Raw genomic sequence first — 71,793 nt, 5'->3', positions numbered from 1 at the left:
GCCGGTGTATTAGGCTGAATAAAGGACTTTTAAGGTAAACAATGCCTCAGAGTCACTTGAAAAGCCCATAAGTCAGAAACTTGACAACGCTCCTGTTGCAAAAGACCAAGAAGAAAGAAAACACCCATTTCCTTTTCTATCACTGGGAGGCCATTTTCTAGAAACTGGAGTACCGTTTCCTAAGGGGTGGGCTTCAACTCCCAGCATCTCCCAACCTAATCTTAAAGATGCTTCCTTATATGGGCGTCATCGCTTTGCAGATACCGAAATCTCAGCTGGGCGCCGAAGGAAAAAAGCTCACCCATTGATTCCAACAGCAAACTCAGCCATACGTTTTTTAGGGGGTGGCGGAGGCGGTGGAGGGGGCGGAGGTGGAGGAGCTTCTGGTTCTGGCTCTGGGGTGGGTGGCTGAGGCTCTGGTTCCGCCTCAGGGGTACCTGGCACCGGCTCAGGAGAGATCTTTGGAGGAGACCCGTCACTGATCTCAAGCCTGCAGGAATATAAGCATCACGAAAAAAGCAAGAGGAATTGCAGATTTATCTTGGCTAACATTTGTAGCATTGTTCAAGCAGAGCCTTATACAGTTATAGCCTCAACCAAATACTCTCTGTGTTTGTGCGTGAATTTAAGTCCCTATTAACTTCACTGAAAGGTTTCCCCCCCACACACCCTGTAAATATCTTTACAACCCACCTGCACTGGAGCAAGAATTCACATATATTTTTCTCAAGGACTTTCCTGAAATCAATAAACTTATTCTAGCGGTGTCATCCTTCTGAACACTATGTAGTTATCAGATGCATTGTTTACATTTCTGTCTGCAAATTCAAAACTGAAATGTGTAACTTAATTGTAGGATTCCCATCCTTCTTCTCCACTGTCTTTATTTTTTTATTTTTTTGTAGCTTTGCTTGATAAAAAATTTCTGAAAATTCAAAGTCAGCATGCTCATCTTCACTGGGATCAATCGAAATGATTCAACAGTGAATCTGAAATTATTTTTCCCTGGAACCAGTGTGGTTATGGCCAGTTCACATGTAGATTGGTTTCTCTCATCACTAGTATGAACCATTCTATTTGTTTGTTTGCTCTTGGCTTAATGTGAAATATAAACCCAGCCATTATGGTTTATAAGTCATGGTTTCTGATCTAGCGCAGTGAGTACATTTTACCTGTTATTAAATTCATATTAGAAACTAGTACAGTTCTCCTTCAGGGATCTGGACAACTAAAATTTGGCAAAGGTACTCCTTTAGACTCCAAGAGAGAAGGACTGGCAAATCTTATGGACATATCTACTCCAATCACCATAAGATCCTCAATTGTTTCTACAAATTCTTTCAAGGCTAATGGATGTAATATTTGTGAAATTGAAGCAAACAAGCAAAAATAGATGCCCAGATATACTGATATTCCTCCTTTATGTAAAGAATATTCAAGATAATTATTTGAGAGGACAACCAGAAAGTTATTGGATATTTTCTTACATGTATAGCTGAAATATACTCATTCGGCAAGAATACACTTAATACAATAGGTAGATGCTAAATAATTTTGATCTGGCTGGGCAGGCTTCTAAAAGGACATTTTGGAAATGCTGTTATTTTTGCTTCAATGCCCATCCCTCCCCTAATCTTAGTGAATATACATGAAAGTGATTTCTTTCCAAGTACGATACTCTATATCAAACTCAATTTCATTGAGGGCCACATCAGCATTGCGGTTGCCCTCAGGGGGCCGGGTGGGTATGGTCTGGGTGGGCATGGCCTACTGGATGGGCGTGGCCAGCTCTACATCATTCGCATCAAGGGTGCCTATGGGGGCCTGGGCAGGAGTGGGACAGATGTGAGGGTCTCTGCAGGAGGAGGGTCTCTGGGCCAGGGCCAAGGCAGCGGGGGCCGTTCCCTCACAGTTTCCAGGATGGCTTCGCGGGCCGGATCTGGCCCCCAGGCCTTGTGTTTGACATGTCTGCTCTATATTGATAGGCATACCATTATCCTTTAATGAAGCATTGGATAACATATGCCCCCCACCTCCATCTCCAGCACTGCTGGGCTGCAATTCCCATCATCTTCACCATTTATCACAGTGGTGGCAAACCTATGGCACGCATGCCGGAGGCGGCACTCAGTGGCCATGTGTGCCGTCGCCCTAGCCCCCTCCTCACCAGCAGCCCCCCCCAGAGGAGAGTGGCCCCTGAGCATGGCCCACATGAAGCAGTGCAGCCAAGGACATGGCAGCCAGGGACAAGACTCCGCCCTCACGCCCCATCACGTGCAGTTGATGCTGCAGGGTGTCAGTGGAGGGCATGGCCACCATGGCACTGCTGGACCACCTGGGTGATTGTATTTAGGTGGTGAGTGGCCCGGTGGGCGGGGGTGAAGGCAGAGTGGGACATGTGGGGCAGGGGCGGGGGCAGTTTTTGAGCACTCGGTCTCTAAAAGGTTTGCCATCATTGACTTATCACGTTAGCTGAAGCTGCTGAGAAATGTAGATCACAAGTTCCTCACCCGTTTCAGGGCATAAATCAACAGATCTTACCATTGGTTATATTGATTCCATAAACTTCGTGGAAAGGACAGCAGTTAACCTTTAAAGCCTTTCAAGATATTTTCTTACCTGAAGACTTTGACACTAACTGAAGTGCTACACTGATCCATTTTCGGTGAACTATTGCGTTGATTTCATATACTGGCTGACCTATCTACTGCTTCTCTACCTAGAGACACTGAAACAGGATTTCAAGAAAGTTAATATTTTCAGCTGAGCATTCTTTAACCATGATCAGAAAACACTTCCCTTTGTCTCCAGTCACAAATCCTTTTCTTCGTTTTCCTTTTATGCTTCAACTCATAGACTGACAAAAGTAATGTCTCAAACAACTTGGGATAGGGCAAAACACTTGGCTTCAACTAACTATCCCCAAATGTGTATCTTCAAACACTGTTGGGGTCTTCTTGAGCTGGAAGTATGAGATAAGCATCAGCACCAAGGCAAATCAGTTTCACTGAGACCAGTTAACATCCTGGACATTTCAGAATCATCTTCAATTGGATAATAGCCTCAAGTCTACTCTAAGCAGATGTTTTCTATAGCATCTCTGCAGAGATTAAAAAGTATAATTTTGGACCCTGGAATGTACATATAAAGTAGTAAGGATCACAAGTAACTTCAACCAAGGTGCACTGGGTCACTCCCAGCACAGATCTATTGAATCAGGGATCCCCAAAGTGGTCAAGATCAACCCTCAAGGGTCAATGGGACTATCCAAGAGGTCAATAAACAGCTGGGGGTCAAAATAAGATCAATAAATGTCTGGGGGGGCGTGTCAATAGGAAAAGACTGTTCCTGGAAGATTGTGATTAAAATTCCCTATTCTCCAACCAAATATCAGTGCCCTGTTTCGATGCTCATCAGATGCAGCCTTCCCATACTGATATTAACAGTTTCAGTAAGAAAGGAATGGCAGACCTTAAGCTTTAAATATTACCTATTTTTATAAAGTCACTATTATTCTTCATTGTGTTATTAAAGTACTATTATTTTTGTATGTTTCATGTTTGATGAACAATCCAAAACTTCATAAATGGATTGATGAGCTGAAGAGTTTGGAGACCCTTGTATTAAATCAAAGAAAGACAGGTAATCCAATGAGATACACATTTTGTCCCAATAAAGACATCTCCTTGGATTTTGTGTTTATTTGAAATCATTTTTTGACAGCACATCAGGCACAACTTCTTGGCAGCTACTACAAGACAGAGCAGAAGACATTTTAATTTATATCCCTATCAACTCAACTCTGCAGTCCCCCAAACATTTAAGCCATTTTACTAAAAACACTTTACAGATTCGTGACAATCTTTTTGTTTAGTAATTCTTTATGCATTTATCAAGATTTCTGTGTAACACTGTTCTGTCAGAAAGGAAACTGCAGTACATACCTTAAACGCAAAGCAAAAAAAAACCCAAAAACCTTTCTCCTGAAGTATAGCAGTAGCAACAGCTCACAGTTCAGCTATGAAAACTGTTGCTATAGAAATAAAAAATGTGAGAATATGAGCTTTCTTTTAACAAGTGTATATAAGCTGGCATATCTACCATCTATGATTATAAGCATATTCGGCAATGCCTTGGGATTTTATGACAGCCACAGAAGATTAGCCCAGGAAATTATTCCATACCGACTTAAAATTGACTATACTGTTTTTGATGCACCACCGTTTCATATATGCAATGGAAACATTCACCTATCGTAAAAAAAATATATTCTCATCTCAATGCAGGCTTTCAGGTGCTGCAGTGTTACTCTGCGGCAAGGAACAGAGTAACAGAGTGCCAAGCTTACACAAAAACATATGAGATTCCAGCCAAGGACAGCCTCTGCATGTACAAACAAGTCCATAGACAGACAGACAGACAGACAGACACACATATATATACACACATACACACACACACATATATATATGGGACGTGGTGGCTCAGTGGATTAGGATGCTGAGCTTGTCAATTAGAAGGTCGGCAGTTTGGTGGGTCGAATCCCGAGTGCCACGTAGCAGAGTGAGCGCCTGTTACTTGTCCCAGCTTCTGCCCACCTAGCAGTTCGAAAGCATGTAAAAATGCAAGTAGAAAAATAGGGACCACTACGGTGGGAAGGTAACAGCGTTCCATGTGCCTTTGGTGTCTAGTCATGCCGGCCACATGACCACGGAGACGTCCTCGGACAAGCGCTGGCTCTTCGGCTTGGAAACGGAGATGAGCACCGGCCCCTAGAGTCGGAAACGACTAGCATGCATGTGCGGGGGAACCTTTACCTTTACCTTTATATATATATATATATATATATATATATATATATATATATATATATATATATATATATGTATATGTATATGTATATGTATATGTATATATGGTATATATACATATACATACATATATACATACATAAGGTAAAGGTTCCCCTGCACATGCGTGCTAGTCGTTTCAGACTCTAGGGGCCAGTGCTCATCTCCGTTTTAAAGCCAAAGAGCCAGCGCTTGTCTGAGGACGTCTCCGTGGTCATGTGGCCGGCATGACTAGACGCCATACATAAAATCTTGGCTGCAACTGCTATGACCTTGAAGAAATCACTGACACAGAATGATCTCCCCTGAGTGGCTGGATCCCAATCCTATACCATGTCAGCTATGTAGAATGCTTTTAATTTCAGACACACAACTGTAGCCACAGAAATTTAAGTAAAAAATTCTTAATATCTGTGCACTGATCCTGCTCACAGCAAATGCAATCTAAATTTTGGCTCTCCTATCTCCTTCTGGTATCTGCCTCCAGTCCTCCATTGCTGGCTTCTGATTTCCATAGGAGAGACAAGAAGCCCCGATTGCATGCTTCCTTCTGGGGTTCTAGACAAGATAATCCATTCACCACAGCAATGAGGACTTATCCCTCCCTATCAGAGAAAGGTCAGGCATTTCAACCAAGGATCATCTCTCCCCCTCCCTCCCCAAATCCACCTAGCTGGTGCTGCAAACTCCAATGCAGGCACGCTAGCCAAACATCAGCTAAGCTTTCCTATGCCCTCAAGCATAATGTGGGTTGCCCACCATGACTTAGCACTGTGCAAAAATCAGGCAATTCTGGCTTAATCAACTAGCGACAATTAAAAAAACGTTTTAGTACAATGTTCTGTATGCTTAAATTTAGAATCATCACTCCAAATTTTTTTAAAAGGTTTTTTTTGAAAAAAATAGGCAAAATATTTAAGCACAAAAATATGCAACACTTGTTCTGTACAAAGTCTGATTTGCAATGGGTGATTGTGGTTTTATTCACAACACCATGGAACCCTCTTGTTACAATAAATATGCAGCTCTGCTACCTAGAATCCTGCTAGCAAATGGAGGCAGATTGTCCTAACCCTGGTGAGTCTTAACGCCAGTAAGAAAGTCACATCAATAAGGTAGATCTGTGCAATTAGAGCCGATTCTAGAAGCAAGCAAACCAGAGGGGGTCTTTTTTTATTTCCTCCATTTCAAAAAGATCTGATGTCAAATGAACTGGTCCAGACCCCCAAAGATGTCATGCATATAAAGTCACTAAGTGCCTTTTTTCTACTTAAGTGTGGATACATTAGGATTTCTTTAGAGCTATTTTTTTATATGTATGATTTATTTGGAGAAGAGGGTAAACAAATGGAAGACTTCTTCAGCAACCCTTTTCTCTCAAACACGAGCAGAGAATGGGGTGAGGGTGTCCAATATGCTAGGTTTAGAGGAGCTAAAAGAAAAAAAAACAATCATACAGGATATGGACAGGCATTAATTTTGCATTTGATTTCCGCAACCAACAGTAAAAGGGCTCCCTTTCCTAACTGAAGGTCAAGGGCTGAAGCTCCCCATCTAACATTGCCTTCTAAATCTAATCAGGATTATCAATTCTCCTGGCGTTTCTGACGCAGCTGCATTTTTAGAGGGAGCCATTGCAGAGACCAGGAGGAGCACAAGCGGATGACTCTGCATTCCCATCTCCCTACCCTGGGATCTCCTCTCCAGCAAGAACAGCAGATAATCCTTCCTGCTGCAACTCACAAAGGCTGAAAAAAGCTTTGCCAGCTCCTCATAATCCTCAGGACTATTGCTGGCATCCTCTCTCTCAAGGACAAGGGCCTCCCTTTTCCTGTCTGCTTTCCAAGCAACTGCCCTTCTGCAGTCAACCAGCCACCCTGCGGTCCCTCCCCAGCCCCCTGCAGCGGCTTAGCAATCCCATCTAACACTCTCTCCCATGCCAAATCTAGAAATCCCCCTTCAGACATTACCAAGGGGCTGTCAAACCACCCAAAAGCCTGCACTGCAAAAAACAACTCTCCTTTCCTCCCCCCTCCGCCCCCCTCCCCCAGTCATTGCAAGAGCGAGATATTGACTGCCTGTCAAGGAGCTACATCCCTCCTCTAATCCCTTGAAATGTCCCACAAAACCAACCCCCATCACCTTTTCTCACCCAGGTAAAGATACCTTCTGCCCCCATCCTTCCTTCAGCCCACAAACACCAGCCTGCCCTTCCAGATAACACCTTTTATACCTGGCTTTTTCACGGAACCTCCCTCCCTCCCCCCTCCTACCAACCAGCATCTGGGGGACCCCCTTCAATTTACTTCAGCTCCCCTTTTTAGGGGGCCATTGAGGGCGCCTTTTCATTGCCCTCCTTTCCTCCAGCGTCTTTGTTCAAATCACTCCAGCCCCCCCCCCCCCAACACACACACACACACCCCTTCCAATCTTCAGCTGCACAATTCAGGCTGATTTATATATAATAAAAGCCACCACCCCCTCCAATTACTTATCTGCTATTCCCACCATCCCCATCATAGCTTGAACCAAGGTCCCTATGCTCAGGGTGATGGGAGGTGTCCCCCTCCCCAACACCCCCTAGAGCAACAAGGGCATGGCGGGGGGGGGAAGGAAGCCGCTTAAGAACACCCCCACCCGCCGCCTCTTCAGGGCTGCTGGTCACCCTGGCTCGCCGGCTCACCTTCCCTCCCGCTCACCTGTCCACCTGTCCGCCTGCCCAACCGAAACAAGATCCTGGACGGGCGTCGAACACGAAGAGCAACGGCCAAGAGGTGGCTTATATAGCTGCTAGGCAACGCCTAAGGCCCCCCCCCGCCCCGCCTTTCTCATCAGCTGAAGACACGCCCCCTCTTGTCTCCAAGCCCGCTACTGCGGGGGCTCTCAAGGAGCCGTAATGCGCGTGCGTTACTCCGCCGCTCAGTCAGGCGGTGGTACCCAACGGCTGTTTTGGCCGCTCCTAGGCGCGTGCGCAGTGCGGCTATGGGTACCTGCCGCGGGTGAAGGAGAATTGGCATTGCTCGCCCTTGTGGAGTGTTTTTTTTTTTGTTTTGCCATTGTGCGTCGTTAGAATATTTCGCTTATTAAACGTGGGGAGCCTGGAATTCCCATAGTCTACCCCCAATCGTATTAGCTAGCGCAGGGGTCTTCAAACTTGGCCCTTTTTAATGACTTGTGGACGTCAACTCCCAGAATTCCTCAGCCAGCGTGCCTGGCTGAGGAATTCTGGGAGTTGAAGTCCACAAGTCATGAAAGGGCCAAGTTTGAAGACCCCTGAGCTAGGGCAGCGTTTCCCAACCTTAGGAACTTGAAGATGCGTGGACTTCAACTCCCAGAATTCCCCAGCCAGCATAGCTGGCTGGGGAATTCTGGGAGTTGAAGTCCACGCATCTTCAAGTTCCTAAGGTTGGGAAACGCTGAGCTAGGGTGATGGGAGTCGAGAAAGGCTGGAGAAAAATCGGGTGTTTTGTGGTATAGCACACCTGAATGGGAATCTGATCAGCTGAGTAAAAGGGGGGGAAAAAGGCATCCAAGAATAAGTGGAAATCTGGTGCAAGAATTTGGGGTGTTTAATTTGGAGATTAGATTCATTGTGATCTCCTTGGTGCCGGTCAACAACAGTTTAAGACAAGCAATTTTCAAATACATCAGAATAAATAACTTGAAATGTATTTTTTTCTAGCAGTTTCTAGAAATTTTCAAGTGTTTATAAATAACATAAACAACAATCTAGTGTACTGCTTGCAAGTAATGACATGATCTTCAACTCTTGAAAAAGAGAAAAAAAATCCAGATTCCTATTAGGGTGGAAGTATTTTGTGTTCTCAGAAATTCTGCATCAAAGTATTAAAAGAGTGAGAATAGAGCAGTGGGGAATAGGAATATTCTTCATTGGCTGAGTGTGATTGGACACACAAGGAATTTGTCTCCAGTGCATAAATTCTGGAGCCACACCTCGTGAGAAAGAATTCTTGAGAACCTGGAAGCTTGTACACCGTGTTCCTGTATTTGCCTATTCAAAATCATTCAGCTAATATGAACTAAAAGTCATTATTTAATAGACACCACCTACTACATACCAACACCTCATTTCCGCTCCTTTTTCTCTCAGTATTGCAGTAACGTGTACTTGTGTTAACTCACAATTTCTTCAAACTTGAATTTTACAGCTTTTGTTTTCATTTTGTAATCTGAATTCCACAGATTACACATTTATTATAGAATGGTAAGTTTGATTTTGAACAGAGACAGGAAGAAGCTGGAAGGGGGGGAAAAACAGATTCAGAGTGATGACAGAGTAAATGTTTCAGCAGATGAACATAGCAAGAACTCTTCCAGACTGGTTTTGCCCTCTGATTTAAGTTGCTTTTCTGCATCTCGGCCCAACCACATGGTGCGAGGACACCATAAGTGCAAGCCGGCTTCTGTGCTGATGTTGAGATGAGCCAGCACAATTGAGCTATTAATAATTTAAGAATCGGGAGCGACAAGGGAAAAAAGCATATTGACAAAACAGTTGCTCTCCTTTATGTCCTTGGGGGAAAAAAAACCCACCGTTCTTAGAACGCAGCTATCCAACATGGAAGATCCATCAGTGGTCAAAATGGACCCCCAAGAGTAATGGGGTTTCTAAGGGTTTGAAAATGGCTGGGAGTGAATAGGAGGTTGATTAAACGATGGAAGGTTAATAGGGGGTCAATCTCTTGGGGTCTCTGTAAGAGTTCCATGCCAATCAGTGCTAACGGTGAGGTAGCTAGTGGCAACATTAACCAGGGTTGGTTGTTTATATTAGTGATATTATATGAATAGTCTACAATTAGATTCAAGTCCTAACCAAGTACTTAACAACCTAAGGTATTATAAACATCACATGAAATCACAGCTGCCTCTTTTTTATTATTTATTATAGCACTGTTAGTTGAAGGAGTATTTCTTACCTTATTTTCATATAATCAACTTTTGGGTGATTAATGAACAATCTGAAACTTCATGAAGAGAGCTGAAGAGTCTGCAGATCCCTGATCTATGGCCAGGACACATATGCTTCTCCATGCATTCTTGTCAACAGCTCAGAGGAGTTTCTGTGAACTGAAAATTTATCTCTGAGAATACCAGAGATGTCTACATGTGACAGATGCCAAGAAATCAATCCATGCCAATTTGGATTTTCATGATGCAGCACAGCCTACCAGGGCTTAACCTCGGTATTAACATTTGTCTTGATTGGGTTTCCTCAGTGCACTAAGCCAAAACAAGATAAAACCACATCATGGATGGGTAGGTTGTGTGGTTTGTAAACCATGGCTCATGCTTTGATTTTTTTTTCAATACGTCATAGGCCAAGTATAGCTGATCATTCTGTGAAAATCAAGCCATTCAAGTGCTACTGTGCTTATGAGGTTTGTTTCATGTTGTATTTTTTTCTACGTGAACAGCCATTACTGATTTTTTTTATTGCAGCAATATACAAATATGTTTGTTAGATAAATGTGAGAAATCCAAAATTGGCAAGCAGAATTAACCATTTTTACCCCTCCACTCCTGAAAAAGAAATCCATCTCTGATGATACTCAGGCATCACAGAAAATATAAATACATGGAATATGATTTGAAAATAGAAATTGCATTTTGATGTGCATCACTGGATCCCGTTTAGAATGGAGGACTTTTCTATGAAGAATAGAATTCAGACCAAATTATTTCCAGTTTGCTAATTTCTGCTAAATAAGCTCAGGCTTGAACTGTGGCACGTCAGGAATAATAAGAGATGACTCTGAATCAATTGGTTTGCTATGCTTTGGTAATAATTTTGTGTATCCCACTAAACAGTACTTTATGTAACCATGACTCCTTGAATAATCTTGTATTCATGCATGCGGAACAAGTTTCTTTCCTCTCAATTAAACAAAAACTGGCTATTTTACATAACAAAATAGTTTACAAACCTCGCTGAGTTCAGAAATATTCAGCCACAAAATAAGAAATCCATACTTTAGTCAGTGATGTTTGAACCCAGACAAGGGCAGAATTTCCCCAATGCATTAGTTACATAACAGTTCTTACCATATTTATGCAAATTCTCTATCAACTAAGCCCATCCCGTTTCATGTCCCATGACTACGACAAAAGCAAAAAGCATTCATTCTTGACCCCAGCTCTTGAAAAGAGGACCACAATATCTTAAGAAAACAGCTAAGTTCAAACAGTATGCAAAGCCCCTGCTTTTTGCTTTGAATAAATTCAAATTATCTGGGGTCACAGCCTCCAGCGTAGTTGTTACAACAGCTGGGATTTATGTATTGTGCTAAGCCAGTTACATACAAACCATATCCTAGCTGAACTCAGCGTCCCTGTTTTAAAATTGCTTTTTGGTTGGATTCATTTAAAGATACTAATTTGAAACTGTAAAGGCCGATTGTGTGGAGAGAACAGTGATTAGAAGCCTTAAAAAAATCCTTTATCCTGATTTGAGATTTTCCACTTCAATCTCTGATTAGGAATCGAGGATGTGCTCCTCTTAAAAGTCACCTTACTTCCCTCACTCAGTGGATGAAGGAGAAGACGGCAGTAGTATCAACAGATGCATCTAGCAGGCATTCATATCCATCACTATCTCCCCTCTAGAAAACATTCTATCTCAACCTGCCACAATCATCTTTTCCTGGAGCCTTGGTGGAGCAGTGGGCTAATGCCTCCTTAAGTAACACCAGCTGCCTGCAATTAGTGCAGGTTCAAGTCCCACCAGGCTCAAGGTTGACTCAGCCTTCCGTCCTTCCGAGGTAGGTAAAATGAGGACCCAGATTGTTGGGGGCAATTAAGCTGACTTTGTAATAATACCGCTTGGGGGGGGGCGAAAGCCCTAATAAGCAGGCATATTCATAGAATGAAGGCTATTGCTAAGCACATTGGTTTGTGCTTAGATTGTAAGCCGCCCTGAGTCGTCGGAGAAGGGCGGGATATAAATGGGATTTTTTTTAAAAAAAAGTCCATTTTTGGAAACATAGCAACATCTTTCAGCTTCCCATCATCTTAAGCATCCTAGTGAAGCTAGGGAAAGGAGCAGCTGGACTAGAGTTTGAAGATGGGTTTTTTTGACTCTACAAAATTGCACAGCAGATCCGGTTGGAGGCCCCAGGGCAATGGTGAAGTGCAGCTGAAAATAGCTCAAGCTCTCCATTGAAGCGAGAGGAAGGAAGGACGGGCAACAAAGAAAGAAGGAATTGCCCGACCAAGGACACATGAAGGCACAGAGGAATCAGGTGGTGGGGATTCAAATAAAATTCTCTAGGTTACCTGGGCCAGTGGGGATTAATGAAAGCAGCAAATTCAATTTATAATTAGTTCTAGGCATCAAAATAGGTCAATTTCTCTCTTCCAAAGCCCGTATTTGTGAGTTGACATCTAGTGATTGAAAAGCCCGGGGCTTTTTTTTTTGGGGGGGGGCAAATCATTAAAGAAGCATACAAAACTATTTCTATCTATTTATGTGCTCAGCTCAACAGATTTTATTCCACAAACTGCCATTTTAAATCTTGGCAAAACAGTGGCAAGCAGCTTTGCAAAGTCATTTGATTCAGTACGGTAAGGCTTTTGTAAAGGTCGTTTTCAGGCCCCCAAAATGGATGAGTATTACAAAGTGCTAAAGGACTTCCTGAATGAAGCAGTGATGATGGCAACACCTTTGGGATCTATTAACATCCTGTAATTCTTGAGAGGGCGAACAGATTCCCATCCCCCACCCCAGCTGGCAGAGTTGGAGCAGGTTGGACAGCTCTTCCGTGGAAAAAGGCAGTTTAGGCCAGGGCAATTAAAGAGAACAGAATGGCAGTGCATAAATTGGAGCAAATAAAAATAAATAGAAAACTCGGGAGTCTAGAATAAAAGTAGGTCAAGAAATAAAAGCAAAGCTGAATGGAAGGTACAAGGCTAAAGGAGCGATTCACAGGAACTATCGAAAGAAAAAAGGTGAATATTTTCGACTCAGGAAAACAGCAGAATGGATAAAAGAGGTTTACATACCGACTTGATGCTGCAGGTTCTAGCTGTCCGTTTAGAAAGTTCAAAAAAATGTTATTTTTAATTTATTGATCCATTTATTTAAATGTATTGACCACGGGACTCTAAATTGTAAGCACAATCAATACATAAACGGAGGAAGCTGTGTTGTTAAGATTTATATCCTCATTTTTGTACAAGGCAATGTAGATAATGGTCCCTTGCTGCGGATTTCCCCTACAAACAGCAGCCTGTGAGATGGGTTGGGCCTGAGGGACTAGCCCAAAACCACATGGCCAGCTTCCATGCCAGAGGGAGTAGAACTCACAGCCCGCCCCCCATTCCTGATCCAATTCCTACATCACTACACTATCTACAGATTGTTGTGACTCAGGGCCAGCCTGTGGGTCCGACAGCCGGCTCCGACGTATCGGAGGACTCAGATGAGGGGGAGGAGGGAGACGAACCGGCTGATGATGGTTTGGAGGCTTTGCAGAGTCCTCAGCCGGGGACCTCTTCTCAGCTGCGTGAGCCCGAGAGTGCGGAGGATGATGACCCACAGCTGGCCCTGTTCAAGGACGCCCGACGCAGGAGGCAGTCGAGCAGGAACAAACAAAGAAAGGCTATGGGACTCCTCGGGAGGAGGCACAGGGAGACCACGCCCTGAGCTCTCTATAAAAGGAGTGTTTGGGGAGGGGCTGGTTGCTGAAAGCAACTTTTCCGCTTGAGAAGACAAGCTCTAGTGTTTTTGTTAACTGCGTAATTAAATCTTGGCAGAAGCCTTTTAGCCTTGGACACTCTCCAGTCTCTTCTTTCTGATAAGGGGTTTGTTAGAAGAGGGCTGGTTCAGAACACAGATTTCATACTTAAAGCCAGGGGTCCCCAACGCCCGGTCCATGGACCGGCACCGGGCCGCAGCATGCCAGCAACCGGTCCGCACAAGCAAGCAAAAAGCCCCATCCGTGGGATGCAGGCAGCACACAAAACCACACCTCCTCCGGTCCATTAAAAAACCTCTTCTCTACAGAACCGGTCCCTGGTGCCCAAAAGGTTGGGAACCTCTGCTTAAAACTATTTTTTTAAAAAAATAAATAAAATAAAATAAAATAAAAAGATTGAATCTTGCTCCTGCCGTTCACCAGGATTGCTTCATTCAAGCTTAAGCATTCAAGCTTTACCTTGATTAGTATCATGGAATATCAAGATGACTTGGAGAGACAGGAGTCCCCAGTGGCTTAATGGGCAGGGAAAGAAACGTAGGAAGGACCTGCCCTAATTGATCAGGCAGTTAAAAGTGGCAGCTGGAAGTTTGTATCTTGAGGCACTATTGCTCGCCAAGAATTAAACACAGGAGATCATTTTCTGGGTTGCTTGGTTGCTCACTGCAGCTTTGTTGTACGCGTAGCTTCACCCCTATAAAATGCTACGAGTGTTTGTACACGTATACTCGAGAACATCTGTTTATGCTACGAATAATACCCAAGGCGCCATTGAAAAAAATCCCGCTTTTTATTCAGAAAGCACATCTCTACATTGTGAAGGCACTGAAGAGTGAGGATGGTCTGTCTCGCTTTATGGCCATTCAACAAGATAGGTAAAGATAGCTGGCCTGACCTGCCTCTCTCTTGTGGCTGGCTGGTGAACAGCACACATCATTTTGCGCTAGCAACTTAGGGAATGTCCCACTGTGTTATAATTCTACACAAGAATTATTGTCTCCTGCTGGACAGTTTCTAAGGTATGACCCATCTATTTATTTTTTCTCTCTGTAAACCTGTAGCAGAGGACTGAAGTACAAGTTCCAGGACAGATGTTAAGTCATCCAGCAATGCACATGTGACTGTTTTCAAAATAAGCAGCAATTGTAGGAATCTGTTATTTATTAAAGTGAAAATAGCAGAACTAATCATTCACATTTTCTCATGTCCTCCATTACGATGGGTAACTTTCTGAACGTATATATTTAGATGTCCAATACGTGACCTCGCACACATCTGGAAGATAGGAGGGCTGGGAAGACCGGGAGGAATTTCACTCCACTCTGAAAATGCTGATACATGTGCTCTGTTCATTTTTGTTTTCATTCCTATAAAAATGTAATCTCATTTTTTTTTAAAAAAAAGTACAGAAATAAAAAAACCTTGGCTTATCACTTAAATATTTACAGCATCAGTGGTTTTAAGGGTTCTAAAAACCCTTAAACACACAACTCACATTACTTAAGTATCAAATGTGTTTAAAGCACTTCTTTAAAATCAGAACGAAAAAGGTAATACATATGAATGCATCTTTCTTTGGAACCCTCTTCAAATTTACAGGGGGGGGAGGGGATTAAAGGCAAGTAGGTATCCAAGTGGTGTTCCAATGAAATAAACCATTTCTTTCTGTTTGCAATATCAGGGTATCACATCTGAAGTGATCCTCTTTCCAGAATAGCACATTTCAGAAATACGATAGCTCTGAAATTCAAAAGGAGTACCCAAAACGTATTTTAAAATGTCTACAATACTAAGAATCTTAAGGAATCTTAAAGAATCCTAGCCTGGCTCTGATGAAGATGGGCTAAGACATCTGTGAGGTGACCTGGTGCAGTAAGCCCAGTCTTTTGCTGGCTGCTCAGATCTCCCATTTCATCTCTAGGTCCTCCTGAATCAAACTGATGTGGACATGAAGAGTGTTCCTGTAGCCATTCAAGACACAGAGTCTCTCATATTCCAGAAAGAGCGGGAAGAATTAAACAACCAAGCTTTCTCTGCTGACAGCATGATTCTGTAGAGGAAAGGGGGGAAAAAATCAAGGTTAATCATACCATAATCTTCAGAACCGTTTTAAGATTAACAACACAAGGTTAAAAATAAATAACAAACCGGCTATGTACACACAAATACACATTTTGCAGACAAGTCTCCAAGGTGCAAACATTGGCAATTTGGGACCTCACTGAGACATTAAAAAAAAAGAAGATACAGGATACATTCAATATGGGAGGAAAAAAACCCTTTGCAACAACAGCGATTGCTACGGTATGCAACTTAATTCAATCTTAAGGGTTAGGGCTAAATCCTTGGAAATCTGCTCTATTTACCCCATGCAGAAAGTACCTTCAGTTTGGTTTGTGGTTTGTCTTGTCCTCCTGACTTACTTCAACAAGGCACGACTAGGCGGATTTACACTGCATTACGTAGTGTAAATACAACCAAATATATAACGAAAGCTAATGCACAAACTGTTCATGCACACTCAACAATAATGTGAATATTTTGCTCAAAGGAACCTTATCCATGACATCTCCATTTACAAAGCATTACAATTGTGGGTCCTTCTCCTCAATTTTTGGTCTCACCCTTCTCAGTTTGCGGTCATCCTTGCTGTGAGAAGATACAGATTCGGTCTCTGTGTACGGAGGTGGAGGAGGAGGAGGAAAGCCATTGCTATCTTCAACCCGTTTTTTCCTGTGGCCAGACCTCCCATTGGAGGTGCTTCCATGATCCAGGTCTTCACGGCTACCTGCCCGTTGCTTCTTCCGCATTGCTTCCTCCAGGAGCCGGTTATCATAATGGGTTCGCTCCAGATCCCGCAGGTCATCCCTACTTCGACTTCGGCATCTGCCGTAGCGCTCAGAGTCGTAGCGGGAGTCGGGGGAATAATCACGGTGATGCCATTCATTGTCCGAGCCATGTTGACCCCGACTTCTGGGCCGGGAAGGGTAGGAGTCCCGTTCAAAATCATCCAGACCATCTACCGAGCGGGAACGCAAGTGTCGGCCATGGCTTCGTGGTGGAGAGTCCTCGTAACGGTCACGCCAAGTGGTGGGAGGCAACAAGCGGCGGTTCTCACTGCTCCGTACGCTTTCCTCCTCCACGTCCCTGATGGGAGACATGGCCTGGCCACGCAGCCTCCCCATCCCCTGCCGCAGCTCATAACGCCGATCATCTTCGTGAAGAGAGCTTAGTTCACTCATCACAGAGGCTGGAAGACAAGACAGAGAATTATTCATTCTCCTCCCAACACTATGGGGCACTCTGCTGTGACAACTCAGTGAAGGGTCAGTTGGGCACCCTCTAGTTCCTACACAGCAAAGTACCTTTCTCAAGCCTCCCATTGGGCTGCCCCGGGCGAGTAGGGTCAAAGTTGGCCAGCTCCTTCTCCATGTAGTAGAGCACCCGCATGGAGTCATCCTGCTGGTTGGCTTGGATGCGATAGCCACTGCGTACAGCTGGGGAAGAGAGATCAGGAGCAGGCTTTAGGACATAGGGCGGGTATTTTTTTTATTTTTAAGGAGCCATAAGCCTCGAAACTTAACATTAAGAAAACCAAGATCATGGTATCCGGCCCTCTCAATTCCTGGCAAATAGATGGGGAAGAAATGGAGGTAGTGACAGATTTTATTTTCCTGGGCTCCAAGATCACCGCAGACGGGGACTGCAGCCAAGAAATTAAAAAACGCTTGCTCCTGGGGAGGAAAGCCATGGCAAATCTAGACAGCACACTAAAAAGCAGAGACATCACCCTGCCAACAAAAGTGCGTGTAGTCAAGGCTATGGTCTTCCCAGTTGCAATGTATGGCTGTGAAAGTTGGACCATAAGAAAGGCTGAGCGCCAAAGAATTGAGGCCTTTGAACTATGATGCTGGAGAAGACTCCTGCGAGTCCCTTGGACTGCAAGGCCATCAAACCGGTCAGTCCTAGAGGAGATCAACCCTGACTGCTCTTTAGAAGGCCAGATCCTGAAGCTAAAACTCAAATACTTTGGCCACCTCATGAGAAGGAAGGACTCACTGGAGAAGAGCCTAATGCTGGGAAAGGTTGAGGGCAAGAGAATGAGGAGGCTGGATGGAGTCACTGAAGCAGTAGGCGTGAGCTTAAATGGACTCCAGAAGATGGTACAGGACAGGAAGGCCTGGAGGAACGTTGTCCATGGGGTCGCGATGGGTCGGACACGACTTCGCAGCTAACAACAACAACAAAGCCTTGGGGAGATTGCCAAATAGGCTGGCAATCGTGCGAGCCACCCACCACTGTCTCCTTTCCAGCTGCCGCTACTGAAATTGAAAGAGGAGGCAGGACCTGCTTTTGCCAATTGTAATCCCTCTTGTGCTTTGCACCGAAGAGTGCTGCTGCTTGAAGCAGACAGAGCAGGTGGCACGAAGCCCTCGGGCTGGGGAGGTTTTGTTACCTCTTGCTTCAGGAAGCTCACGGTTGTAAGACTACAGACGAAAAGTATGTGGGTGTTTTCTCTCCCGTTAAGAGGAAAGATGTTCCTGCTGAACTGAGAATTTATCTCAGAAGATCTAACTTGTGAAAACTTCATCTCTTCAGTGAAAGGATCAATCAGCCAAAGCTTGCAGGAATCTCTATCTCAAGAAATGGCCCCGGGGCATCTCTTCAAAAAGCAGCCATTCTGACAAGTGTTTGGAAGGAGGGGAAGGGAGGAGTTGTTTAAAATTAATTTGGTTTAATTTTATGAAGTTTAGATCTACTGAACTTCCACTTTGGGACATGCTAGGTGGAAATTCGGTAAGCAGAAATCCTAACATAGCTGTATAGCACCAATTAGAGAAAAGGGGTAGGGGGTGGGGAATGTTTCTAGGTAGGATGGGTAGATCTAAAAATTCAGCTGCAAAGCTACTGCCACTCCATAAGCCAAGCACTAACAACAGTGTTTCCTATTCTATGTGGTAGGAAGGAGAATTAGCATCACCCTCAGCTGCAAACAGCTGGATCAGCCAACTGAAGCAACATGATAATTATAATTCCTGTGATGAACAAAATGTTGAATCATCAGCATGAGCAGTTTCACCACAACCAAGCATGCCTGATTAGACAGAACCACAATATCTAAGCAAACTCGGTATTCCATTCCATGTTTCTTACCAGCGTTTGCAACACTTTCAGTATCCCTCAGGAGAGGCACTTGGGAGCTGTTTCCACCAACTGTAATGCATTCAAAAGACAACAAAAAGTTTCCATAAAAGGGATGTGAGACATGCAACCAGTAGTAGGCAGGACAAACTGCCCCGTGGCTGTACTTCTGAATCCTAGCAGTGGCCTGCAATATAACACTGTAAGCTATGCTTTCACTAAGCACATTACAATGCAAGCCTTAACAAGCCATAAAATAAAAGGCTAGTTGGTCTAACTTTCTGTTTAATGCAAAAGAACCAGGGGTTCAAGCAAATTTGAGAGAATTCTTCCCTTCCCCCAATTAATTATCAACTGATTCCAACTGTCCGTGAGATCTAGCATTAGGGAGACTCAGAAGAGGCATCCAGTTAGATTAAGGACAGTCCAAAACGCAAACTAGGAGACAACCCAAAAGTATAAACCTCAGAGTAACACAAGGTCTTTTAGACCAGGGGTCTCCAACTCCTGGGCCATGGCCTGTTCAAAGCCTGCATGCACGAAGCTCCACTCACATGAGTGGTGGGCACGCATGCGCAAAGCTCCACTCATGCGAGCAGAGGGCGCTTGGGCTCATGAGCAAAGTTCCATTTAGGCAAACGGAGCTTTGCACATGAGCACAAGCTTCCTCCACTCAAGCACCCTCCGCTCACGTGACTGGAGTTTCGCGCATGAGCACAAGCGCCTTCTGCTCACAGCCCCCCCCCACACTTTGCACTGGGCCAGGCCGCCAAGCTGGAAAGGTTGGTGACCACTGTTTTAGACAGTTAATTCCACTAGCTGGGATCTAGCTGGACCAACATAAATTCAGTCGAGTGAAGTCACTTACCTGAGCTGGCTCTATCATACTCCACTCCATAACCATTGTACATTGGAGACATTGGGCCCATAGGGATCATGGTGGCTGGGGCAGCTGGTTTCAATGGATTGCTGGAGGCATAAACACTGGGTGCGTAAACACTGGGGACTCCAGATGTTGCAGCTTTCCCTGCTACATACACTGGAAAGACAAGATTCCCAGATAAAGGTCTGGTGTTTGCTTTTTAAGACAACGTGGCAGGGATTACAACCTACCGTTACAGCCGTTAACCTTGAGAATGTGATCCCTGGATAAAATTCGATTTCTTTGCAGTCTTCTGAAATTAATAATAGTGCTTCTTTTTTCAATTTAACGATCTTGGGTTGGGAGGGGGAGGGCATGGTGGTAAGAGAGGCAAGTCATCTGTACAGGTTGTCCTCGACTTACAGCCACTCATTTATCAAAGGTTCGAAGTTGTGACAGCACTGAAAAAAACTGTCTCAAAGCTACGACTATCGCACCAGCCCTATGGTCCTAACTGTGATTTGGGCACTTGGCAACCAGGTCGCACTTACAATAGTTGCCGCAATCTGTAGTCGCATGATCACAATTTGAGACTTCCGACCAGCAAAAATCAATAGGGGAGGGCCAGTTTTGCTTAACAACCATGGTTTAAAAAAAGGTCTTAAATCGTATCATGACGTGATTAACAACTGCATCACTTAGTGACCAAAATTCCATTGCCAATCGTGATCATCAGGCAAAGACTCCCTTTACTTAAATGTTCTTGGCAATCCCTTTAAGTTTGACTGTAAATAAAAGCATCAGAAACAAAACAGCGTAACTTTAAACACACCCTGAATACGCCCAGCTTAGGAATCCAGATAACCAATTTCAACTCTATTACTGTAGTTGAGTAGGATGGCCTCAGCATGCCCACGCCTGTCTAGCAATGCCCTGCTAAGGATTTTCCCCTTACCCACTGCCCTCTCAATGTGCTGGACCGACTTCCAAATCTCCAGTAGCCAGCAAGGGATTACAGCACTCCCAACCCAACACAGCTGGAAGCCACCGGACTGTGGAACATGATGAATATTTTGCTTGAGTAAATATGCAAAACAAACAGGCCAACTTACAAGTAGAAGAGTCTGTTCGATGGGACCAGCACAAGAATTACAGAAGCTTAGAGAAGATCTTAATAATAATAATAATAAAGTTGGAAGGGACCTTGGAGGTCATCTAGACCAACCCCCTGCTCAGGCAGGAAACCCTATACCATTTCAGACAAATGGCTGTCCAGTCTCTTCTTAAAAACTTCCACTGTTGGAGCGCCCACAACTTCTGGAGGCAAGCCGTTCCACTGATTAATTGTTCTCACTGTCAGGAAGTTTCTCCTTAGTTCCAGGTTGCTTCTCTCCTTGACTAGTTTCCATCCGTTGCTTCTTGTCCTGCCTTCGGGCGCTTTGGAGAATAGCTTGACTCCCTCTTCTTTGGGGCAGCCCCTGAGATACTGGAAGGCTGCTATCATGTCCCCCCTCGTCCTTCTCTTCATTAAACTAGACATGCCCAATTCCAGCAACCGTTCCTTGTATGTTTAATCACTTCCAGGGAAAAGGTGAAACCAGGTCCGTAAAGGGAACTTACGTGCTTCAGGGCAGCAACATCTCTCTGGGCAACAAGGACATCGGACATAGCAGCAGCAGGTATGGGGGCAGCACTGGCACCAACAGATTCCAAGGAGCAGGAAGACCAGAAAGAAGGCCAGCACAACCAAGACCACAAAGACCCAATCTAGGAAGAAACCATGGGAAGCAGCCCTTAGAGATACAGCCAATGAATCCCACTGGATCGAGAGAGTCGGCTATGGTGGTTTGTTAACATCTGCCAAGAGTCTATAGAGATGGGCAAAACAATCCCAGCATCTCACTAACAGCACTCTGATTGGTATAAAAAAAATAGAGCTTTAGTTTTAATTATGTGTATTGAGTGCCCTGTTTTGGAAGGCTGCAGTGGAGGACTCCCAAAAATGTAGATAAGATTTCAAAGAATCCCCTCATTTGAGTCTGATCAGTGGAGCTAAACCCCAAATGAGGGAGTCCCTGTAGGCTTTAAGATAACAGTCCTTGTTTTATTTAATAATATTTATTTAATAATATTTATATACCGCCCTTCTCCCGAAGGACTCAGGGCGGTGAACAGGGCAGATATATAAAAAATACAAAAATACAAAAGTTAAAAGAAAATTAAACATATGCCCAACTAAAAACAGTAAATACATAGCAAAGGATGGGCAGACGTCTGGAATAAACTGAGATGGCCATGCCATTTCAGGTGCAATTTCTGCATTCCTCTTTATGCTGATTTTGCTTCACTTGGACATATCCCCTGTGATGTATATAACACTGGTTCTGAGCATTTCCCCCTCCCCTCCTCTATTATTGGTGTAGAGCAGGGGTGTCAAACTCAATTTCATTGAGGGCCGCATCAGCATTGCGGTTGCCCTCAGGGGGCTGGGGGGGGGGTATGGCCAGGGTGGGCGTGGCCTACTGGGTGGGCGTGGCTAGAGTGCATATGGCCTACTGGGTGGGCGTGGCCAGCTCTACATCGTTCGCATCAAGGGTGCCTATGGGGGCCTGGGCAGGAGTGGGACAGATCTGAGGGTCTCTGGGCCAGGGCCAAGGCAGTGGGGGCCGTTCCCTCACTGTTTCCAGGATGGCTTCGCGGGCCACATGAAACCACTTCGCGGGCCGCATCCGGCCCCCGGGCCTTGTGTTTGACATGCCTGGTGTAGAGTATTGGACTTTATCACCGTGACAATTTATACCTCGTTGACAATGTGGATAATTCCACCTGCAAAATACCTCTGGGGGATCTGAAAGAACATTTCTTAAGCAGGACCTATCAATCCCAACAAGGGAGATTCTCAACTTCAACTTACACTAAGCAGAAATTTATTTCAAAAGGGGTGGGGGGGCACAGAACAAGGGCATGGGACTGATAACACTTTAGACCAGAGGTTGCCTACCCCTGCTTTAGACTCAGAAGTGGCTTTTCCAAACGAGGTGCCCTGGCATACCCCAGCTTGTCGTAACGGTCAGTACAGGAAGGGAACAGCACATCCTAGCTTGGATGCCCAACGTCACAGAAAGTGAGGGGTACGAAGCAGACTGTGGATTTTGCATTGGTAATTCAGCCCAAAGCTCCACAACACAATATCTCTGTGCGAAAGCCCACATTTTTGCAGTAGTGCCAAGGGGTACTTTTTTTTTAACGACATTAGGAGGAGAACAGAAAAGTCTGTATCTTGTAATAGCAAGGTCACGGTGGGAAAAAAAAAACAGACAGACAGACAGACAAGCATCGCAGAACCCTTTGTGTTCCAAGCACTTCTACTTCTAACTTTGAGAAATTTGAGGAGAGGAAAAATTAAAATAACAGGAGTGAAGTCAACAGTTTCCCAACCATTTAGAAATTAAGCATGGAAGAAAAAGGCAGTACCTTCCATATGCCCTATCTGAAAGCCTGGCAAAAGATCTGAGACACCGGAGGACTTGCCTACAGAACAAACAAACAAACAAAAAAACAGGAAAAAGTTATGAAGATATCTGGCTGACACGGAGGAAAGTCTTTCTAAGCCAGAGGGTGGGTGGGGAGGGGCTTCATGAAAAGCATCGACTAAATTCTATCCGACACAGTACAGCAAAAGCTGCCAGGAGCTTTTATAAAGAGTGGAAGGGGACTAGCAAAGTATTTACAGTAGAGCAACAAGGATGCTTGAGACACACTGCTTGACCGTGATCGCAACATGGGTGCTTTAGCAGCCAGCTCACAATTATAACATCGCAGCATCCTGCAGTCGTGTGTGTGTGTGTGTGTGTGTGTGTGTGTGTGTGTATGTGTGTATATGTTTGCCACTTGCAACTTTCACTGCTGGCTTTTGTCAATGGGGAAGGTCGCAGAAGGTCGTAAGTGTGCTGATCATGGGACGCTTAATCTCGTGTGATTCACCTAAGGACAGCAACTGGAGCAGCCATCGTAAATTTGTGCAGTCATGTGACATTGCACTTTATGACTTCGGTTGCTTGGCAATGGAGCGCTGAGTCTCAATTGCCGCAACCTTTACAAACAACTGCTCTTACACAGCACGGATATCCTAACACTGAGCTTAGATTAACTTGACGCTGACGCTGGAGTCCTTCAATGGAAATTAGTTGCAAAAGAGAGGCTGAAAAAGCAAAAGCCAGACTGCTGAACCAGCACCGTCCAGGAATTAGTCAACGATCTACAAATTGCACACACATCCTTTCATGCAGGGGTTCGCCTCTATCTCCCCACGTTTCCTTGATTTCAACAGCCTAACTTGGATGGTAAAACAAACTGTGTCACTGCTGTTCCATGCCAAGCGTTAGTGCTCTTGCCAAGCTAAGACAAATCCATTTGGAATATTCTCAGTCATCGATCAACTTTCTGGCCACCTGTTGCCCAATGCAGCCCTCTCAATTATTTAGCTAGTCAATTTGGCCGGTCCATAACGATTATACCCAAGACAGTTTTCCGTTCTTTTGAAACTTGGTTTCAAACTGTCCCCAGGGAAATGCACGGAGAAAATGTACACTTCCTGCAGCAATGGGTTATCCATTACAAGCAAGGCGTATTTCTTTCAGCAGAGAAGCGATGAGCGTTTGTATATCCGTTTATACCTAGCTAAGCTTACAGCTTTCATCTTCCAGATATGAGGAAAGCTTAAAGGCGTCAAGGCAGGTGTTTAAGTGAGTGTTCTGTACCAGCCTGCTACCGGCCTTGCAGAAAGGCAACCCCTGTACAAACGGCAGAGGCTGGAGAGCGTCTGAGGCTGGAAAACGTCTGCCAAGTTTAATTCACAAACAAACAACAGAACAAGAAACAAGATACCGGAACTTTGATCCTCAAACGGAGCGGTTGCTTTCAGCAACCAGCCCTTCCCCAAACACTCCCTTTATTAGAGTTCAGGGCGTGGCCTCCCTGTGCCTCCTTCCGAGGAGTCCCACAGCCTTTCTCTGCTTGCTTCTACTGGTCTGCCTCCTGCGTCGGGCGTCCTTGAACAGGGCCAGCTGTGGGTCCTCTTCATCTGCACTGTCGGGCTCGCGCAGCTGAGAAGAGGGGCCTGGCTGAGGGCTCTGCGAAGCCTCCAAGCCATCATCAGCAAGTTCGTCTTCAACACCCTCCTCCTCCCCCTCGTCTGAGTCATCCGAGTCATCCGACCCGGCTGCCGGACCCACAGGCTGACCCTGAATCACAACAGTGAGCCTTGCCGAGGGCCTCTAAGTCAGGAAAAGGAATGTGCATACAAACACACACACACCCTTATGGAGCAGTATATTTGAGACTTCCCTTCCCAGATATTGCCATACTTTAAAAAAAACAAAAACAATTCATCCTGGCCCAACCAGGTACACCATCCATCGCTGCTCTCAGCATGGGGTCTGGCAGGAATAGAACAGGAAATGACATTCAGACTTCAGAGACTCGGGTGTCGGAAGGGAAACAGCCCCCCCTCGCTGCCTTTAACATGAAATCCAACCTCAAAACAACAATGCTGAAGTGAGCCGTGCATCAAGGCTACTACCCCAGGCGCACAAGCTTCTGCTTGCTCTGCTCCCTCTAGTGGGAAAAACTCTCACACAATTCTCCAGGGAGCATGTTGTTGTCAACAATAGGAACGCGTGGGAAGGAAAGGAAATCAGCTCACAAGCACCAGCCAGGATTTTAGAAGCTATATAGCAGGGGTCTTCAAACGTGGCCCTTTTATGGCTGCACGCTGGCTGAGGGACTCTGGGAGTTGAAGTCCACAAGTCATAAAAGAGCCAAGCTTGAAGACCCCTGCTAGATATAGGGTCACGCCAAGAAGCCCTGCATCCAACAACCCAGAGTGGCCAGCCAGATGTTTCAGAGAAGCTATGAACCTTAATAGCTCTCCCTTGCTTTATATCTTCAGTACAACATATTCAGCTCTTATGCGTGGAGATTTCCTATAGCTAACAAGGTGAGAAATTATAGATAGTCTTTTTCTACTCTTGTTAGTTTGTCTAATGCTGATTTGAGCTTTCCTCTATCGGATACGTTATATGTATGATTTGTGAGCCGAAGGTCTTATTCAGAATGCTGGCAGGGGGATTCTGGGAGTTGAAGTCCTCACAGCTTAAAGTTGACAAGGTTGAGGTTGAGCCTAGGAATGACTCTGGATGATAGACAATCGCCATGCTGATTGACATTTAAGACAGCTGCATCTAAACCTTTCTTGGGGGAAGGTGCCTGATTCTGGAGTGGAACACAAGATTCATGTTCAGAAAACTCCTCTTTTTATTCCTGTTATTTTTGGACAGCATCTCTAGGAAGGAGCATTAAAGGTTTGGAAGGCCTACATAGCTCTTCCCTGTTTTTCACGACAGATAGTCATTAAAGGGGAAAAAAAAGTAAAATGCATGCCGATTTGCTTATGACAAACTGAAGAACATCATTTTTAAAAAGCAGCCAAAAACATAGGCTCTCATAGCAAGGATCAATGTTATAAAGCAAGCCAGTTGGCATTGCTCATGGAAAGGAGAAACAGAACAATATTGGCTTTCCATCACTCCCCACTGCCCCACTTAAAAATGGTTCCTCTACTACAAGGTTGTCAAACACGATTGCGTCATGCGACGCACCGTGTCATATCACGATGTTTTTTGCCCTTGCGGAGCTGGGGTGGGCGTGGCCTGCATGTGACGCATCCGGCCTGCGGGCCGCCAGTTTGACACCCCTGCTCTACTGCACTGTTTTTCAACCTTGGCAACATTAAGATGTGGACTTCAACTCCCAGAATTCAACAGTCAGCATCTCACACATTTTTCAAGTTGCCAATATTTGAGAAACACTGCTCTACTGCAACGAGGTTATTGTTTCATGGGCAAAGTGTGTAAAAAAAAATAACCTTTGTGAAAATAAAAGAAATATTAACCTGTTTCAGAGTATCCTGCTTTGTCTAGCATACTGGCATTTATTTTGATGACCACAAAAGAATACAGAAATATCCCTGGCAAGTGATGCATGTGCTCAGACACACCTAGGTGTGAAAAAGATGGCGACAGAGAGAGAAGTAGCAGCATGTAAACAGTGTAAGGCCTGCACATAGTAAAGGAGACAGAACAGCACTGAAGTCCCAGGCATGAAACACATATACTCTTATTTTATTTTTTATTTTTTTATTTTAATTCCATTTATATCCCGCCCTTCTCCGAAGACTCAGGGCGGCTTACAAGCTTAGCAGTAGCCTTAAGTCTCAGGCTGGACCTGTACAAATACAGAAGAAGAAAAAATGGAGTAGATTGGAATGCCTTAGTTTAGATTTAGAACACAAATGATTGGGAGTGGTTCTGAATTTTCCCTCCTACTTAAAAAAAAAGGAAAGTCCAAATATGTAAATAAAAAATAGGTCAGGTGGGATAAAAACTGTAGCTAGCTTTCTCTTTGAGATGGTTATATATGTGTTTCATACTACAGCGGTCATGGGTCATGCTTTGCTTAGCCAAAAAGAGCCTTGGTGGAGCAGTGGGCTAATGCCTCCTTAAGTAACACCAGCTGCCTGCAATTAGTGCAGGTTCGAGTCCCACCAGGCTCAAGGTTGACTCAGCCTTCCATCCTTCCGAGGTAGGTAAAATGAGGACCCAGATTGTTGGGGGCAATTAAGCTGACTTTGTAATAATGCCGCTGGGGGGGGGGCGCGAAAGCCCTAATAAGCAGGCATATACATAGAATGAAGGCTATTGCTAAGCACATTGGTTTGTGCTTAAATTGTAAGCCGCCCTGAGTTTTCGGAGAAGGGCGGGATATAAATGGGATAAATATATATATATATTGCTTCATACAACATGCAAAGCCTTAATCCATGATTTACAAGCTACAATGGCTAGGTGTGCTAAATATGCTATGCCAAACAAAACCAACCACACCATGCTTTGGTGCATGTGTGAACCAAGGCTGTGTGCATTTCTTTTTATCAGCAATAGAGACACTTTTTCTTTTTCAGTAATAGGAGCTGCCTGCCATGAACCCATTCCTTCTGTGGGCAAACCAAAACCAAATTTTTACCTTTTTAATGGATGGGAGGTAACGTTGCCAGTTTTGTGAGCAACATCCTTTTTGCCACCCAAGAGGCTTCGTACCTTTGGGAGACTGATGTGATTATTATCTGCATGCAATAAGAGTGTTCTCACTTACCCAATACAATGAGTTCAGCATAGGCTTCGTTGTTGCCTTGCAAGTCTTGAGAAGATGTCACGGTGCAGTAATAAACCCCACTGTCCCTCCAAGCCGTCTGCTCTATGCTGAGGTCAGCATCTACGGGAAGAATGAACAGAAAAGGTATCAAAACAGACACCAAAATCAATTCCTCAAACAGATGCTCAAATAAAGAATGTTCTTCATATTCATTCCCTATATCTTTGCTCAAGGTTGCACCACTGCAATAAAGAAACCTGAGGATGGTTAAAAAGAAAAAATTATTTATGGACTTCACGACAATCGGCTGAATGTGCTCATGATAAAAGAGAGGAGAAAAACAATGAGAAATGCCAATCCGTTATTCTTTACCTATTTTCCTATTATCTAATCCAGACATGTCAAACACAAGGCCCGGGGGCCGGATCCGGCCCGCGAAGTGCTTTCATGTGGCCCGCGAAGCCATCCTGGAAACAGGGATGGAACGGCCCCCACTGCCTTGGCCCTGGCCCAGAGACCCTCCTTCTGCCAGAGACCCTCAGATCTGTCCCACTCCTGCCCAGGCCCCCATAGGCACCCTTGATGCGAACGATGTAGAGCTGGCCATGCCCACCCAGTAGGCCATGTGCAGTCTAGCCACGCCTACACAGTAGGCCACACCCACCCAGGCCACACCCACCCGGCCCCCTGAGGGCAACTGCAATGCTGATGCGGCCCTCAATGAAATTGAGTTTGACACCCCTGAATCCATTTCTCGTTTGAAGAAAGAAATGAACACAGCTGGCTGATGAAATGTTTGTGGTTATTGTTTATGGTTACACTCTACCTTTCCTTCAGAAGCTCCAGGTAACATCCACAATGCTCCCGCTTTCTTTTCTTTTTTTTTGCCCTCAACCACAACTTTGTGAAGTAGGCTGGCTGTGAGAAAGTGAATTGCACAAAGTCACCCAGTGAACTTCTGAAGGAGGAACAAAACCCAGGTCTCTCACTCCAAACCCAACATCACTGCGTCATTCTGGTTCTATTCCCAGCATAGTGTAAGCACACATTCAGCACACATTACTAATTCTTTAGTATGATCATAAAGCAACAGCTAAAATGTGCTATAAAGTAATTGTATCCTTGCTGTTGCAAGACATCAGCAAAGCTGGGGGGGGGAAGAAATCAGAGATATTTCCTCCCTTTGGAATTTTTTTTTAACCATTAGTTCATTCCATCCCCTGACTACGTCACTGTATCTATGTATAACTGTCCTGTGGTCATGAGTAACTTCAAAAAGTATGAGTAATGTGCTATTTCACAAAGAAAAAAACAACAGTCCTGTTATATAGAAAGGTTATTCTCTAGATATCTTTTCTCTTTCTGTAATACAAGGGTACACCAGAACGAAATTTACAGATCCCCCCCAAAAAAAATCTTATAGAACTAAAATAAGCAATGAATTAATGCAATACTATGAAAATGGGAAGAAATCCCTCAAAATAAATACATGTGTTGTTCTTATTGTTCAGTAAAGTACAACTGCCTGCTTGGACCAATCCCTGCAGTTTTCTTGGCACGGTTTTTCAGAAGTGGGTGGCCATTGCCTCCTTCCTGGGGCTGAGAGAAAGTGACTGGCCCAAAGTCAATCAGTCACTAGTGATGCACCAGTGACCAGCACTGCTTACTTACTAAGTAGCTGTTGATATGAAATATGATTCTCTTTTCTTGCTGGAGTCATAAATAAGGGTTTGTTTGAAGAAGAGAATCATCCTTGCTTACAGGAAGCTGAGCTGAGCTGACCTAATGTTATTTTATGCAAACATTTCAAGAGAGTGGCCCCAGGTAAACCTATATGTGTGGGTGTAAACACGGGCAACATGGCAGGGGTTGTTCAGAATTGCAGTCAAATTCATCAGGAAGGCTAACACAGAGTGAGAATTATTTGCAACTGTAGTGAATTTATGGAAACACTTGTGAAATGCTTCCGTAATGAGACTAAGGAATGTGGCGCACAAAACATGTCAGAATGCCGCAGTCTTAGGAACAGACAAAAAACCTTAACAGCAAAACTGCTAGAAGGGTCCTATGTGAATCTGTAATTGAATGAATGGATCTACCCAATTCGTGATCTTCCAAGTTCAGCATTTGCAGGACGGCTTGCTACACCGACAAATTTTGTTAGCAACAGGGCAATAAAACCTGCAAATTATTTTCAGTTTTCTACGTCTCCTTTCCAACATAAAATTATACGTCTGAAAAGCACCTTCGCGTGCGCAGCAGTTTTGGTTTAGGATAGCACCCTGCTATATAATTTAAATTCTCTCATGGAGGGGGGGTAGTCTAATTACAAATAAATATATAAATTCATCATCATTGGCAGTAAAGCTGAATCAACAGGCCGTGCCATTTCAAATGAGGAAATATTGCTTTAAAGATAAGTCATGGAAGCATAAACCCTGCCAATGTTGCTTCTGATGTTATGATCAGCCTGAATCAAGCCACTGCAGGAAGAAAGCCTCTTCATTGAAAGTAATGAACCATGATCTACCATCCTGGCCCAATGTAGGTTTGCAAGAAGATGGGGTTTCTTTTTACCTCCCAGTCTGGGGGCTGAGAGAAAGTGATTGACTCCAACCCATTCAACTGGCTTCCATGGCTGCGGGAGAACTAAGACCTAGGTCTCCCCATCATGTCAGCACAAGGAGGAGGAGGAGGAGGAGGAGGAGGAGGAGAAACCTCTACCTAGCATCAAGCAGAAAGTATGCATGCTAGTTTTCTAGTAGTACAATACTTTCTCTGCAAGAGTCATTCAAAATGTTATTCCCACAACTCTTTGTTTCTGAACCATGGCAAATTTAAGATGTCTGGACTTCCAGAATTCTCTAATCAGCATGCTGGCTGGGGAATTCTGGGAGTTGAAGTCTAGAAGTTGCCAAGATTGAGAAATACTGCTCTAGCATAAATGTTACAGTTCCACTACTTCTCTTTCAATACAATTTCTACCTGCTCTTCATACAATTATGGAGGATGTGTAGAAACAAGAGATAAGTCATTATTTTCAAAAACTCAGGAGGATGTTCACTATGTATTCTTGCTCTACTACTTAAACCTTATTTCCATTTTGCTTAATAGAATAAAACTTTGAGCAAGACTTTAATCACACTAGCAATTAAAATTTCGTAGCAAAGCCAAAAAAAAAAGATTAATGCTAGATGAATAACTTCTAATAAGAAAATCTCAAGTTCACCATGCCTGCCTAACAGTGTGTAGGTCAGCAGCAAAGAAACATATACTGCTTAAGATAGCTGTTTTAACCAGATTTTCTGGGTTTTAGATGTTAAAAAATTCAGTGAAGATGAAAGCTGCACTACAAGAAAAATTTTAAGTTATGGTATATACTGTACTTCAGCTGCTCACCAGATTTTGCACACCTGAATCTGTTCTTTCAAGAGTAAAAAAAGAATATAAACAGAGAGAATAAACCACAAAATTAACAAATATACAATACAACAAAAACATAAAACATCCAAATGGAACAGTCGTGAGTCCAATCTTGCTAGAACTTGAAAGAAAAGCTCCTGTTGATTACGCCATGATTTTGGGAACAGGAGTTATGCAGTAAATGAGAGAAAAACATGTAGCATTTCTAAAACTGACCATGGGTGCTTGTTTTAGAACATGTTATCACAGGCTGTGGGGTATTGCCATGGACTTTTGACCTGCTAAATTCATCAGCGTTGTTCATTCTTGTTTTGAACTTCCCTTCAAGTCCTTGCTATAGTTATGAAAAACAACACCCACATTAAAAATAATATTCAAGCCTAGCAGTGGTTTTCTGACACTCATCAGAGAAAATTACAAAAGGATTACAATGGAGTAAATTGCAAAAGAATTATGATGAAGTACCTAAGTTTAGTTCCAACTGCAGGAAACTGAAATATTTATAGCACAAGCCCACATTTGTTAACTGATGTCATCCCATAGAGTTGGAACTGCAACATTTTAAGACTACAGATTAATAGATTGAAAAACAAGAACACTTTCTGTTTATTGCCCACACTATGGCTGACCAGATAACTGGTGCAAAACATCTGGAGGTTACCAAATTATCTTCTTGTGGAATACAAGCAGAGGCAGGATTCTGCCGGCAGAACCGGTAGCTAATTTTTTGTTGCCCAGGCCCAGAATGGACTTCTGGAAGTGGCATCCACACAGAGAACCGGTTGCTCACATACTTGAATCTCACCACTGAATACAAGGTATTGTTCAGCTAAACTCATTAGATCAATGTTTCCCAATCTTGTCAACTTTAAAATGCGTGGACTTCCACACCCAGAATTCCCCTAACTGTGGAATTCTGAGAACTGAAATCTACGTTGCTAAGATTGAGAAGCCACACACTAAACAAAGATCGTTATAGCTTGAGGCTGAGTAAGCTAACACCAAAATATTTCTCTCCACTATTTGGAAATACATTTTCTGAACAAGTTTATAATGGTTATACTTTAGAGTGAAAGCAAGATTTCTCTATTGAAATTTGCTCCTTGCATTCCAATACATGTAAACTTATTCTTCTCCAAAGGAAACTAGGGCATGGGGAAGTTACGGAATCTGGCCACACCTAACTTGCTTTGTTCTTTAAAGAACAAAAAAAACCCTGATATTTTGCCAGTTTTCTATTCTGTGCTGAAGGGATTTACAGTATTTCATTTTTTAAAGGCTCCTTCATCTCATTTTATAATTTTCCTGGCTGCAAAGGTTTACAGTGGCCTTTTTCTAGAAATCAGGGTGTAAGCTTCACCGCTCAGTCTAGCCTATAGACAGGAGGTTTCTTCTGATCTACCTACCACTCAAATACTAACCAGGTTCAAATATCCTTAGTTATTCATGTCCAGTTGGTTGCTGCAATCTAGCTTGGACTTTTTTTTAAAAAAAAAGTTGAAAAGCATTATAACAATAAAATAGCAAAAGTTCACATACCCAACAGAAAATTGGACCAATCAATTGAAATGTCTATTATTTATAAACCAAGTTTTATTTGATATTTTAGCATAGGTAAAAGGTAAAGGTTCCCCCGCACATGCGTGCTAGTCGTTTCCAACTCTAGGGGCCGGTGCTCATCTCCGTTTCAAAGCCGAAGAGCCAGCGCTTGTCCGAGGACGTCTCCGTGGTCATGTGGCCGGCATGACTAGACGCCAAAGGCGCACGGAACGCTGTAACCTTCCCACTGTAGTGGTCCCTATTTTTCTACTTGCATTTTTACGTGCTTTCGAACTGCTAGGTTGGCAGAAGCTGGGATGAGTAACAGGAGCTCACTCTGTTATGCGGCACTCAGGATTCGACCCGCCAAACTGCCGACCTTCTGATCGACAAGCTCAGCGTCCTAACCACTGAGCCACCACGTCCCTTGTTTTAGCATAGTAGTAGTTATTTTAAAGATAGATAGATAGATAGATAGATAGATAGATAGATAGATAGATAGATAGATAGATAGATACACTTTTACTCTCCATTCATTCAGCTGCATTGTGAAAAGGCTCTGAATTCAAGGGAATCTCAAAGTTCAAATTGTCAGGAATGCATTTGTCTTTTTTCAGCAAAATCCTGTAACATTAGTGCTTAAAATACTGAAAAGAAGCAAATATCATCATATCCACCGGGGCGGGGAAGGGGGAAGAGTACCACAATTAGGAAAACAGACAAAATGGTTGCTAACAATCAGAGTAAGAAAACAAGGACTCAGCCTAACACTAACTGGTTATATGTCACAAGAAGCCAAAATCCTGGGTTCATGGTGCAAAAAAATAACATCTCAAAAAAAAATTATGAGGATTTGTAACATAAGGCAAATTATAGCAATGCATCTATTTCCCAAAGCATGCCTTTCTATACACACTTGTGTAGGCTAACATGACTTTAATTTCAGCTGGGATTGGCAAACACAGATAACTGCACAGCTTACAGAAATATGCTCACTCACCTACCTGCACCTGTATTAGTAATGTACTATTTTTTTTTAAAAAAACAACTTTCATAAATCTGTCACCTGGCATTCTTGTTTATTCTGTCTCATCAACAACAATTACTGTTATAGACTGTGAGCCAGTACTGTGGTGTCCTATACGTACCATTTGTGATAGTAATGCGCCGGCCCTGGTAGAAATCCCCCAGGGTCACTGTATTGCCTTGCTTGGTGGCCACAACTCGCACAGTCCTGGAATTGTCTTGACATTCCACATAAGGGTTGTATCCTGGATTGTTTGCTTGCAGTTGGTTGTTGATTACGGTGTCCTGGCTGTTGGGGTTAAAAGCATCGGCCAGGCGGCTTCGACAGTAAGATTTGTATTTCCATAAGACAATAGGAGGTTGGGTTGCTGTAGTCTGATAGTTGCACTGTAGAGTGACAGGTTGAAATAGGATGACTACGTTGAAGGGATTTGGCACACTGACCTGCATTGCAATGGCAGAATCTGTAGATTGGAACAGATAGAAGGAAACGGTGAATTAAAACAATGTCCCTAAATACTACACACTTTCTTTCTACAGCATTCCCTCCTTCTAGTGATTACATCACAAGACAGCCAGAGGTGGCTTATCTTCTCAGCACAGTCTCCTTGGACCTTAGATGAAGAGAAGGACAAGGGGTGACGTGATAACAGAGTTCCAATATCTCAGGGGCTGCCCCAAAGAAGAGGGAGTCAAGCTATTCTCCAAAGCACTTGAAGGCAGAACAAGAAGCAACGGATGGAAACTAACCAAAGAGCCTAGAGGAATACTAAGGAGGAATTTCCTGACAGTTAGAACAATTAATCAGTGGAACAACCTGCCTCCAGAACCTGTGAATGTTCCAACACAGGAAGTTTTTAAGAAGAGACTGGACAGCCATTTGTCTAAAATGGTGTAGGGTTTCCTGCCTGAACAGGGGTGGGTGGACTAGATGACCTCCAAGGTCCCAACATCATCATCATTATATCAATCATCATCATCATTTCAGGACGGTACAAACTTTCAGCCATTTAATTTTGACAATTGGACGTTTGAATGAGCATTGCCTTCTTCCCCACCTTCCAACAGGAAGTTGGATCAGCCAATAAACATGCAGCATGCACATCTCCACAAAACACATGGTTGAGAATTGAGGTGGGTGCACAACAGCCATCTGCAACCAATACTTAACTCATCAACCCCTTCACAGCATAGATATGTGTTCACCAGTTGCGAACACGTCTAAATGAAGCTTATGAGGGACAAAGAGGAAAGAAAGAAAGAAAGATTCCCTTGCATTTTATAAGACTTAAAATTTTAGAACCAAGGTGCCTCTACCATCCTCCCCGGCAATTTGAGGTACTGTTCATTACAAGCCCTGAAAATACAATTCAAGGGATCTAAACTGCAAAGATGCATCTACTGCACAATATTAAAAATCTACTTTCCAGGATGCCTATCTGGTTGATTCTTAGAAATTCTTTGTTATGAAAGGCAAATAGGTGAACAGTTTACCAACCTACCAAGATCTTTATTTCTTTCATTCAGCGAGGATGCTGCTACTATTCAGAGATGTCACTTTTTAGCCTAGACTTATGAAACAGACAACAAAAATTCTAGCTTAACAAATGTCAGCCCTGTATTAATTTAAGTCTGGTATCCTTAGGCAAAGTGTAAAAAGTACAAGATGCCAATCTCTCTTTTGTGTCTTCCAGAGTCCTACCAAGAACAGAAAGGAGTCAAGACTTTGGGTCCCTTATTTATTTATTTTCAGAGGGCTGGGGGTTTTAAACAGAGAAATCAGCAATACTTTTTAAGACATATATCTCATTATTCAAAACTCCTAAAGCTTCCTCCCTCATCCACACAAAACCTGATTCAATCCTTAAGTTAAAAGACAGTTCTCCCCCTGTATCCTGTATCCTCAGACCTCATATATAATTCAGGTTTTCAATAAAATGTATACAATATAGAGTTATCAAGTAGAACTGACTAATCCCAATGTTCACACAACATTCTACTCCAAACCCAAATTCTATTAGAGTTGAATAGTTAAACCATAAAGTAGTTTCCCTGGATTTGGTTTAGTGGGTTGTATGAACCCAATTAAAAAAAAACAATGTCACAAAAGACCACCTGCAGTAAACTCTCCAAATATATCAATATTCACTGGAAAAAAAGCTTGGAAGAGTAAATCAGCTTTTCTTTGGGAGCAAAAGACAGACGGTCACACCTTTATTGCTCTTTGGGGAACAACATTCAAAAGACCAAAAACCTCTTAGAAGAGCCCTGCTTATATTTACCAGCCAGTCACAAGGCATTTTCCGCCTTTGCAAAATAATGGCAAGTTTTATTTTTACATTGGCTTTTTTCAATTGTCTGCTAAGAAAACCTTTTTCATTTTTCTACTTTCTAAGTTTTGTTCTGACAAACAAGTTTTGTTCTGACCAAAGGAAGTCTGTCTCCATGCATATCTTGTGCTCACAGTCTCCTCTACTCCTTTTATTTGTTTTTGTGGTTTCATTCCAGCCTGAAAAGGGGTTGGCACTAGGATCAGTTTCCTCCCACAAAGGACCTGCAGTTTCGATGTATCTATGTGTGTGTGTGTGTGTGTGTGTGCGTGACAAACGCTGCTCCAGTCTGGATCAGTCATCAGCCTTCCAGGAAGACCAGTCTAAAAGGGCACACCTACAGGTTTCAAACAAACACATAGAAGGTCTTGCCCCAGAAACCAAAAGTCCCTTGATTCTTCCTGAAACATCCCCCTTTTCAGAGGATTAAGGGTTAGGAGCTGGCTAACTCTTCCCTTCCGTAGGTTGTATGTTTACCTTGCAGGAAAATGATAATATGCCAAACACGACACACCCTGCCATGTGTTGATCAACCTGCCTAGTACTAGGATGTGAAAAACCACCTAAGCAAAGGCATAGTGGAATTATTTTGGCTTCAAATCTGGCATTTCAAAGCTTTTAAGGCCCTTACTTTAGAGCTACCCAAATAAAGTTTTAGGGTAGTAACACTGAACACTGCGGAAAAGCTGTGTCTTTGGCTCTAGGTGGAGAACCTCACAGCTAAACTTTCTGTCCTTAGACAAGTTGGAAAACATTTAATTTTGCATTATTGGTAGAAGCGTGAAGGAAAAAAGCCATGTCTTCTTCAAACCACCCCATTTCCTTCCCTTGGAGGGTACATTCTTTGTTCCTTCCAGCAGGCAAGACAAAGGCAAATGACCAACAGGAAAAGCAAAGGGAGGGGGGGGGAAGCATTTTCCTCCTTTCTTGGGCTATGAGCCAGATAATAATATATAAAAAGAAATCTTCACCTGAGAAGAGCCAAGGACATTTTTCCTGTGAAGAGCAAGCCAACTAGCTAGCTTCAGTTGGGAAAGAAAAGCTTGGGGAGGGTTGGAAAGAAAACACTTTATCACCACTAGCATCCAATATGGTTGATTATAGTGATTAAGGGACTAAGGAAACCAGACTGAAGTCCAATCTCAACCACAGAAATTCATTGTCTTTGGGCTGGTCACTATCCTTCAGCCCCAGCATATTGTACTTTGCAGAGTTCTTGTTGGAGAGAAATTGGAGAAAATGTTATGCATGCTTCTGGTGGAGAGGTGGGATATCTAACAGAGAAACACAATGACAGTATGAATGTGCAAATGCTCATTCACAAAAACACCAACTGCAGATCTAAGTCTCCACCCCAGGCACATTACCGCCTTCGTACCATCATAACCTCGGGACAAACCTGAGAACAATTTTAATAAAAAGGAGTGACATCATGATAGCAGGCTTCCAATATCTCAGGGGCTGCCCCAAAGCACCCGAAGGCAGGACAAGAAGCAACGGATGGAAAATAACCAAGGAGAGAAGCAACCTAGAACTAAGGAGAAACTTCTTGACAGTTAGAACAATTAACCAGGGGAACAACCTGCCTCCAGAAGCTGTGAATGCTCCAACGCTGGAAGTTTTTAAGAAGAGACTGGCCAGCCATTTGTCTGAAATGGTATACGGATTTTCTACCTGAGCAGGGGGTTGGACTAGAAGACCTCCCAGGTCCCCTCCAACTGTGTTATTCTATATTCTAGGTCACTGTACCCTATGTTCACTTAGCCCCGTGTCCGTTAACCATCCCAAAAGTTGCGTAGTAGACCTCTTAATCGGGTTTCATTTCAAGTGAGTTTCCGCAGACTGGATTGATAGATAGATAGATAGATAGATAGATAGATAGATATTAAAGGATCCCTTGCCTACAAGCCCCCATTGGGCTGTTGAAGCCTAGAAAGTGGGTTAATTCAAAATCCCAATTCAACAGGTTGCACGCGCGCAGCCAACAGGTGCAGATCTGCTTCGTCCAGGAAAAGCGCCGTTTCCTCCTGCCTGCCGTCTCCAGAAAGCCGCCCCGGGGGAGAAGGATCTCACCGCACCACGACGGCCGGCGGGAATGGGGGGAGGGGGCGAAGGGGGAGGGGGGGCTTGGAAAAGAAGCGCGACCCTTTCGGGTTCACACACACACACTCACACACAGCCGCGGCGAAGTCCGCGCGGGAGAAGCAGCGGGGAAAGCGATTGGCCGAGGGCCCTTGGCGATCGCCCAATCAGCTCTCGAGTGTCCTCTCCCCCTGCGCACTAAAGCAGCGTTTCCCAACCTTAGGAACTTGAAGATGCGTGGACTTCAACTCCCAGAATTCCCCAGCCAGCATAGCTGGCTGGGGAATTCTGGGAGTTGAAGTCCACGCATCTTCAAGTTCCTAAGGTTGGGAAACGCTGCCCTAAAGAAGGGCTCCCCGAGGAGTCTCCCCCTCAGAGGAGGGCGGAGGGGCAAAAGGGCGGAGGGGTGTCGCCGTCGGGGGCGAGCGGGGAAAACACACACACACACACACACACACACACACACACACACACACACCGCAATTAGGACTGCCCCCAACCTCCGTTCATTCCGCCGGGACCTGGGAGACCTGGCTCTTCGAGCTCTCTGGCCCAGGCTGAGAATATTTTTAATTTTAACTGGGTTTTCATTTTCTCAGGCTTCTATTTAATCTCTTTTAATTTGTTTTAACGTTTGTATTGACTGTTTTTTTTTTAAATGCCCTGTAAACCGCCCTGAGTCCTTCGGGAAAGGGCGGTATATAAATCTTAAATAAAATAAAATAATAAATAAATTCTCTCTCACTCGCTCACCTAAAATCCAGGCGGTGCCGCAGAACCACAACAGGAGCAGCGCGGCCGGCTGACGCGCCCTCGGAGTCTCCATTTCCCAACCTTCGTACGGACTTTTGAGTCGGTCCGCTCCGCGGGGGAAAAAAAAAAAGAAGGAGGGAAGGAGACTGGGGTATAAATGGCCCCGGGCTCGTTCGATGCCAATCCCGCCTTGCCCGCGGAGTTCTTCAGCGGCACTCGGCAGCTCGCTCCCTTTTCGCCTCCGACCCTGCTGAGCGCCTCAGGTCGATGCGCGCCTCACAGATGCCGCTGCCCTCACAGCCTCGCCCCAGGAACGGAAGCTACCAACTCCTTCGCAGGGAAGCGGGGAGCCTCGCCCGAGGCTTAGTCACGGGGAAGTTTCTTTCGGCAACCGACTGGCTCGTCTCTTCACCTCGGGTTCACTTTTAAGGGCCAGCTGAATAATTAGGGGAGGGGAAGTAAGAACGAAGGTCAGCCTTCGGGTCTTCCTCTCTCCCCCCCCTCTCGGGGCGATGGTTAAGCCTCAAGGCGCTCTTGAATGGATTGAGAAGGAGCCGAACTATTTGGGAAAAGGGGGGGAGAGAGAGAGAGAGGAGAGAAACTTTGCGAAGTCCTTCTCTGCTCCCCTTCCCAAGGAAAAGTGAACTTGCCCAGGTACTGCCTGCCAGAACACAACTTTCAAATACCAGGAAAGGTGAAAGTTTACGAGTTTTTTTTCTTTTTCTTTTCTTTTTTTTTTTTAAAAAGACTGTTGGTCCGGGCAATCTGTGCTACTGATAACTTTTTAACAGCGGCTGGAATTTAAATTGTGGAAAAGCTAAAACGTTGAAGCATGTCTGCTTGTTATTTATTGATTGTATTACTTTTGTGTTTCGGAGTATCTGTTTTTGGTTTGGTTTTGGGTTTTTTTTAAAAAAGGTTTTCTACGTGCTGACATTTTTTTAAAGTAGTCTTTAAAGATTTGTTTGATGCACAGTCTCGTTTTAAAAATATGAACAATACAAAAGTGGTCTTGTTATCTCAGCTTCCGGGCTATGCATTTTATATAGCGAAAGGTTCAAAAGGAAATAAAATTGCCACTAGATTTAAAAATAATAATAATTTCACCCAAGATGCTGAATCAATACTGTGTCTGGGTGGGATCCCGTCTTCCAGAACAAGGTCAGTTTTAACAGTAGCATTGTTCTGCCCATTATGACATCAGGAGTGGTGTCACAGCTGGATTTTTTCCCCCTTCCCTGGGTTTTCTTAATAGGTCAGTATCCAGCTTGCCATGTCCGGTTGGGCACCCTTGTGGGCTTTGTTTCTGGGTCTGTTCTTAACCATCACTGAAGGTAGCCATTATGAAGGCCACTCACTGGGCGAGCCCTGCTTCCCTGGCCGCCCTTGCGTATTAGCATTTATCTCTGATAACCCCGTGATCCTACGTTGTCCACGCTCTTCACACAAAGGCCATATCACTTGGCAATACCTTGACCCATCTTGGACCGATGAGCAACCACTCACCTTCTTGCGCTCAGGTGGGACTTCTTGGCCCTTGTTTAGCCATGCCAAGCTGCAGAGACTACGTTTCAAATCCCGACTGATCGCCAGCAACCTGTATATCCCAAGTCCCAGTACAGAAGATTCTGGCTTGTACATCTGCCGTGCGGGAGACACCACCCTTGGCTATTACGATGTTGATTTTCAGGATGCCGGGCGTCTCCATGTGTCACATGCAAGTCTAGGAGAAGCCACTTTGAGCAATGCTACGGTGCAGCTAGATAATGGAACGCAGGCCATCCTGTTCACTTCCTGGAGCCCTTGGCAGTCTTGCGATCGCTGTGGTCACCCTGGGGAACGGAAACAAGTGGGGTTTTGCTATGCCCAGATGATCACGGTGGACTCTGAGGAGGAGGAAATGCCATTGCCTTGTGGGATAGCCAGGCAGAAGTATTTGATGTTGCCACAACGGGAACCAGAGCTGAGGATAGAAGCCTGCCAGATGCCCTGTGACATATACTTGACTGGCCAAGAGGAGCCATACTGGGTACCACTCTTGGTCTTTACCACCTACCACCCACAGCAAAAAGCCATCGCTCACCTTCGCTGCCCAACATCTTCCATCTACAGGTACTACCTAAGTCTTTCCTGCCCCCATCAGGCAGGGGTCTATGACAATTTGCCATGGCCAACTCATCACTGCCAACTCACCACAGGACAACTAATAACAAAAAAATATGGTGGAATAGAAGCATTAAAGCAAGGAGGGAAAAGGAGGCACAGAATGAAATGGGGTTGGCAAAAATTAAAATATTTTTTTGTATTTATTTTAAATAATTAAAAAGAATTGTTAAATTGTTGCACAGTGAATTGTCTCATGGCAAGTTGGCTGTGGCAAGTTAGCCATGGTGAGTTGGCTGTAGAAAGTTGTCCCATTCCCTCAGGCAGACCTCCAGTTCTGTTTAGCATACACACAAAATGTAGTTGATTCTCTATGGCAGGGATGTCAAACTCATGACGTCACGTGATGTCACACGACTTTTTCCCCCTTGCCGGCAATGGGGTGGGCGCGGTTTCAGTCCAGTTTTCATCCAGCCTGTGGGCCGGCAGTTTGACAGGCCTGCTCTATGGTATGGGCTTAGTGTATTGTAGTCACTGTGGTTCGCCTATAATGTGCTAAGTCTATCAATTGTTTATTCAATACAATGTATCCCCATAGCAGGTCTACACATCCTAACTAAGCAATAATGCGCTTTGTGGTTGGGCTTAGTGTACTGCAGGGGTCTTCAAACTTGGCCCTTTTATGACTTGTGGGCTTCAACTCCCAGAATTCCTCAGCCAGGCATGCTGGCTGAGGAATTCTGGGAGTTGAAGTCCGCAAGTCATGAAAGGGTCAAGTTTGAAAAACCCCTAGTGTACTGTATGAATGCAGTCTTTGTAGTCTGCAAACTTGTTGATGGCTTATTGCACTGGAACATGGGCAGGGTCAAAGCAAATCATAACTATAACATACAACCTCTCTGACTTGTTCCCAAATTTAAAACTGCTGTGGCTGTTGTTCCTTTTCTCCATAAACATTCCCTACATGATTAGCTGAAACAGGGAAGTATAAAAAATCGTGCGATATTTGTAAGCCATTCACAAGGCTGCTTTCTCCAAATCCATGTAGTATTGTTTCTATTATTATACCTAAGGAGTCCAAATTCCTGCTAGCTTTTTGCAATCACCTAGAGACATCTTAATACAGCTATTATTTCTGCCACACTTAATTATATAGTGGGGTTGTTTGTTTGTTTTTCCAGAAGCAAACTTTGTTAAATTAGTGCACTCAGGATAGCAGTTTTCCTTATCCAAATTTAATTGGCTCCACCACTTAGGCTCTCACACCAGCAGCCTTAATACCATGAACAGGAGAAACAGGAAATGTTGATTTAGTTCTCTTGCTTTTGCTTGAATCTCTGTACATTGTAAAAAAGAAAAAAAGCAAGTTAAACATTGACGAGTTACATGAACCTTTCACCTTGGGATAGCAGATGGAGTTCCAGTTCTGCTACTTGCAGCAAGACTGGTTTTTTTTTTAAAAAAAACCAATAATCAAGAGAAACTCAATGAAGGACACACAATAAAAACAGCTGCAGGAGCTCAAGGACTGAGCTAAGGCTAAGCCAAAGCTAATGTTAGCACGGCAAGCAATTCAACGGCATGTCGATCTGTCCTATTATTATCCTCCAGGTGGTAACATCTGATTATCCTTGTCTGGGCTTAATACAGGTAGTCCTCAATGTACGACTATTCAGTCCCCAACTTACGTTAAGATGGTGCTGAGAAAAGTGATTTATGACCGGTCCTCACACTTACAACCATCACAATCCCCACAATCACATGATCAAAATTTGGTTGCTTGGCAACCGGCACTTATTTACAACTGTTGCAGCATCTTGAGGGGGTGGGGTCACATGATCGCCATTTCTAACCTTTCCAACAAGCAAAGGCAGTGGAGTACACAAGTCATAAAAGGGCCAAGTTTGAAGACCCCTGGCTTAAACAATTGGGATTGGGATTTGCTGCAGCAAAACAGATTATAAAATCAAGCAGAACTTACTTAATGGCGATTTTGCTTTGCCCGAGAAATTCTGGTCCCAAGGTCCCTCCCAACTCTGTTATTCTGTCAGGTGGCTAACAGTTTTAAAAACATAATAAAAACCAAGTTTAAAACCACAGAGGTAATATAAAATAACTGAGCAGCTGAGAACACCCCAGTGAATATAATCAAGATCAAGAAACATTTTCACCCTTACTATCAGATGAAGCTTCCAAATACTCTTCAAGTGCATTGCAGTAATCCATGCAGGAAGTGACTAAGGCATGAGTAACCAGGAACAGGCAGAATCAATGCACAACTCAAAGCTGTGGCTGGCCATAGCTGTCACCTGCTGTTTGCGGACCCCCAAATTGTTGCAATTCTAGGATGAATTGATGGATCAACAAATGAAGACATAAACAAGCCGATGGGCAATTAAGCATTATTTGAAAAGAGAAATGCTACAGAATAGAACAGCATATCTGTAAAGTAGGGGGGGGGATTCATGCATTGTTCTAGGCCAGAATGAGTAACCTATGAATTGTGGGCCCCAGTACCATACGGGTTTTCCAGCCCCTGAAGTACATTGTTATTTTTAGAGATGTGGTTTTGCTCCTTTTTGTGAGAATATCAGTGTGCTAAGCATCTGCTAAAATATCTATTTTACAGTGAACACCTCCCCACCCCCTCCTGCCAGGACACCTGCAAAAATAAAAAATGAAATGAAAATATCAATCCCCTCTACTCCCATCTGTATAGTTCTGGAAGGACTTACGCAAGAAAAAAATGAAGACCCTATTTGCATAAAAAGATTGCTTGCCTCTTCTAAACCTTTTTATAATTTGTTGAATGATAAATAAGCAAGAGTTATATCAAACTAATCTATAAGCAGGTGTTTGCAAATCACATCGGCTGGGTTTATGCAGCACACCAAGCTAATATTGCAGCAAGCCCATTATCACTTAGCATATTGTGCAAATCTCACTGAATAGGCAACACAGGGAGAGATTGTTCAAGAATATGAAATATAGTAGTCCCCAACTTACAACAGTTCATTTAGTAACCATTCAAAGTTACAAGGGCACTGAAAAATGTGACATGACCGTTTTTCACAGTTACGACCTTTGCAGCATCCCCATGATCATGTGATCAAAATTTGGACCCTTGGCGACTGGCTCATATTTATGACGGTCGCAGTGTCCTGGGGTCACGTGATCTACCTTTTGTGCCCTTCTGACAAGCAAAGTCAATGGGGAAGCCCGATTCACTTAACAACCAGGTTACTAACTTAACAACTGCAGTGATTCATTTAACAGTGGCAAGAAAGATCGTAAACTAGGGCAAAATTCACTCAACAATTGTCTCATTTAGCAACAGAAATTGTGAGCGCTTTAAGTCGAGGAAAATCACCTCTGATATAAAATCAAGGTGGTACAATTGAATGAATAAATGAACCTTTATTATCAAAGTACAACGTGTATACATTGAGATTGGCTGAGCCTCCCTTCGTGCCACCCCCCAACTCACAGTGACAACAAACCCACCATTTTGTTACACCATGTGAGCTAATTGCACAATGTGCCGGCCTCGCAAGTCTATCATACATAGAGTTATTTCCCGTTCAGGAGCCTAACAGCCCATGGATAAAAGCTGTTCTTCAGCCTGTTGGTACGGCTGGCTATACTCCTATATCTCCTACCCGATGGTAGGAGAGTAAAGAGGTACCGACCAGGGTGTGAGTCGTCCCTGAGAATTTTCCTCACTCTTCCAAGGCAGCGGACCCTGGCGAGGTCATCCAGTGGTGTCAGGGGACAGCCCACGATGTTTTGTGCTGTGCAAAATGGATACAAATGGATAAGTTTACCAACTTTTGTTGTTAACAAAGAAAACTGCCCCCTTCATTTGCTGCAGTAGTTGTTGCAATCTAAATATTGCTATCTGCTGAAAAGGTAGCCAATTGGGCGGAATCAATCATTTTTAGAATATTTTAATATAAAAACTCCTCAAAAATTGCCTTGCACAGAAAGCCCCTTCTGCGATGAAGCTGGGTTCACACATTGCATTCAACCTCAGTGTGGTGAGGGGGCTAGTACTTAAGAGTAAGTATCATGACTTGGAAACCATTAGCTTTGCATGGGGTTTGAATCCTGTCAGTTGCAGTTTGGTCAACAAACTATGGCTTGGTCTGAGATGAACCCAAGCTATTCCTGTAGCAATCTGGGCATTAAATATATTTTGGGATGGATGTCTGATTCCTCATCTTGTAGGAATGACCTTGTCCTCTTGCCTTCTTCAGCCCTGTCTACTGGCAGGAAGGTCTCACAACGTTGACACACCTTCAGCTTCAGAACTTCAGCTTCTCCAGAAGTTCCCAAAGCCTGGACAAAGCCACTGGTGGTGGGATCCTACACCTCTCCTTCCAGAACGATTCACACAGCACTTTGTACCAGTGTTTCGTGAATGGACATTTAGCGGGAAAGTTTTTAGTCACCTCTCCTGGTGCGGTGAGCCCACCAGGGGAGCTGGCTCACACTTACTCCATCATTGAGGCATTGGTGGTGGGCCTCTCCATATTCCTTGTGTTCCTGATGTTTCTCAGCATAATCGAGTCCTGCAGGAAGAAACCAGAAACTACTGTGGTCTAGATGATGGTGTGTGAACTTTGGTGGACACCTTAGGAAAAGAAGGTGTGAATTGATGATTAATAAACCTATTGACTGACGACAGTATACATTCAGATACAGCCTGGGCTTTAATAAAAGGAAGGGTTAAGGTCATTGGAGCTGGATCTAGTGCTTCTCTAAGCAGCATCACACAGAGAAGGCAGTGCACAATTTCCATCACCCTAGAGTAGGGGTAGGCAACCTCGGCTCTTTTATGACTCGTGGACTTCAACTCCCTGAGCATAGCTGACTCAGGAATTCTGGGATTTGAAGTCCACGAGTCATAAAAGAGCCGAGGTTGCCTACCCCTGCCCTAGAGGCACAGCAGACTTGGTGTCCCACCTAAAGGCCTCCTAAGGTGATATTTATGGTGAACCTTCTACGGCCAATGAGCTGCGAATTGATCTATAGCAGATCAATCAGGATTGCTGGGCTGGACTGGGCCCTTTTCCAAAATATACATCAAGGTTCCTTGAAAGGCAGGGGTCTTCAAACTTGGCCCTTTTACGACTTGTGGACTTCAACTCCCAGAATTCCTCAGCCAGTGTGCCTGGCTGCCTGGCTGAGGAATTCTGGGAGTTGAAGTCCACAAGTCGTAAAAGGGCCAAGTTTGAAGACCCCTGCTTAAAAACATTACACTTTCCAAAAACAAAAACAAAAACCCAACAACCACCTGGTTCAGTGCCAAGTTGGGCAATGGCTGCTAGCTACAGTGCACCACTGTGGCACTAGGGGTCGCTGTGGCATAAGATGCGCTCCGTATTTTGGCTTGCAATGCATGATTTGGAAAAATAATACCATCCTGATTTTTTAAAAGATGCTTTTATCTGTACCAGTTTTGTACTTGTCAAGAAGATGGGATAATCAGGTGAAGCCAGTAAATGGTTTGTTTGGATTAGCTTAATGTACTGTGTGAACCCATTGTGGTTTCATTCAGTTACCGGTACTTTAAGTGTTATACTTCTGTAAGCCACCTGGAGTCACCATGACTGAGTTGGACAGCCGTTTAAATTTTCTTAATAAAAATTTAAAAGTGAAAAACCAAGAGGAAATATTTTAAGTAACATCCTCTTGCATTTCCCCCCCCTACAGTTTTCCTTTTTCCAGTAGCATCCTTAGAATAGCAATAGCACTTAACTTATATACCGCTTCATAGTGCTTTACAGTCCTCGCTAAGCGATTTACAGAGTCAGCATATTGCCCCCAACAATCTGGGGCAATACCGACCTCGGAACGATAGAAGGCTGAGTCAACCTTGAGCCAGTCAGAATCAAACTCCAGGCTGTGGGCAGAATTAGCCTGCAATACTGCATTCTAACCACTGTGCCACCACGGCTCTTGAGAATATTTGTATGTTTGATGTAACTTAGGAAAGTAGCTCAATGAGAAGTATTGCTTGTCCATCCAAAGGTATCAAATAAGCCAACATTTCAACTCCTGTCCCCAGCGAGGCCCATGTTTCTCCATTAAAATACTGGCTGCCTTCATCCTATGCTTTCACTGAATTCTTACACTGGATAAAGATGTAGCACAAATTGCTTGGTCTTGCAGGAATCCAACCTGCATGGCTTATGACAAAGTATTGTGTAGATGCCCTACAATTGCATTTCATTCTGGTTAAGAAGATTTGACTTGGGGCCATGTATCCGTTACATGGTTACTCCACGTTTACAAATAAAGGTTGGAGGTAAAGGTTTGGGCAGCTGGAGGATGTGATAATTCCCAGTAAAGTGTCCAAGGGCCGATGAAATATTCAATGCTACCCTCCCAACATATAGAAATATTTACACTCCGGACGAGGACAATCAACTCTTTCTCTGCTCCGAAGTGTAAGGCCTGAGCAGCCAGAGCGAATGTTTCTCTGCAGCCTTTGTCTTTACAATGAATCACTGAATCACCCACCGGGTGCAATTGACTGATGCCGGATCACAACTGCCTCTTTGTCTCCAACTCCCAGGAGGCACAGTGTGTGACTGACACGACTCTTCTCTTTCCCCGTGCCAGGAACGGTCAGGGTGCAAGGACACTTCATCTTATCACTGATCATCTTATCCTTTGCCCATCTTTAACCAGGCACTTGGGGCCTGCCAGATTTTTTATTTTAATGTCCCTAATTGCAAATTGGCAAGGCTGAGCGAAGGGACACAGCTTTGCTCCAGGCCTTATGAGCTTCACTCCCACAACAGCACCAGACTCTTCGTAGGGTTGAATTAAACCAACCAGAGATTTATCCAAAAACATATCCCATCTGCTCAACAGGGCTCATAGATCATGCTTAGTGAGCTCAGTCTGGGGACACAAATGACAAGCCAGCCAACATGGCCTCGGCATGTGCTGCAAGGCCCGGTTGGATGGTTGCCATCGTGCAACTAAGCCACATCTGCAGAATAGCTTTGCTTTTGGGGTCATGGCACCTGTTCACAAGAACCTTCCTCCACCTGGACCTTCCAGATGTGTCGAACTACAGCTCCCACCATCCTCACCTAACCAACCACCATCGGTTTTGGGAAAGCTACTCATAATATCACAAGGACATGAGGCCTGTTGACACCAGAAATGCATTCCTTAAAAAAAAAACATGTTGTCAGAGCTTGGGGAAAGGAAACAAGAGGCAGAGTAAAGATGATACACTTGTCCCTAAATGCTACCTGCATCTGACGCTAGTATCTTCTAGTAACCACTACATTCTAGCCAAACAATCTCTATTTTGAAACTGACTTTCATCCGCAGACAGCAAGGTTGAAGCATTTAACCAAGGTGCTGGATTTTGCCTCCTCTTCTCCATTGCCTGGGGAAATTGAAAGCTTGCCCTACTGAAGGCACTATCCACAATTTGTTAGTACGCAAGGCAGCCCTACTTGCACAGAGAGATGCTTCTTTAGCCCCATCTGTCCCTGGAAGGAGCCAGTGAGGTGATCTTGGAACAGGAATCCAGAAGCCATTATTAGGACAACGAGCGATTCTAAAGAAAGGGAAGTCCAGGGAAGTGGGAAAGCATTTAAAAAAGATTCAGACTTGACTGCCCCTGATTTCCTGAGGCATAAGAAGGAGAGAAGGGGGAACATGCAGGTTTTCAAGTTTCTGCTACTATGGTTCATCTCAATATAGTTCTAGTCTCCTTGTGGATCGGTTTCCTGACGTGGGCTACCTTACAGGGCTGGCTGCATTGCTAACATGGAGATAGCTATTTTACGATTTATTAGCCACGTGTGTATTTAGCTGTGAAATTGCTAGGTGGATGCATTTCTCCCCCAATGTTACTGACAGCAGCAGCAGAAGGGGGGGGGCCCTCCCTGATTAATGTTTTCAGTAACGAGGCGTTTCTCTGATTGATGTTTCTAGTTCTTCAAGGAACAAAGAAAGCTACATACAGCCTGACAAGAACACTGTTCAAGTGTCACGGTTCCAACAAATTCAGTGACTTGAAAACTCATCACCCCTCGTTATAATGTGAGAAACACACCTCCTGAACACGTTGACGATCATTAACAAGGTCATACTAAGGGATTGTGGGATGTTGCATGCTACATGCGACAACCTCTGAGCCTGCGTGCTGTGTCAGAGATATGGCAAATGGTGTTGGCCAATGTGTTTGAAGTGTATGTAAAGTAATTCTCCACCCTTTCTAAGGGGGCTTCTCCAATGGGTGAGGTGCCCTTTTTTTCGCTTGTGCACATAAAGAGGTTTTTAGTTTATCTTTCCAGGTCAGGTTCTGACCAACAAGGCACACCAGGCTAATGGATCTGCCAGCACTTATGGTTAATATTTTTAGCCCAGTGTTTCTCAATCTGGGCAACTTGAGATGTGCAGACTTCAGTTCCCAGAATGCCCCAGCCAGCATGGCTGGCTGGGGCATTCTGGGAACTGAAGTCTGCACATCTTCAAGTTGCCAAGGTTAAGAATCACTGTATTAGCCAATTTCAACATTTCACCACATGAAAACAAATGGGCCCCCTTGTACAATCTCTGTTCTCAGTTTAGGATAGGCTCTCGCCTCCAAATTTGTTGAATGCCTGAATGGTTGTGGCAGTGAACCAAGATTTTTTTTAAAATAAATAAATAAATAAATCTATTTTTCCTTTTAATCAACCCAAGGAGGCTTGTGATCCTTGCGGGACAGAAGATTTTTGCATCCAGTTTTGGTCACCACAATGTAAAAAAGATGTTGAGACTCTAGAAAGAGTACAGAGAAGAGCAACAAAGATGATTGGGGGACTGGAGGCTAAAACATATAGGGAACAGTTGCTGGAATTGGGTATGTGTAGTTTAATGAAAAGAAAGACTAGGGGTGACATGATAGCAGTGTTCCAATATCTCAGGGGCTGCCACAAAGAAGAGGGAGGACAAGAAGCAACGGATGGAAACGAATCAAGGAGAGAAGCAACCTAGAACTAAGGAGAAACTTCCTGACAGTTAGAACAATTAACCAGTGGAACAACCTGCCTCCAGAAGTGGTGAATGCTCCAATGCTGGAAGTTTTTAAGAGGAGACTGGACAGCCATTTGCCTGAAATGGTATAAGGTTTTCTGCCTAAGCAGAGGGTTGGACTAGATGACCTCCAAGTTCCCTTCCAACTACTACTACTACTTCTTCTTCTATTATTATTATTATTATTATTATTATTATTATTATTATTATTATTATTATTATTATTATTATTATTATTACACCCAGCTTTGGACTAGGCCGACACCCATTCAAAATGGCACCCAGTTCATGTTGCTAATGTCTCCCCTGAATTCCATCCATCTTCTTCTCTTTAAAACTCATTCCTCCATCCCTGGTTGCTTCCTTTCTGTGTTTCCCCCCGCACACTCCCTCCCCATCCCCTACCACTCCCCTCCTGCCATCCATACGTAAGCTCAGTCACGACATCGTCCACATCTGCACATCACTTCACCCTGACATCTTGCGTCTGCTGTTCAGTACGACAAAGTATACATAGGAGCCCATTGTTTGATGAGGCTCTTTCTCCCGGAGCAGATCTGCCCTGGGGTTGGAGCTGATGTATCCTGGTACAGTGAGCTGGGCCTGAAGAATCATTTCATTTTCAAGGACATAACTTCTTGGAGAAGCAGCAAGGATTCCAGAAGCAGACAAGAAGCTTTTCCTGGGATTTGGGGTGAGTATTTATTCCAAACTGCTATAGCTAGATGATATTGGGTTGCCGATGTAGTGGTTTTAATGGGCGAGGGTGCCGTCTCGTGAGATAATGAATTGGTCTCAAACACAGTTAAGATGAGCCTGTTAATGGGTGCCCAGGACTTTTCTCTGAATCCTCTCCTGATCGTGTCAATGTTTGATGAATGTTTGGGAGAAAACCCATAAACTCAAGTGAGGGATTTGACAAGGTGCATAAATCAGTCAAGAAAGAATATGGAATCCATCCTGAGAAGCAGATTGAGAACTCCCATCTTCTACAAAATGTTTCTATTTTAGAGTAAAAGGTAATGACTTTTTCTTCCTTTTTTTAAAAAAAATTGCCTTCCAATTAGACTTGACTCCCACTGACTACGTGGCTAAATTCATGCAATTATTTCTGCCGCATTTTCAGAAGCGGTTTTGCCCTTTTCTTGTTTCTATGGCTGAGAGTGAAGTTTTGGCTCAAATTCACCCAGCTGGCTTTTATGCCTAATGCAGGACTCAAGTTTCCTTTTTCATAGTCCATCACCTTCACCAATAGCCCAGACTGGCTTTTGAGTGGGTTTATGTAAATACATTTAATTTTAATATATTTAAATTAATTAATTAGATTGATGTAAATTAAACTCACTATGATTTCATATTTTTAAACCAAGAAGGAAGGAAGGAAGGAAGATTTCCTTGCTTAATAAAAGGAAATAAATGAAAACTGTATTTCAGTTTGGTGAGCATGACCGAGAAATGGTTTACATCATACATCAGAATAAGATTAGATATAGAGTCCTGAGTTAAGAATGGCATCGCTTCACTCAGCAAGGAGAATCCAACTTTTTAAACGTTCTGGGTGCAATAAAGTAATAAAAAGAAAAGATGGATGAGCACAATTAGGATCAGAATTAATGTTGTTGAGCGAGACAGCTGTTCAATGAGGCGCATCTGATTTTATATTTTGCCAGTTGTTAACAACTTAACAAGCTGTTAAGTGAATCACAGAGTTGGTTTTGCTTGTCAGAAGCTGGCTGGGGAAGCAACCACAGCACCTTGCAACTGTTATGAATACATTGCCAAGTCCCCAAATTTTGACCATGTGACCATGGGGATATTGTGACAGTTGTACGTGTGAGGATTGATCATAAGTCACTTTTTTTCAGAGCTACTGTAACTTTGAACAGTCGCTAAATGAGTGGTTGTAAGTCAAGGACTATGCTGTTGATTGGAAATGTTGAAATAGTGCCCTTCACTCACGTCTTATGGTTTTTCATTAATAATTTGGAGAAAAAGTTTATATGGCGGGATCTTGTTAAACTGTAGACATTGTCTGCTGCTCGTGATGAATTGTGCTCTATTACACTGAGAAGCTACCCCAACATTGTACTGTACATTCAGACGAAGGATGGGATCTATAATTTACTTGTAAACTTTGGAGGGATATATCATTTTCTCCCCCATTCTAAAACTCAGAATAAAAGTCCCAAAGCTCTGCAATTTAAAAATCCTCTAGCACAGAGAATATAATAACCCCAATGTTGAAAAAGAATTCTTTCAGCAAACCAGAACAGTGACATTTGCAGATGACTTAAAAGGCAATGTTGTCAGAATGATGGGTGGTTTTGGAACCGTTGCTATTAAAGATTTTATCCCAAATTTCAATAGGAATAACAAAAGATTTCTTGGTTTTGTAGTTATTCAGTTTATGTTCCTATAATCTTCAAATACATTAGTATCCATGAAAAGAAAGGTAGTAGGAATGTATGAATTTGCACGTGTGTTACTTTGCAATGGTATAATTTGAGTTACTATAATTTTCCTTGAGAATGCTTTCACTTTCCATGCTTATCTGCTGCCACCTACTCACTCCTAAAAGGCACATATTGAAAATTACAGTAAAAAAGATTTTTTAAACATTTTCTGCAGTTTAACATTTTGATCATGTTAACATTTTTTAACATTTTCTAAGCCTAAAATCTATTCAAACCTGTAGATTATTCACCAATAGGAGAATAGGAATGTGTGAAGTGTTGGTTGACATAGTGTATTAAAATAAGATTAGGAATTGGAAGCAGACTTCTGACCATATGTTAAAAAAAATCTTACACACTAAACAGTGAAGGAAGAAGAGAAACCCGTTAAAATATATTCAAGTAGATGTATTTATTTATTTAGGGTATGACATATCATACATGGACTAGCAATATAAATTAACATTTCAACTAGATTAGTAGAACACAATAAAATATAAATGTTAAAAAGAGCTATGTTCAAATATCAAACTTGCTGGCTTCCTGCCCTGACCCAGTTTTACGAAGGCAAGTTGCAATACAGAAAAAAAATCAAGTAAATTTCTAACCATTTGTGGTGGAATCTGGGAATATGGGTTTCTAACTTTCACAATAGCAAGACCAAAAGTCTGCCAATTTTTTTCATTTCATGCAGATGAAATGGACACTTGAAATAAAGATCAAGATTGTTTAGCGTGAACACTTAGCATGCGCTTCACCCAATATCAAATCAGAGGAATCTTTCTCAATCTTGGCATTGTTAAGATACGTGGACTTCAATTCTCAGAATTCTGCATTTTAATATTTTTTTTAAGTTCAAATCCATGTATCTTAAAGTTGCCAAAGTTGAGAAACATCGAGTTGAGTCCCCATTCATTGGAACTTAGTCATAGATCATCATGTCTTCTATTTGACCAGTATATGGTTGTTTACATTTTTATACTGGTTAAAGTTAGTGTGATCAACTGTGGGCCTGGGAATCCTAATTCTTGTAGATAATTTTAAGTTGGCTTGGAGAAGATCAGTTCATCAAAAATTACAGAGTTATGGTCTCTCACGGGACATCTAACAGTTTACGAAAAGGTGGTTAAAACAGTTTGTGTTGGATGCAATAAGGCAATTGGATTTGTTGGCTCTTTCGGGAGTTAAGTTTTTTTAAGTAGCCAATCTCCTTATATTAGACCAGCATTATCTAAATTAAACAATTATTCCTTTTTTTCCCCCTTTGATTCAGTTGTGTTTGATTCTCAGATACTGGATGGACAAGTCCCTTTTGGCAAAATTTTTCATTAATAGTTTGCCCTTGCCTCCTTCCTAGGGCTGAAAGAAAGTGACTGGCCCAAGGTCACCCAGCTTTCTTTCTGTCTAAAGCAGGACTAAAATTCACACATCTAGGCTGACGCCAATTACTACACAACACCAAACTGGTTCTCATTCCTAAATTTAGGAGAGCATTAACTCATTTTAATGTACCTCCAACAGCTGTACTCGATGGAAAATTTGAAAAAACATCTCTTTCCCCCTGCTTTGTGCTTGTGGCAAAGGAATGGTGGAAGTTACAACTTGTGCATTATTTTGTTGTTCATTCTATAACAATGCAGAGTTATGTTTTACAGTTTAGTCCTTTTATTAACTAAAATTTTCAGCTTGTAGAGATTTATTTCATGGGCAATTGCTGTTAGCTGACCAAAAATATTCAGTTTAATATGGTCCAATTTTGTTTCCTTGACTGTAAAATTCATCAACATCAATTACATTGATTGTTTAGGCATGGCTCTTTACTTTATGATTTTGTTTTTACCAAATTTTATTTTATAATATTTTTGAAATTTGTTTTTAATCTGTTACATTTTAACTTTAATGCTTTATGCTTTTCTAAATGGAATACTGGTCATTCAGTGTAACAGAGGACAATTCTTTTATTTAAAATGGCACCTAGATGAATCCTGGGTTAAAAGTAAACCATCTTGTTTGAAGTGGATGCAGTTTTGATTATAACCAGGAGGAGATAGAAGGAGATGGAAAGACATGGGCAAAAGCAGTTTTGATTTAAGGAGCAGCTTTTATCTTGGAATTGTTGCCTAGATGGAACAGTTTGGCAGCATTTGCTATTCCTCAGGTACAGCGCTATCCATCAGCCACAGCCAGCATCCTGGAAGCATGCACTTATATTCTGCTCTGTAGTGGAATTCATACTAAATCAGGGTTTGTTAAACCAGAGTTTGTTGAACAATATGCTTGGTTCAGAAACCAGTGTTCCTCAACCTTAACAAGTTTAAGGGGTGTGGACTTCAATTCCCAGAATTCCCTAGGATCCTAGGGTCAAGAAGACTTATGGGAGTTGAAGTCCACACCTCTTAAGCTTGCTGAGGTGAGAAACACTGGTATAAACCAAAGAAGTATGGTAAGTCTTTAGCGTGGCAAGTAAACACAGCCAAGGTTTCTGGCTAATGTCGCCCTAATGAGTCTTCATAAGGGCTGAACATGAGCATGGCATTTTTTTTAATCCCTTAAGGCAGAAATGGAATGGAACCTCCAGTTCCATAGCCACAGGCAAGCTTCCAATCCCCCAAGGATGGTTCCAGACCCTGCTGTGACTGTGATTGGTGTAAATGGGCAGCAGAGTTTCCTGCTATTTTGAAGTGCAGAACAGATGGAATTTACAGCACAAAACTTAAAATAAGCAAATCGCACTTTTAAAAACAAATGTTTATTGTGAAGAAGCTCATCCTTAGGTTTAGCTAAGATCCAGTTCAATGTTTCTCAATGGATTTGATCAGTATTTTGCACAGAATTGTATAGTTTCCTGCTTAAACAGAGGGTTGGACTAATTCTGTAGTTAACCTTAGTCCCTTTAAGACACGTAGATTTAAATTCCCAGGATTCCTCAGCTAGCATGGCAGGATGAGGAATTCTGGGAGTTGAAGTCCACAAATCTTAAAGGGACTAAGGTTAACTATAGAATTGCAGAATAACAGCTGAAAGGGACCTTGGAGGTCTTCTTGTCCAACCCTCTGTTTAAGCAGGAAAGTCTATACGATTCTGTGCAAAATACTGATCAAATTCATTATTATTGTTAACTATCATTTACCTTGCTCCAATTTTTATGCAATGTTTGCCCTTACAATAGCTGTTTTCCTCTACTATCCCTTTGGAGACTTTACTTATGAGATCCTCCAATGATCACCCATTAGGCCAGACTTGTTGAAAATATACAGTTTGTGCCATCTCCATCTATAGATTGGATTCCCAAACCATGCAATTGTTGAACCAATTACAAGACATACTGCTGTCCAACATGGCTGGTTCACAATGGCTGGGCTTGGTCTGAGGAGTGAGTCACAAACCACGTTATGGCTTAGCACATCCCATGACTCTTATGACCTCCCCTCAAAAGGGGGAAAAGGAGGCAAGTGATGCCATCTGCATTATGACATCATATTCCAAATGGCCTAAGTGATGCCATTTCACATGATGTCATGTAATGTGTGATATCACTGTAGCCATGTATGGACACGCAACTCCATCTGCAGACCATTTGGAAATTCAGAGCACCTACCAGTTTAGAAGTTAGTCCTACTGGTTTCACTGGGGCTTTTTTCTAAACAAGCAGGTTGATTTACTTCACCTACAGAATCCGATTTGCAGTCATCCTGAATCCTGCGTAATTTCCCTAATTGTCATTCCAGCAGTTAATGCTTCACTGTTGGTATCACTTGGTAACATAATGATAAATGGATCACTTAAAGACACTCAAGAGTAATTTCAGAGCTTGAAATTGTTCTTCAAACTTCCTTACTGAAAAATAACTGTGATATCACAATGTGGAAACATGACAAATCTTCTCTCCATATGTCGAGTTCTCAAGAATTAATAAGCTGAGAGCCATTTAGGTACAATCATATCAGCCTTCTGTTTGCTGCCATGTATTTGTTTGATGCAGAAATGTTCTTAACAGGTAAGAGTTGTTTTCCAATCCTTTGTAGACACACAGAGAGATTTTTCACTTGGGGGGGGGGAGTACCGTCATTATCTTTGCTTCAATCAAGGGGGGGAAGTACCATGATTATCTTTGCTTCAATCAAGGAGGGAAAAATGAGCATCTACAGATCCTTCAAGGGTAGGATCAGCAATTGAATTATTAAAAACACAGAAAAAGTATGTGCTTTATGGGGCTTTTTAAATATTTACAGTTCTAATACAAGTAAATATTACAGATGGCAAACCCCATTTTTAGGAGCATTTTGTCTTTGTTCTCACATAAAAGATGCCTCTCCCAAGATGGCATCTGTTGAAACTGCACATAATGTCAACTAATTTTGCAAATGTATTATTCAGAGCAGCTCTCGAGAAGGGAAAATCACTGGTTTCAGTAAAACCTATTTCCAATAATCAGGTTAACGAACTTAACAGGCCAGTATTTTTCTTAAATGCATTCATAGTGAATGTCTATGGAGATTCTCAATCATCCAGAATCATGGTTGTCCCAAAGCTGCTTTTTCAAAAGGCAACTGGACTTTGTTTTTCCTTGAAAACATTTCCGTTCTCATCCAAGAAGCTTCTTGGATGAGAAGCAAAACGTCTTCAAGGAAAAACAAACAAAAGTCCAATCGCCTTTTGGAAAAGCACCTTTTCCAATCGCCTTTTGGAAAAGCCTGGGAATGAAATTGTGAAACTGAAGAGCAGCTGCTAAAATATAAGATGCTTACTCTGTGTCCTTATTTGAGCTCTAAATGAAACCAGTTTAGCATTCACTCAGGATCTGTTTAAAGACAGGAGCCACATATGGAACCCGATTCAAAGTGTATTTGACAATTTTTCGACTAAAAATAAAAATACTCAGTTAAAATTCCAAGTGATCACTCAAGGTGTAAATTACCAACTTCAAATTATCCTCTTTTGGACACATTATGCAAAGACCCCTCTTCTCTGGAAAACACCGTAACGATGGAAAAGGGGAAAGGAAAAAGAGAAGAGGACAACCGACGGCAAAGTAGAGGAGCTCAGTTCCAGATACTAGCTGGAGAATTTTGGGAGTTGTAGTCCAGACATTTTAAGTTGGCAGGGATGAGAAATTCTACCTTATCATTGCCTCCAAGGTGCTTTTTCAAAAGGCAGTTGGACTGGGGTTTTTTTTTTTCTTGAGGAAGAAGAAAAAATATGTTTTGCTTCTCATCCAAGAAGCTTCATCGGTTCTGGCAGTAGGGTGGATGCTACAGAGCGATTAGTTCTGACAGGATGGGGAAGGATTTGAAAGATCATTTCTTTGCAGTCATCTGGTCTTAGCACTCTCCCTGAGAGCTCTTCAAGCCACTTGAGGGGGGGGGGAGATGTCCAGTTGCCTTTTGAAAAATTACCTTTGAGACAACTTCCTGACAGTTAGAACAATTAACCAGTGGAACAACCTGCCTCCAGAGGTGGTGAATGCTCCAACACTGGAAGTTTTTAAGAAGAGACTGGACAGCCATTTGCCTGAAATGGTATAGGGTTTCCTGCCTGAGCAGGGGGTTGGACTAGATGACCTCCAAAGTCCCTTCCAACTTTATATTATTATTATTATTATTAACTATGACCTAGATGACTGAGAATCTGAGAATTTCCCTTGAAAATCGCTGCAAACGTAGGAAGACAGGAATCCTGCTAGCTGCTAAACCGACGGCTGTAAAATAAAAAGACGCACTGCCTTATACAGATCTCCCTGATTATCCAAAAACCTTGCATTTTGGCTATAAGAATTTCACTCTCTTAGAACTGAAAGTAATTTCCTCCACCAGACAGAATGAAGATGTCTGTGAGGGGGGAAAAATGGAGAGGGGGGGGGAAGAAGAGGAAGTTTGATACCAAAATGGCATAATAATATGCTCACAAACCTCCAATTATTTTTTTTTCAGTCTTAGAACTAATTCATGCAATATATTTTTCACTCATACTTACCCCCACTCCCTCAGGTTGTTTTTCCCCCCACTTAATTTAGAAAACAAAAAACAGCAATTTGCTTTATACAGTTTGAAATGCTGCCTTTATCGAAGGTGGGAGGATAAAGCTGCAGACCAGTTCATGATTAATACTCCAATATTTGCTTTGGTTTTTTTTCTGTGTGTGTGTGTGTGTGTGTGTGTGTGTGAGAGAGAGAGAGAGAGAGAGAGAGAGAGAGAGAGAGAGAGAGAGAGAGAGAGAGAGAGAGAGAGAGAGAGAGAGAGAGAGAGAGAGAGAGATGGAGATGCTAGGCTAATTCTGTTCCTATCTGAAGATTTAATGCAATTTCATTGGCTTGTTAATAGCCTGCCATGCCCTGAGAGTTTATTATGAATCATAGCAATGTCACAAGTCATAAACAGACAACATACTTCTTGCTAAATGGATTATAGTAATAAGACACTAGCCTGAACATCATGAATCATGGCATCCTACTTAAATAAGGGGAAAGAAGCCTATGAAATCTATACAGGTGTTGTTGTTAGTTGCGAAGTCGTGTCTGACCCATCACAACCCCATGGACAACGTTCCTCCAGCCTTCCTGTCCTCTACCATCTTCTGGAGTCCATTTAAGCTCACGCCTCCTGCTTCAGTGACTCCATCCAGCCACCTCATTCTCTGTCGTCCCCTTCTTCTCTTGCCCTCAACCTTTCCCAGCATTAGGCTCTTCTCCAGTGAGTCCTTCCTTCTCATTAGGTGGCCAAAGGATTTGAGTTTTTCTATACAGGTAGTCCTTGACTTATGACTGCTATTGAGCCCCACATTTATGTTGCTAAGTGAAACATTTGTTAAGTGAGTTTTCCATTTTACAACCTTTCTTGCCACAGCTGTTAAGTGAACCATTGCAGTTGTTAAGTTAGTAACACGGTTGTTAACTGAATCTGGCTTCCCCATGGACTTTGCTTGGCAGAAGTCACAGAAGGTGATCACGTGGCCCCTGGGACACTGCAAGTGTCATAAATATGAGTCGGTTGCCAAGCACCTGAATTTTGATCACATGATCACGGGGATGCTAGAACAGTAGAAAACGGTCATAAGTCTCTTTTTTCAATGCTGTAATTTTGAACAGTCACTAAATAGACTGTTGTCCTGCCTTCAGAATGCTTTGGAGAATACGTTGACCGTCTCTTCTTTGTGGCAGCCCCTGAGATATTGGAACACTGCTGTCATGTCACCCCTGGCCCTTCATTTCATTAAACTAGGCATGCCCAGTTACTGCAACTATTCTTCATATGTTTTAGCCTCCAGTCCTCTAATCATCTTTCTTGCTCTTCTCTGCACTCTTTCCAGAAACTCGGCATCTTTTTTGTATCGTGGAGACCAAGCTCTCCATGCTTGATGCTCTTTTAGCAAACTTGCCCTCCTGAATCTACCATATTTTTTCTTATACGTGTGTAGAATTACGTTGATTTTCCCCTGATCTCTCCCCACATCCTTGCAATCTTCAGTGAGCTTTGCAGAAAATCAGGGCTCTAGCATGGAGTGCTTTACTCAACTGTGAAATTGACATAGGGAAGTTTGTCATGGCAATGTGCACGGCGCATGAGTCCAGCCATAAGGGAGTTACTGCTCAGAGGAAGTCAAAGCAAGCTCTCCATATGCTGTGCAGATTCATGTAAATTCACAGTAATAATTAGGAACGAATCCTGACTTCCTTGTGCCAGAATAGCTGTAGAAACTGCAGGCAGCAGGGGGTTGAAATGAAAGTCAAGATTCATGCCAGTGACTCAGAGTTCAGTACAAAAGCCTTTTGAATTTAAACACACCCATTCTCCTAACATAGCTCTCTAGGAAGAATCAGAGAGGTTGAGCACAGTTGGGGACCCCCAGGGATGCTCTGTCTTAAGGCTGCAGCCAGCTCAGAGTGAGTCAAAAGCAGAACTGTTCTGCTCAGAGGCTATCGTCGTTAGCTGCGAAGTCGTGTCTGACCCATCGCGACCCCATGGACAACCTTCCTCCAAGCCTTCCTGTCCTCTACCATCTTCTGGAGTCCATTTAAGCTCACGCTTACTGCTTCAGTGACTCCAACCAGCCACCTCATTATCTGTCGTCCCCTTCTTCTCTTGCCCTCAACCTTTCCCAGCATTAGGCTCTTCTCCAGGGAGTCCTTCCTTCTCATTAGGTGGCCAAAGCATTTGAGTTTCAACTTCAGGATCTGGCCTTCTAAAGAGCAGTCAGGCTTGATCTCCTCTAGGGCTCACCGGTTTGATTGCCTTGCAGTCCAAGGGACTCGCAGGAGTCTTCTCCAGCACCACAATTCAAAGGTCTCAATTCTTTGGTGCTCAACTCAGAGACTATAGCAATAGCCAATAGCACTTAGACTTATATACCGCTTCACAGAGTTTAACAGCCCACTCTAAGGGGTTTACAGAGTCAGCCTACTGCTCCTAACAGTCTGGGTCCTCATTTTACTAATCTTAGAAGGTTGGAAGGCTGAGTCAACCTTGAGCCAGTGAGAATCGAACTGCTGAACTGCTGGCAGTCGGCAGCCAGCCAAATTAGCCTGCAGTACTGCATTCTAACCACTGTGCCACCATGGCTCTTACAGGTAGCCCTCGACTTACGTTTACACTTATGTTTACACTTGGGACCAGACTTTCTGTTGCTAAGGAAGACAGGTGTTAAATGAGTCACACCTGATTTTAGGACCCTTTTTTGCCCTGATTGTTAAGTGAATTGGGCTTCCTCCATTGACTTTGCTTATCAAAAGTTAATCGGGAAAGTCACAATGATGCTGCAACCGTCATAAATACATGCCCATTGCCAAGTGCCCAGATTTTGGTCATGTAAGCATGGAGATGCTGCAAGAGTCGTAAGAGCGAAGACCAGTCATTAGTTACTTTTTTCAGTGCTGTTGTAACTTTGAATGGTTTCTAAATGAATGGCTGTGCGTACAGGACTATCTGTATACAAATGGACAGCCGTTTGTCTGAAATGGTAGAGGATCTCCTGCTTGAGCAGGCAGTTGTACTAGAAGACTTCCAAGGTCCCTTCCAACTTCGATGTTCTATTTTTCCTTCCTACCTCTTAAGAGCCAGCCTTTCCTTTCCTTAGATCTCCTAGGTTTCAGTCTTCAAATTTCCCAACCAACCTGACCCAAGGCAATCTGGGAGCTGCAGTCTAATCTATCTAGAACAGGGGTGTCAAACTCAATTTCATTGAGGGCCACATCAGCATTGCAGTTGCCCTCAGGGGGCCGGGTGGGTGTGGCCTGGGTGGGTGTGGTCTACTGGGTGGGCATGGCTAAAGTGGGTGTGGCCTACTGGGTGGGCATGGCCAGCTCTACATCGTTCGCATCGAGGGTGCCTATGGGGGCCTGGGCAGGAGTGGGACAGATCTGAGGGTCTCTGGCAGAAGGAGGGTCTCTGGGCCAGGGCCAAAGCGGTGGGGACCGTTCCCTCAGTTTCCAGGATGGCTTTGGGGGCCACATGAAACCACTTCACGGGCCGGATCTGGCCCCCGGGCCTTGTGTTTGACACGTCTGATCTAGAAAGTATTACTTGGTGGAAGGATATGCAGCTGAGCCACTTATAAATTCAAATTTAAAAAAAATCATAAATAATATTCCTCAAGGATGTGGCAGGTTGCTAAAACCTCTGGAGCAGTGTTTCTCGCCCTTGTCAACTTTAAAAGATGTGGACTTCAATTCCCAGAATTCCCCAGCTAGAGGACACAAAGATTAGCAGGCCATAAAAAGGAACTGCATTGTGTTGGTATGATATACAGTGCCTTCATTTATCATAGCATAGCCTTGAGGAATTCCTAACATACCCAAAGGACATTCTTCAAACATTCGCCCTCTTCCCACTATAGTGGGCAGGCGCACACGCACGCACATGCGCGAACGCACAGCCTGTGGAAAACAATTTCAAGAGCATCATCTGTGTTCCATGTAATAAACAACAGCATCCCTGCATTATACAAGTGACCAGAACTTGAATAGGAACGTTTACACAAGTAGCTAGACATATACTGTACATCAGGGCTGCACTGCAACAGTTTAGTGCAGTGCCCTCTTTATTCCTCCCTCTGGGTTTGAATACTGTCGTTTATGAAGTCCAAACTTCTATGCATAAAATCCAACTATTCAGTAACATCTAAGCAGAGGGGATAACCTCTATAAAGAAGGATACGAGTGAAATCTGAAGGGCCGATTCCTCCACTCTGATATGGAAGAATAGAGCATTCTGTCTCTTCTCTGCCAGCCCTCTCCTTTGTTTGTGTGGCATTCCTTCCAATCACCTGGATGCAATTTCTCGTTGCCTGTGGTGACTAGGCAGATTGAATGGAGCAATTTTCTTCTTAAAAACAAAGTGGCATTTAAACAGCCAGCTCACAACCCCACCGCAAAACGAAAACAACATTACTGACCAGCAGAAATCCTACAGGATTTGGTGGAATATATACGTTGAATGAATAAAAGTGGTAATGATGCTAAGGCCGTCTTTATATCTTTCCTTGGGGCACCATAGAGCAACTGCACTGCATGCCTTGGTGCTCCAGGTGATGCATATAGGTTCAAGCCACGTGATGGGAAGATGCAAGACTTCGGCAGGTAGTCCTGGCCTTGACAGACAAACAGCTGGTGTTCCATCACCTCTGGATCACTGCTGTCCATCTCTCCCAGAACTGAGACTGGAAATTAGGCTTGCATGCTAATGGTGTCAGGCAAGCAGTCTGCTCAAGCTAACCATTATTTAACCGAGGGCTGGATAATGGTACAGTCCAAGAGAGCTGGTGAGGATGAAAAGAATAATCTGCTCCTTTTCGGGAGCACCAGGGCCAGCTTCAAACGTAACCACCCACAAGAGCGAGATGTGCTGAGAGAGAGGCAACCAATGTGCTAAGCCAAACATTCCCCCACTCCTGCAGCAGCCTGTCTTCACTCCCCCCCCCCCCCAGCACACACAGCCAGTGGAATTTGTGTGTGGGCTCTGCTTGCTGAAATGCAGAGCTAACATAATTGGGCACCCACCAATACTTGTGTTCCTGGGAAGATGCCGCCGGCTTTGCCCAGATTCTGAGTGTGGATGCTCTCACTTACCCAGTCTTGGAAAACCAGGATTTAATCCCAGGAGGACAGAACTACAAGGACTGCAATCTAAGGTCACTGGCTAGACTTGAACATCGGTCAAAGGCTGCCTCCCTCAAGGCCGGGTCTTCAGTCTCCTCAAGAAGCCCGTTGCAGTTTGGCTTTGTTTTCAGTTGCTTCTTTGGATGCCGACATCTGGCTCTCCTACCTCGAAGGCATTCAGACGTTGCTCTTTCCATTCCAGATCCCCATCACCCAGCCTGGGAAATTCAGTCTTGAAGGCATGAATGGGCAAGGACAGCCGTAGAAGGCTGAAAGGTAAGGTGGGTCAAAAGTGGCATGGATGAATCCGGTGGCTCCTCTTGTACTTCCAGAGCAAGAGTTTGTCCATAGCTTCATCCCAGCCTGTTTGTCAATGCCAAAAAGGCTGCATAATTTCAGCTAAACTGATCTCTCTCTCTCTCTCTGGCTGTTTTCTCCCTTCCAACTGAACGCTCTCTCCAGCTTCGGCAGTTTCCTGCAAACTAAAGGATCTAATTCTGAAGCAGCTTGCCGGGTTACTGAGAAACCTTATCCTTTATTGGGTCACATCAGGTTCCAGAGAACAGGACTGCTGAGTCCTTGGAGCCAGCTTAACCTAATGGGCAGCACTCCCGGGGGGGGGGGGGCTGAAGCAATTGGAAAATTTGGGGTGGGGGTGGGGGGTGTAGAGGCATTCCCTTTCCTTTGAGATCAGTACCTCACTGCTTTTGAGACCATAGGATCTGAAGTACTGTCGCCCCCTCAAAAGATAGTTCCTGATGGCAGATTCCCTTGCTTTTTAGGCCAGTTGATGGAACAAGCAGAATGCCTGTTCATTTGGATGGATCAGAGAGAAGAGGACATAAATGGAAAAAGTCCTCAGGGAGAGTGTGGAAGAGCAAGGGGGCCACTCTTAATTTGAGATAGCAATGTTGCTTGAGCTGGACTTTACTGGATCTTCTCTCTCCGTTGTCTGTACTCTATGTGAAAGGTAGACTTGAGGTCTAGAGCAGCATATTTACTTTGCAAACAAAAAGTCCTGGTCCAATCTCTGCTGGCTGGAGAATTCTGGGAGTTGAAGTCCACAGATGCCAAAGCTGAGAAATAGTGCTCTAGTGCAGAGGTCCCCAACCTTTTGGGCACCAGGGACCGGTTCCGTAGAGAGAGATTTTTCCACAGACTGGAGGGTGCGTGGTTTTGTGTGCTGCCTGCAGCTCGTGGATGGGGCTTTGCTGCTTTGTGCGGACCAGTTGCTGGCATGTGCGGCCCAGTACTGGTCCACGGACCGGGGGGTTGGGGACCCCTGCTCTAGTGAAAAGGACCAGATAAACAGGTGCTCAGAAACATTTTTACTCAAGGTTTCAATAGGCATTTCAAGTTAAATCGTGGGAAAATAATCTGAACTGCTTTAAGTCTGTTTCCTTATGTCCTGCGAACAAAGGTTAAAGCAGCCTTCCCCGTATTGGCGTTGCCCAGTTATGTTGGGCTAAAAACAGGCATTATTGCCCACAGCTACTGGAAAGAATGACGGGCACCGTAGTCCATCCTGACTGATGAACAGAAGGTTGAAAAAGATTAGATTACAAGAATAGATGGGCCCTCAGAAGCTTTGCCATAAATGTTTTCAGTGAGTTTTTCTTTCAAGAATTACCCATATCTCTTGCATTTCCTCAGGACTAGTAGTTTGCTTAGCTATGAGTATCCCATCTTAAAGATATAATCCACCTTTATTTTGATGGTGGGGCAAGAGCTGATGGACAGGTGGAAAACAGGGTGGAGACACCCAAATAAATGCTAGATCATAGTAAATGAAAATAAATGCTAGATCATAGTACGAGCCAGCCTGTATCTATTCAGAAGTAAACCCCATTTTGTTCAAGATGACATGCCCCCATTAATGCACTCAGGAGTTTAGCTATGATTGAGGAGCAGGGTATTTCTGAAGTATTTGCTATGTGACTTTTTAAAATCTGACAGTGATTATTTCAACTCTGGATAAATGACTGTCTTAAAATTGAAATCCAGAACTAAAAGTAGCTGAAATATTCCAGCTGGGTGATGCAGGAACTGGGAACTCAGATTTCCTGGACTGTTTTTTAGTCATTGTCATTAATCATGCTACCCTGTGTGCTGGTCTGTTCAGAAGACAGTCTATTGAATTCACAAGGATTTAGATAAATGGGTATCATGCTGAATGCAGGACACTCTAAGAGAATAATTTTATATGAGATTGACAAGCAAGAGCTCTGGGCCAGCTCTATAATTAAATAAAATGAGACAGCTGCCTTGGCAGCAGATGGAGAAGGAAAGCACAGAACAGTGTTGGAGAACAGAATTATGTGAGCCATATATAGAATTGTCATATCTGGATAACCAGTAGATGGCAGCAAAAAGAGATTCTAAAGCCCTTAACTGTTTGCTGCCATCTACTGTTACCCATTCCAGTTACAGTGACACTATTCATATCATCAATTACTTTAAGCTAAAGGGCCTGTTACTCATGTGGGAATCAGATGGGGGAAACCACTTCCCACAACCATCCTGTGACATTTATTTTTTATTCAGGCATTGCTCTCTTTATGCTTTCATGGGGATTCTGCTAAGCCAGATGTTTGTTTAGTTTGGACTTAGCACATTGCCAAGATCCAACTGTTATAGTTTATAAATCTCAGCTTATTTATTTATTTATTTATTTATTTATTTATTTATTTATTTATTTATTTATTTATTTATTATTTTGACTTCTATACCACCCTATTCCCGTAGGACTCAGGGCGGTTTACAGGGCAATTAAAACCATACAATACAAAAGTTAAAATACATTTAAAACAAGTAATTAAATTTAAGCCCCAAAATTAAAACTTTAAAACCCAATTAAAAACCCCTCAGTCTAGGCCAGACAGCTCAAAGAGCCAAGTTTCAAGGTCCCGGCGGAACGAAAGGAGGTCGGGGGCAGTCCTAAGTTCCATAGGAAGTTGGTTCCAAAGGGCAGGCACACCCACAGAGAAGGCCCTCTCTCTGGGAGTCACCCGCCGGCAGTCCTTCACCGGCGGTACCCTAAGAAGGCCCTCCCTGCGGGAGCGCACAGGACGATGGGGAGTTGATGCCGGCAGCAGGTGTTTCCTCAAATAATCTGGACCCAAGCCATTTATGCCTTACTGTATGGTGTGAATTGTGCCAATCATCCTTTGATTAACAAGTTGCGGGTAAAAGCAATCTGGTTTAGCATAATAAAGGCAAAAAATAAACGTATTTGTTTCCTTGCACACATCTTGTGCCTTTTACCTTAGAAGTTCAAGGAGGTACCTCTAGAGATCTTGCTTCATCTTACCCATACCACAACAGCCCTGTAAGGATGTGTTGAGAGAGTAACATTCAAACACATTCAGGGGCAGCAGCTTCTCCTAAAGCAGTATTTCTCTAACCTTAAGATGCGTGGACTTCGATTCCCAGAATTCCCCAATTAACACATGCTGGCTGGGGAAATCTGGTGTGGGAAGTCAGCTCCCCAGAGAGGCAAATATTAGGGGGGCAGGAAAGTACATTTCCTAAAAAGAAGTTAAAGAGGCAGAAAAGCATGCCCAGTTTTTCTTAATAGCCCCAAGTCTCCCTCCCCCAAGGAGAAACCAACTCTATAGAAATGCAGATGTAAACCATTCAGGAAGGTTGAAGCTAAGAAGACTCCTAAAATCTACATACCCCTGCCCCAGGGAGGTGGGCTGGGACATACAACCAGCAAGTATCCTAGAGGGGCACACCTAGGCTCAGGACACAGTAGGTGACAAAGGAAATACAAAGCTTGAAACAGGAAATAACTCCAGACAATAGAGTCCAGGGGGTATAAAAACCCACTACCCCCATGTGCTCTCCCCTTCTTTTTCTCTTGGATCCATCTTTCTGTCTGCCTTTCCTCTGCAATAAACTACAACCTTCTTCCCAAAGCAGTTGCCATGTTTATTCTCCGCTTAGAGGAACCATGCTGGAGACTTTTCTTCCTACAATTGGGAGTTGAAGTCCACATGTCTTAAAGTAGCCATGTTTGAGAAACATTGAGTTAAAGCCTTTCCCTCACATCTTTTTGTTTTAAAAAAAAACATGTCTTAGCATTGTGATTTTTCAAACACGATTTGCAAGATATTATGTCCATTGTAAAGGTATCTAAAATGTTAGCAAGCATATGAAATTCAAGGTAGTTTGTGCATTGCAGAGGTTAGTTTCGCTTCTAACTTACATCCTCTCAGTTCTAGGAAGAATGCAATGGAGAACTTTCCACTGCCAAGAAAACTTGTCTCGGAACTTGTCCTGACAGTCGCCAAGGGTTAAAAGCCGACTTGATAAAAATTGCCATAACAAAAGCAGGGGTCTTTGACAAACAGCAAATTTCTTATTCTTTATTAATACACCTCCCTCAATTTGCATAGCCCTAATTGGTCCTCTGCTCTGTGCCAGTGTTGTCGACAACATTGTTATGAAGATCTCTCTCCGTAGGTAGGTAACCGGAAAAAAAATCTGCAGAGCTTTGAAAGAGCAGGAGTTACAAGAACCGACACCCACAGCCCAACCTCCTTGCCAAGCAAGCTTTAGCCTTCCTGGCATGTGCACAAGGCCAGGAAATGAATGGTGCTGGGCTAAGGAAAATTGGCATGTCTGGTAGGCGTAGGGAGATGCGCACAGCAGGGCAGAAACTGACTGTATGCTCAAGCCAAACTGATAAGAAAACAAGATAGAGAAAGAGAGAGAGAGAGAGAGAGAGAGACAGACAGACAGACAGACAGACAGATATAGATATATAGATATAGATAGATATAGATAGATATAGATATAGATATAGATATAGATATAGATATAAATATAGATACTATATATTGCATCAGGAGTAACTAGAAATACTGGATGGTGCACTGCTTATAGGATTATGGCTTTCTGGTCAACAACATGCAGGAAACAAGCTTAGGTTTAATTCTGGATGAGTAGCAACTGCACACAAATCACACAAACATAGAGTAGGTTCTCTGTTTGAGGATATCCGCAACCAAAACAATTTCCTACCTCTGTCGAGTTTCAGATGTTTACCTGGAGGGAATGGGGAAACAAGCTGTTCTCTCCAGCTGTGAGCCTGCAACATATTTACCCACAGTTTAACAACTGTTTATGGCATTCACCTCATTTTCTGGATTTCAGTGTTCCCTGAACATTAAACAAACCACAGGGATGAGATTTGCACACCTTGGTGAGGGAGGAAGCATGCTAAGCTGCTGTGGGACTCCTTGTTGGAGGCAAACAAAATCTCCCATTGCTGGAATTGCCTGAATTGACACCACTGTCAGAAATGAGAGTGGCAACTCTCAAATCCAATTCCAGGACTCTTCCAAGGGGAGCCCTCCCCACAGTAAGAAGGCAGCAATCTATAAGTTGAAAAAATCAAGATGGCGGCCATAATGATGTAAACAAAGCCCTAACCCTTTTTTATGTGAACCACACAATGCATGTAAAAAAGGATCATAGCTTCATTCACATCTTGTGGCTGCCATCTTTATTTATTTTTTTACTCCCATGGATGCCTCAGTCTTCAGAGGTGGCTCTTTTGCCTTATTTTATTTATTTTTTTAATTTTAATTCCATTTATATCCCGCCCTTCTCCAAAGACTCAGGGCGGCTTACATTCTAAGCACAAATCAATGTGCTTAGCAATAGCCTTCATTCTATGTATATGCCTGCTAATTAGGGCTTTCGCCCCCCCCCAGTGGCATTATTACAAAGTCAGCTTATTGCCCCCAACAATCTGGGTCCTCATTTGACCTACCTGGGAAGGATGGAAGGCTGAGTCAACCTTGAGCCTGGTGGGATGCGAACCTGCAATAATTGCAGGCAGCTGGTGTTACTTAAGGAGGCATTAGCCCACTGCTCCACCAAGGCCTTAACAGAATAACAGAGTTGGAAGGGACATTGGAGGTCTTCTAGTCCAACCCCCTGCTCAGGCAGGAAACCCTGTACCATTTCAGACGAATGGGTTGTCCAATCTCTTGGAGAATTGACAATTTCTGGAGCCAAGTCATTCCACAGGTTAATTGTTCTAACTGTCAGGAAATTTCTCCTTAGTTCTAGGTTGCTTCTCTCCTTGATTAGTTTCCATCCGTTGCTTCTTGTCCTGCCTTCAGGCGCTTTGGAGAATAGCTTGACTTCCTCTTCTTTGGGGCAGCCGCTGAGATACTGGAAGACTGCTATCATGTCCCCCCTCATCCTTCTTTTCATTAAACGAGACATACCCAATTCCTGCAACTACTCTTCATATGTTTTAGCCTTTAGTCCCCTAATCATCTTTGTTGCTCTTCTCTGCACTCTTTCCAGAGTCTCAAGATCTGTTTTACATTATGGCAACCAAAGCTGATGCAGTATTCCAGGTGCGCTCTTATCAAGGCATCATAAAGTTGTATTAACTTGTTAGATTTCTGGTGTGAAGAGCCAGCTCTTCAGTGAGCGCTAGCCCGTCACTCCCCTGGATTATATGTTACAGCAGTCTCAGTGTCCCTTATTAAGTATCACTGCATCGGAGCTGCTGGGACTGAGGAGGGAGGCTCAACGAAAGGTAAGCTACCAAGAGCTTATCTTTGAGGGAAGAGATTGGTCAGGAACTCTTCTGAAATTGTGGGTTTCTGTCCCAGGCTGTGCATCTTTGGAAAACAGTGTCACCTTGATCTGAAGCTGGGTGGAGGTGAAATCAAATGGATTTTGCAGAGATGGGGGCAGCGGGCAGGGGGAAAAGGCCTGGGACAAGAGGAGCATTGAGAGACCCACACACAGGTTGCCTTTTGTCATGGGCCCCACCCCACCAGGATCAAAGCACCCCTTGTGCCAAAGGCTCTGACAGACGCTGGCAAGTGGGTGTCACTGGCAGGCAAACAACAATACATGCCTCTCTTCTCTTCCCAAAGATCTCTTCCTTTTGCTGCTGGCCCCCTTTGGGGATATGTTCCCCGGGGCTGAAGATCACATGGGACTTGCAGGATCTCGAGTGAAGGGAGGCACAGGGCTGCTGCTGGGGTAGGATTTGGAGGCAAAAAGCCAGAACCCGGGAGGGCAGAGTGCGGGGGGGGGGTTGGAACAGGAGACCAAATGCAGCCAGAACAGTCTGCCCCCCCCCTTTTTGAAGGAACGTTCTACCCATCGGGATAAGAAAGCATTAAGCTAGAATTGAAAATGACCCAGCTGCACCCTGAAAGATGCATCAAAAGCGCTCTTGTGTCATGAGCCATGGCTGTGCAGTGGTTAGAATGCAGTAAAAAGGTAAAGGTTCCCCCGCACATGCGTGCTAGTCGTTTCCGACTCTAGGGGCCGGTGCTCATCTCCGTTTCAAAGCCGAAGAGCCAGCGCTTGTCCGAGGACGTCTCCGTGGTCATGTGGCCGGCATGACTGGACGCCAAAGGCGCACGGAACGCTGTTACCTTCCCACCGTAGTGGTCCCTATTTTTCTACTTGCATTTTTACGTGCTTTCGAACTGCTAGGTTGGCAAAAGCTGGGACGAGTAACAGGCACTCACTCTGTTACGCAGCACTCGGGATTCGACCCGCCAAACTGCCAACCTTCTGATCGACAGTCTCAGCGTCCTAACCCACTGAGCCGCTGCGTCCCACTAGAATGCAGTATTGCAGGCTAATTCAGCTCACTGCCAGGAGTCTGATCCTCGCCGGTGCAAGGTTGACTCAGCCTTCCATCATTGAGGAGCCGGATTGTTGTGGACAATGTGCCGACTCTGTACACGGCTTAGAGGGCCGTAAAGCACTGTGAAGTGGTATATAAGTCTAAGTGCTACTGCTATGACCAGTAGGCTTGGCTTTCTCAAGTCTTGGCTGCGCACCGCCCATCTTCCTTAAGGAGTCCAAATCAAGGCAGGAAGAATGAAAAGCAGCCTGATGTCAAGTCTGCTTGTTGAGTGCATCTATCCCCCCCATTTGAGTTCCCTTTAGGCCAGCTGGCATCACCCTACGTACTTCATAAGTCTACTCATTGAGTACAATTAACCTGCTTTGCAGAAGCTCCCGGAGAAATTTTAGAGCCTCAACTGGAGGTGGGGAAAAAAAATTGAGTCAGTGGGCTTTGGAGGCAAATTGGCTTTTCTTCTCTAAGCAGTAGCTCTTTCTTATCAGATAGAGAAGCGGGAGCTGTCAAATCAAGCTGCCAAATAAAA

The 71,793-nt window shown here is 43.6% G+C and overlaps 3 protein-coding genes across 6 annotated transcripts in view; 1 reads left to right on the top strand and 2 right to left on the bottom strand.

The window, feature by feature from the left end:
* The window catches only part of GAPDHS (glyceraldehyde-3-phosphate dehydrogenase, spermatogenic), a 19,184-nt gene extending 11,590 nt beyond the window's left edge, over positions 1 to 7,594 (bottom strand). Inside the window, exons 1-2 of the mRNA XM_083369549.1 lie at positions 7,558 to 7,594; positions 302 to 490 (exon numbers count right to left, since the gene is read on the bottom strand). Of these exons, the coding sequence (XP_083225675.1) occupies positions 302 to 330 (29 nt within the window). The 5' untranslated portion in view covers positions 331 to 490; positions 7,558 to 7,594. The remainder of the gene's footprint in view (positions 1 to 301; positions 491 to 7,557) is intronic.
* A 6,553-nt stretch (positions 7,595 to 14,147) lies between these two features.
* Positions 14,148 to 40,081, bottom strand: LSR (lipolysis stimulated lipoprotein receptor). Of its 4 annotated transcripts, XM_083369471.1 has the most exons (10): positions 38,933 to 40,081; positions 33,890 to 34,231; positions 27,780 to 27,899; positions 23,043 to 23,099; positions 21,189 to 21,335; positions 19,575 to 19,745; positions 18,719 to 18,778; positions 16,930 to 17,061; positions 16,189 to 16,814; positions 14,148 to 15,614 (listed from the first exon to the last, which is right to left on the bottom strand). In XM_083369471.1, the coding sequence occupies exons 1-10, from the start codon at positions 39,003 to 39,005 to the stop codon at positions 15,579 to 15,581; spliced, it is 1,764 nt and encodes a 587-aa protein (XP_083225597.1). In that variant the 5' UTR covers positions 39,006 to 40,081; the 3' UTR covers positions 14,148 to 15,578. The 4 variants fall into 4 exon arrangements, with proteins under 4 accessions (XP_083225597.1, XP_083225599.1, XP_083225598.1 ...); XM_083369473.1 differs by lacking the exon at positions 16,930 to 17,061; XM_083369472.1 differs by lacking the exon at positions 23,043 to 23,099.
* Positions 40,082 to 40,205: 124 nt separating this feature from the next.
* Positions 40,206 to 45,640, top strand: FAM187B (family with sequence similarity 187 member B; the record flags this gene model as incomplete). The annotated part of the gene is made up of 2 exons (XM_083368937.1): positions 40,206 to 41,044; positions 45,292 to 45,640. The coding sequence occupies 2 exons, from the start codon at positions 40,206 to 40,208 to the stop codon at positions 45,638 to 45,640; spliced, it is 1,188 nt and encodes a 395-aa protein (XP_083225063.1).
* Between the last annotated feature and the right edge of the window lie 26,153 nt (positions 45,641 to 71,793).

Source organism: Vipera ursinii (assembly GCF_947247035.1).
Source record: "Vipera ursinii genome assembly, chromosome: 9".
Classification (NCBI taxonomy): domain Eukaryota; kingdom Metazoa; phylum Chordata; class Lepidosauria; order Squamata; family Viperidae; genus Vipera; species Vipera ursinii.
This window is presented reverse-complemented; position numbering and strand designations above follow the sequence as displayed.

Excerpts from the sequence above, each read along its gene's own strand:
- LSR (XM_083369471.1), bottom strand. The coding sequence starts at position 39,005 with ATGGAGACTCCGAGGGCGCGTCAGCCGGCCGCGCTGCTCCTGTTGTGG. Across the intron at positions 34,232-38,932 it reads CGGCACCGCCTGGATTTTAG|ATTCTGCCATTGCAATGCAG; the intron begins GTGAGCGAGTGA and ends TCCAATCTACAG. Across the intron at positions 15,615-16,188 it reads ATGACCGCAAACTGAGAAGG|AATCATGCTGTCAGCAGAGA; the intron begins GTGAGACCAAAA and ends TTTCCTCTACAG.